The 72089-nt window shown below is 41.7% G+C and overlaps 2 protein-coding genes and 1 non-coding gene across 3 annotated transcripts; all 3 read right to left on the bottom strand.

Annotated features, from left to right (window-relative positions):
• Nucleotides 1–33299: 33299 nt before the first annotated feature.
• On the bottom strand, nt 33300–36083 carry LOC134384067 (PRAME family member 12-like). The gene is made up of 3 exons (XM_063105706.1): nt 35794–36083; nt 34819–35400; nt 33300–33873 (listed from the first exon to the last, which is right to left on the bottom strand). The coding sequence occupies exons 1-3, from the start codon at nt 36078–36080 to the stop codon at nt 33300–33302; spliced, it is 1443 nt and encodes a 480-aa protein (XP_062961776.1). The 5' UTR covers nt 36081–36083.
• Nucleotides 36084–64320: 28237 nt separating this feature from the next.
• LOC134384066 (PRAME family member 8-like) lies at nt 64321–67089 on the bottom strand. The gene is made up of 3 exons (XM_063105705.1): nt 66803–67089; nt 65829–66410; nt 64321–64894 (listed from the first exon to the last, which is right to left on the bottom strand). The coding sequence occupies exons 1-3, from the start codon at nt 67087–67089 to the stop codon at nt 64321–64323; spliced, it is 1443 nt and encodes a 480-aa protein (XP_062961775.1).
• A 1356-nt stretch (nt 67090–68445) lies between these two features.
• TRNAF-GAA (transfer RNA phenylalanine (anticodon GAA)) lies at nt 68446–68519 on the bottom strand. Its single transcript has one exon. It is a non-coding gene; the product is annotated as a tRNA-Phe (tRNA).
• Between the last annotated feature and the right edge of the window lie 3570 nt (nt 68520–72089).

The raw sequence follows: 72089 nt of genomic DNA, 5'->3' as shown, positions 1-72089 counted from the left end.
AACTTCCCAAATCTTGCGAGAGATATAAACACACAGAGCTAAGAAGCTCAAGGGTCCTCAACTAGATTCAACCCCAAAAGCATCTCTTCAAGGCACGTTATAGCCAAATATGAAAAGTTAAAGGTAGAGACAGAATTTTAAACACAGCAAGAGGTAAGTGTCAGGTTACATATATAAAATCCTTATTAGACTAAGAGCAGATTTTTCAGCAGAAAACTTATAGGCCAGGAAAGAATGGGATAATATTTTCAGAATTATGCATGAAAAAAATTGCCAGCCATGAATTCTATAACTGGCAAAACATCTCTCAGGAATGAAGAAAAAATAAAACTTTTCACAGACAACAAAAACTGTGGGAACATATCACCATTAGGCCAGCTTTTAAAAAAAAACTGTTCAAGGAAGTCCTATATCTGGAAGTAAAAGAACAATAACTACTATCATGAAAACACAGAAAAGGATAAAACTCACCAGTAAAGAAGGTACACAAATGGGAAAAAAAAATTAAAACTTATCACTTCAAAAAACCACAAAACTGTGATGAAAAATAATAATAGAGAAAAAAGGAGGAACAAAAGATATACAAAGCAACCAAAAACCAATCAACACAATGACAGGAGTAATTCCTCACCTATCAGTAATAACCTTGAATGTAAAAGGATTAAACTCCCCAATTAAAAGATACAGACTGGACGGATGAATTAAAAAAAAAATGACCCAACTATATGCTTCCTTAAAAAAACTCACTTTATCTGTAAAGACACACATAGCCTATAAGTGAAGGGATAAAAATAATTTTCATGCATATGTAAACCAAAAGTGAGCAGGAGTATCTACACTTAGATAAAACAAATTTTAAGTCAAAACTGTAAAAAGAGATGAAGGTAATTACACATTGTTAAAGGGGTCAATTCAGCAAGAGGATATAAAATTGTAAATATGTATATACTTGACATTAGAGCACCTAAATACATAAAGCAAATATTAGATTTAACAGGAGAGATCGACTCCAATACAATAATAGTTGGAGATTTCAACACCCCATTCTCAGCATTAGACAAATACTCCAGACAGAAAATTAGCAAGGAAGCATTGGATTTAAAGTGCACTTTAGACAAAATGGAACTTACAGACATTTGGAACACACATTCTTCTCATCAGCACCTGGGACATTCTACAGTATTAACCCTATGTTAGACAACAAAACAAGTCTCAACAAATTTTTGAAAAATGAAAATCATATCAAGTATATTCTCTGACTGCAATGAAATAAAACTAGAAATCAATAGCAAGAGCAACATTTGAAATTGTACAAATCCATGGAAATTAAAGAAGATGCTCCTGAGTGACTGATTGGTAGAAAAAAAATTTTTTTAAAGAAAATTGAAAAATTGAAAAGTGTGTTGAAACAAAAAAAACAAAAACACAACAGGTCAAAACATATGAGATACACAATAATAACAATCATATAAAACCACACAAGACTCCAAATAGCCAAAGCAATCCTGAGCAAAATGAACAGAGTTGGAGGCATCACACTACCTCAACTCAAAATATACCTCAAAGCCATAGTAACCGAAACACATGATAATGGCATAAAAGCAGACATACAGACCAATGGAACAGAATAGAGAACTCAGAAGTATAGCCGTGTATTCACAGCCAACTGATTTTTTACAAAAGTGCCAGAATATTCTTTGGGGAAAGGGCACTTTCTTCAATAAATGGTGCTGGGACAACTGGATATACATGGCAGAAGAATGAAACTAGACCCCTATTTCTCACCATAGCAAAAAAAACAACACAAAAGGGATTAAAGGGCGGAGTAGCTGAGGTGGAAAAGGTGGCCACTGGGCCTCAGGCAGCCGGGAAGCTTGTGGACCTTCCTCTGGCCATCTCTTAAGGGAGGACTGCTGCTGCTGGCCAGTCGTGGGGGCTCAACGCCACTTTGCCTCCGGCAGGAGAGGCTGCCTCATTTACAGGCAACAGCTTTGAAGTGTGGAGCAGGAAAAGAACTGATTCTTAGCTGCAAAAGTGAGTCTTGAAACAGGGAACACGGCGCCAGGGCTGCTGTGGATGCAGCCAGGATCCCGGAGGCTGGGGCCGCACTGAAGGCGGCCAGCTGCCCTATTCAGGATTCGAGGTTTCAGGCCGGCATTAAAGAAGATTCCTGGGAGCGCCCGAGCCGCGCCGCGACTGAACAGCCCGAGGCGGCAGCGCCGAGAACACGGAAGGCAACAAACCAGAGACAGAGCGAGCGCCCGACCTGGCACAGCACTGTGAGTGATCCCTGGCACAGCTCTGTTCGGGGGGTGGATGCCCACGCGGCTCCCGCCTGCACCACCAGGCCACTCACTACCCCGGTGCTGCCTCCATTTTCCCAGGTGCGGGCAGGCCGCCCTGCTCGGCCATCACTGAACCCATTTTCTTGGCCTGGCGCGGGGCTTTCTGGACCCTGCGGGCCGGCCTCCTCTCCCACTCCCTCCGCGGTTCTCTGGCGGGGCTTGGGGTGTGGGGCGTCCCGACCAGTGTTGGGAGGGCTAGGAAGTACCGGCGGGCCGACTGTCACTCCACCACACCCTGGACTCCGGCCCGGGTAAACTTCCTGTTACTGGGAGGCAGATACCATCTCTGCGACCACCAGTTTGGAAATAAGCCTAACGAATTTCTGGTTGGGAATAGTGTGGTAGGAGAGTTCCCAGGTCCGCTTGAACCTGCCAGAGAGCAGGCTGCAGGCGGGCACTAGACTCGGTTTATACCGGGGGGATACAAAGGTGAACAGGACCCGAGAAAGATCTACACAGTGCTACAAAGGCACCCAGAGAGACCGGTCGTCTGTGCCTAGCAGAAACCTGGTAGACTTCCTGGGCGAGGCGGTGCTGAGCAGGGTCTTGAAGGCCCAGCTGATAGACGAGGGGTGCAGAAGACACACCCCAGCCCAGCACAGTGTGCACAGAGGGGGGAGACGTGCGGCCAGGGAGGCGGAGACTCGACAGAAACCACACACCCGGTGGGGTCGCCACTGCACGATCTAACAGCCTGGGCCAGAGCACACGGAACGGGGAGAAGTCCTGTACAGAAAGTGAAAGCTCAACAGAGATCACACACCCTGTGGTACGTGATCCACCAGCCCAGCAGAGTACAAGCTGACCAGAAAGGTGGATCCCCGGAGAAGCCCAAGACCCGAGGCAACCACACACACAAGACACTAGAGGCCAACTGAGCAGTCACGGCGGGAGCCATACCAAATTGGCAACCACAGCAACATCCTAGTTAGTCATTAGTCTCAAACCGGTGGACTGTGAAACCCCCTGCCACAATGAATAAACACCAAAAAATAGACACCAGAAATACAAAAAATCAAGAAAGTACACCACCAAAAGTTAATAAATCTCATACTCTAGATCCTATAGAACAAGAAGCCCTTGAAATAACTGACAAGGAATTTCGAGTGATAATTCTAAGGAAACTGAATGAGATACAAGAAAACTCAGCTAGACATCATGATGAAATGAGGAAAAGTATACAGGATCTGAAAGAGGAAATATACAAGGAAATCAATGTCCTGAAAAAAAATGTAGCAGAACTTGCTGAACTGAAGAAGTTATTCAGCGAAATAAAAAACACAACGGAGAGTTTAACCAGCAGGCTTGTCGAAGTTGAAGAGAGAACCTCTGAACTTGAAGATGGGCTGTTTGAAATAACACAAGCAGACAAGAAGAAAGAAAAAAGAATCAAGGACATGGAAGAAAATCTGAGAGAGATATCAGACAACCTCAAGCGCTCAAATATCCGAGTCATGGGTATTCCAGAAGGGGAGGAAAATGGAGATTCCATTGAAAACATATTCAACAAAATAGTGGCAGAAAACTTCCCAGGTATAGGAAAAATCACAGATCTTCAGATCCAGGAAGCTCAATGATCTCCAAACATATTCAACCCAAAAAGGCCTTCTCCAAGACATGTCATAGTCAAATTGGCAAAACTCAGAGACAAAGAGAGAATCTTAAAAGCTGCAAGAGAGAAGCGTCAAATCACCTATAAGGGATCCCCAATCAGGTTAACATCAGACTTTTCATCACAAGCCCTAAAAGCTAGAAAGGAATGGGATGATATTTTCAAAATACTAAAAGACAAAGATTGCCAGCCAAGAATACTCTACCCTGCAAGGCTATCCTTCCGAAATGAGGGGCAAATAGTATATTTCTCAGACAAACAAAAACTGCGGGAGTTCACTACCACAAGACCACCCTTACAAGAAATCCTCAAGGGAGTACTGGGTTTGGTTCCTGAAAAATAACTACCACTGCCATAAAAACCTAAGAAAAATCTAAACCCGCTAGTACAATAAAAATGGCATTCATGAAGAGAAAACAAGCTTACAAAAACACTATCTACAACCTAAGGAACCAACAAACAAAGAAACCAAACAGTAAATCAGAAAGCAAGGAACAAAAGACACCTAAGACAACCAAACAACCAATAAAATGCTAGGAATAAATCAACACCTTTCAATAACAACTCTTAATGTTAAAGCCTTAAATTCCCCAATTAAAAGACACAGACTGGCTGACTGGATCAAAAACCAGGACCCAACTATATGCTGCCTACAAGAGACCCACCTCACCCATAAAGATTCACACAGACTAAGAGTGAAAGGATGGAAAAAGATTTACCATGCAAACAGAAAAGAAAAACGAGCTGGAGTGGCTATTCTTATATCTGACAAAATAGACTTTAAACTAAAAACCATAAAAAGAGACAATGAGGGACACTACTTAATGATAAAAGGACTGATCCATCAAGAAGACATAACAATCATAAATATGTACGCACCCAATGTTGGAGCAGCCAGATTTATAAAACAAACTCTATTAGACCTAAAGAAGGAAATAGACACTAATACCATAATAGCAGGGGACCTGAACACTCCACTGTCAATATTAGACAGATCATCTAGGCAAAGAATCAGTAGAGAAACACAAGATCTAAACAAGACTCTAGACCAATTGGAATTGGCAGATATCTACAGAACATTCCACCCAACAACCTCAGAATATTCATTCTTCTCAGCAGCACATGGATCATTCTCCAGGATAGATCACATATTAGGTCACAAATCAAGTCTCAATAAATTCAAAAAAATTGGAATTATCCCATGTATCTTCTCAGACCACAATGGATTAAAACTAGAAATTAATAACAAACAAAACTCTGGAAACTATACAAACACATGGAAATTAAACAGCATTCTAATTAATGACATATGGGTCCAAGAAGAAATCAAGCAGGAAATCAAAAAGTTTATTGAAACTAATGAAAACAATGATACATCATACCAAAACCTGTGGGATACTGCAAAAGCAGTATTGAGGGGAAAATTTATTGCATTAAATGCTCACTTCAGAAGAATGGAAAGATGGCAAGTGAACAACCTAACACTTCACCTTAAAGAACTAGAAAAACAAGAACAATCCAATCCTAAAGTTAGCAGACGGAAAGAAATCATTAAGATCAGAGCAGAACTGAATGAAATTGAAAACCAAAGAACAATTCAAAACATCAATGAATCAAAAAGTTGGTTTTTTGAAAAGATAAATAAAATTGACAAACCATTAGCATGGCTAACAAAAAAAAAGAAGAGAGAAGACTCAAATAACAAAAATTAGAAATGAAAAAGGCGATATTACAACTGATTCATCTGAAATACAAGGAATCATTCGAGACTACTATAATCAACTATACGCCAACAAATTTGAAAATCTGGAGGAAATGGATAAATTTCTGGACACACACAAGCTCCCAAAACTGAACCGTGAAGACGTAGAAAATTTGAACAGACCAATAACAATAAAGGAGATTGAAGCTGTTATCAGAAGGCTCCCAACAAAGAAAAGCCCAGGACCAGATGGATTCACAGCAGAATTTTACCAAACATTCAAAGAGGAATTGACACCGATTCTTTACAAACTATTCCAAAAGATTGAAACGGACGCAAATCTCCCAAACTCATTCTATGAAGCAAACATCATCCTGATACCAAAACCAGGTAAAGATATAACCAAAAAAGAAAACTACAGGCCGATATCCTTGATGAATATAGATGCAAAAATCCTCACTAAAATACTAGCAAACAGAATACAGCAACACATACGAAAAATTATTCATCACGATCAAGTGGGATTCATCCCAGGGATGCAAGGTTGGTTCAACATCCGCAAATCAATAAATGTGATACACCATATTAATAAACTCAAACACAAGGACCATATGATCATCTCTATAGATGCTGAAAAAGCATTTGATAAAGTTCAGCACTCATTCATGACAAAGACCCTCTATAAGTTAGGTATAGAGGGAAAGTATCTCAACATAATTAAAGCCATATATGACAAACCCACTGCCAATATCATCCTGAATGGGGAAAAGCTGAAAGCTTTTCCTTTAAGAACAGGAACTAGACAAGGATGCCCACTCTCACCACTCCTATTCAACATAGTGTTGGAAGTACTAGCCAGAGCAATCAGAGAAGAGAAGGAAATAAAGGGCATCCAGATTGGAAAAGATGAAGTCAAACTGTCGCTGTTTGCAGATGACATGATCCTATATATCGATCAGCCTAAAACCTCTACAAAAAAACTGCTGGAATTGATAAATGATTTCAGCACAGTAGCAGGATACAAAATCAACACACAAAAATCAGTAGCATTTCTTTTCTCCAATAGTGAACATGAAGAAGGAGAAATCAAGAAAGCCTGCCCATTTACAATAGCCATCAAAAAAATAAAATACTTAGGAATTGAGTTAACCAAGGAGGTGAAAAATCTCTATAATGAGAACTACAAACCACTGCTGAGAGAAATTAGAGAGGATACAAGAAGATGGAAAGATATCCCATGCTCTTGGATTGGAAGAATCAACATAGTGAAAATGTCCATACTACCCAAAGTGATATACAAATTCAATGCAATACCCATCAAAATTCCAAAGACATTTTTCTCAGAAATGGAAAGAACTATCCAGACATTTATATGGAACAATAAAAGACCACGAATAGCCAAAGCAATTTTCAGCAAAAAAAATAAAGCTGGAGGCATAACACTACCTGACTTTAAGCTATACTACAAAGCTATAATAACCAAAACAGTATGGTACTGGCATAAAAACAGACACACTGACCAATGGAATAGAATAGAGAATCCAGAAATCAACCCACACACTTACTGCCATCTGATCTTTGACAAAGGCACCAAGCCTATTCACTGGGGAAGGGACTGCCTCTTCAGCAAGTGGTGCTGGGATAACTGGATATCGATATGCAGGAGAATGAAACTAGATCCATACCTCTCACCGTATACTAAAATCAACTCAAAATGGATTAAGGATTTAAATATACACCCTGAGACAATAAAACTTCTTAAAGAAAACATAGGAGAAACACTTCAGGAAATAGGACTGGGCACAGACTTCATGAATACGACCCCAAAAGCACGGGCAACCAAAGGAAAAATAAACAAATGGGATTATATCAAACTAAAAAGCTTCTGCACAGCAAAAGAAACAATTAAAAGAGTTAAAAGACAACCAACAGAGTGGGAGAAAATATTTGCAAAATATACATCTGACAAAGGATTAATATCCAGAATATATAAGGAACTCAAACAACTTTACAAGAAGAAAACAAGCAACCCAATTAAAAAATGGGCAAAAGAGCTAAGTAGGCATTTCTCTAAGGAAGATATCCAAATGGCCAACAGACATATGAAAAAATGCTCAACATCACTCAGCATCCGGGAAATGCAAATCAAAACCACATTGAGATACCATCTAACCCCAGTTAGGATGGCTAAAATCCAAAAGACTATGAACGATAAATGCTGGCGAGGCTGCGGAGAAAAAGGAACTCTCATACATTGTTGGTGGGACTGCAAAATGGTGCAGCCTCTATGGAAAATGGTATGGAGGTTCCTTAAACAATTGCAAATAGATCTACCATACGACCCAGCCATCCCAGTGTTGGGAATATACCCAGAGGAATGGAAATCATCAAGTCGAAGGTATACCTGTTCCCCAATGTTCATCGCAGCACTCTTTACAATAGCCAAGAGTTGGAACCAGCCCAAATGCCCATCATCGGATGAGTGGATACGGAAAATGTGGTACATCTACACAATGGAATACTACTCAGCTATAAAAATGAATGAAATACTGCCATTTGCAACAACATGGATGGACCTTGAGAGAATTATATTAAGTGAAACAAGTCAGGCACAGAAAGAGAAATACCACATGTTCTCACTTATTGAAGGGAGCTAAAAATTAATATATAAATTCACACACACACATACACACACACACACACACAAACCGGGGGGGGGGGGAAGAAGATATAACAACCACAATTATTTGAAGTTGATACAACAAGCAAACAGAAAGGACATTGTTGGGGGGGAGGGGGGGAGGGAGAAGGGAGGGAGGTTTTGGTGATGGGGAGCAATAATCAGCTACAATGTATATCGACAAAATAAAATTTTTAAAAAAAATAAATAAATAATTAAAAATTAAAAATTAAAATTAAAATTAAAATTTAAAAAAAAAGGGATTAAAGATGTAAATGTAAGACTCAAAACTGTAAAACTGCTAGAAGAATACAGGAGAAATGCTTCAGGATATTGGGCTGGACAAAGACTTTATGAAGAGGAACTTGAAAGCACAGGCATCAAAAGCAAAAATAGACATATGGGATTATATCAAGCTAAAAAGCTTTTGCACAGCAAAGGAAGCAATCAACAGAGTGAAAAGTGAACCTGCAGAATGGGAGAAAATCATTGCAAACTATGCTTCTGACAAGGAATTAATATCCAGAATATAAAAGGAACTCAAACAACTCAATAGCAGAAAAATAATATGACCCAAAAATGGGCCAATGAGTTGAACAGACATTTCTCAAAAGAAGTCATACAAATGGACAGTGAGTATTTGAAAAAATGCTCAACAATTCTAATCATCAGGGAAATGCAAATCAAAACCATAATGAGATATCCTCTCAATCCAGTTACATTTCCTGTTATAAAAACAAACAAACAAAAACCCTAGAAAATCACAAATGCTGGTGAGGATGAAGAGAGTGGGGAAAAAATGTGTATTCTGCAGCTGTTGGATGTTCTGTAAATGTTTGTTAGGTCCATCTGGTGTACAGTGCTATTTAAACCTGATGTTTCTTTGTTGGTTTTCTGTCTCAATGAACTGCCCAATGCTGAGTCTCCAACTATTATTGCTGTGTTGGTGTCTATCTCTCCCTTTAGATCTGATAATACTTACTTTATATAACTGGGTGCCCAGTGTTGGGTGCATATATATTTATAATTGTTATATCCCCTTACTGCATTGATTCCTGTATCATTATATAATGCCTTTCTTCATGTCTTCATAAAGATTTTAACTTAAACTCTATTTTATCTAAGTTTAGCTTCTTCTGCTTGCTTTCATTTTAAGTATGGATGGAATATCTTTTCCATCCTTTAAAGTCTATGTGTGTCTTTGTAGGTAAGGTGTGTTTCTAGTAGGCAGCATAAGGATGGGTCATGTATTTTAAATTCATTCAGCCAATCCATGACCTTTAATTGGGACATTTAACCCATTTACATTCAAGGTTATTGTTGATAGGTGAGGTCTCACTCCTGTCATTGTGTTGATTGTTTTTTCCACCCTTTGTTCCTCTTTCTCTCTTATTGTTTGTCCTTGTGGTTTGGTTGTTGTCTGTATTTATAAGATTTGATTTATGTCTCTTTCTAATTTGTGTATTTGCTCTACTAGTAATTTATATATTTTTTTGGTGTTTTCATAATGGTTGTTCCTGTTCTTTCTCTTCTAGATATATTACTCTCCTACACATTTCTTGTAAGACTTGTCTGGTGGTGATGAATTCCTCAATTTTTTCTTGTCTGAGAAATACTTTATTTCTCCTTCATTTATTTTTTCTCTTTTTAATAGAAATTTATTTTTCTCACTTAAAACACAACATGGGTGTTCTCCCTCCTTCATTTCTGAAGGATAGCTTTGTTAGGTATAATATTCTTAGCTAGGAGTTTTTTTCTTTCAGTACTTTTGTATATCATCCCATTCTTTCCTCTCCTGTAGAATTTCTGCTGAGAAGTGTGCCACTCGTCTAAATAGGGGCTCCTTTATATGTTACAATGCTTTTCTCTTGCTGTGTTTTGAGTTCTGTCTTTAACTTTCGAAAGTTAGACTACGATGTGCCTTGGAAAGCACAATTTTGGACTGAATCTATATGGGGGCCTTTGAACTTCCTGGATTTGAATGTTTTTATCTCACTGAAGACTTAAGAAGTTTTTAACTACTATTTTATTAGATAGGTTTTCAATATGGTTTTTGTTTTCTTCTCCTTCTGGAATGCCCATAATTTGAATAATTTTGTTTGCTTAATGGTATCCCATAAATCTCATAGGTTTTGTTCATATTTTTTAGTCTTTTTTTCTTTTGTATTGGTCTTTCTGGATTATTTCAAAGCCACTCTCTTCAATATCAGAAATTATTTCTACTGTTTGATCTCATCTTCTGTTGAGACTCTTAGATGTATTTTTTATTTCATTCAATGAATTCTTCAGTTCTAAGACGTGTTTGATTTTTAAAATATCTCTTTGTTGAATTACTCATTCAGATCATGAGTTGTTTTTCTGATTTTCATAAAATCCTCTTGTATTTCAGTTAGTTTTCTAGTGATTATTAATTTGATTTTTTTCCCAGCAAGTCAGCAGTTTTTGATTCTTTGCAATTCATTACTGGAGCATTATTGAGTTTCTCTGGTGGAGTCCTATTTCCTTGTAACTTCATGTTTCTTGTTTCCCTGTGTTGATATCTGTGTATCTGCTGAAATAGTTGCCTTTTTGAGTTTTGTACCTGTGTCCCAGGGTGTTGATTAGGTAGGGTACACTGTATTTGTTCTGAATGTGTATGGTAGTATGCACTCTGTGTAATTTCTTCAGCTATAATCCACTTTTGCTATGTATGCAAGTGCCTCAGAAGTCTAGGCTTTGTGAGTTTGTGGTGCTGGTGGCACACCTTTGCCAGGAAAGGGCTTACTGGGTTAGTCCTCAGGCTGGGGGTATGCACATGCACACTGTGGGTCAGTTGTCTCAGGAGTTTGCTCACTAATGATGTGGTTGCTTGGCTGATTCTCAGGCTGGGGGTGTGGGCATGTGGCTTGTCCAAGTCTTCAGGGCTGGTACTGGTATGCCAGTGGCAGGGTCACCATGATGATTGTCTGACTGGGGGTGACCTGCCAGGAGCACATCAGCTGGGCTGTTTCTCACTCACATGTGTGAGCATGCCATGGCTCAAAGACTCAGGGACTGATCTTCCAGGGATATGACAACTGGGATGTTTCTCTGAGCTGGGGTGTGTGTGTGTGCACACTTTGACTTGGCTAGCTGAGTGGTGGTCTGCTGTGGTCCGTCTACTGAGCCACATCTTGGGGATGGTCGTGAGGTCATTTCTCTTGGCTGTTTAGGAGGGGGTCTGCCAAAAGTGGGGCTGTTGAGCTACTTCTCAGGTCATAGGAGAAGTCACAGGGTGGTCCTGATGAGGGTGGGGCATGACAGCTGCTTCTTGGGTAGTGGTAAGGTCTTGAGGTGGGCCTGTCAAGGGCAAAACACCAGGCTACTTTTCCAGGAAGGTGCAAATGCACTTTAGCTTTGGTGGCTAAGAAGCATGTGCATGACAGTAGACACCACTGAGCTGTTTTTCAAGTCATGAGTGTGGGCACACAGAACTCAGGCTGCAGGTGAAGGAAGAGGGGCCCCCCAATGACAGTTCCACCTGTCTGATCTCTGGCTAGGGGCATGTTGGTGTGGCAGTTTAGCCATCCTGAGGTTGGCTTTCCAGACATGCAGGACAAAGTCAGAGCTGCTCCTGGGCCCAGGCTCCAAGCTGCCTGAATCAGGGCATTGTAGTGACTCCTATGAGTGCATTGGAATGACTATGGAGCATTAAGGCTGGGGAAGCACAGTGGCTACTGGCCCCCAGAGTAGGGTGTGCTCCCACAGTTGCTCTGGTTTAAAGATGTTGCCATACTACATCAGCTTGGGTCACGAGGGTTGGGGTGGGGAGGGTACAATGTGTGCTCCTGTTCTGCTGTGTGTGTATTGTGGGCAGTTCCCCATACTGCGCTCCAAGCTTGCAAGGGCTGTGGAATCCTCCTGCAGTAGGATATCAGGTCTTTATGGGGAGGATGGGGGTTGTTGTGGGCCCTCTCCCTACCTTTTCCCCCAAGGGAAGGTCCCTCCTGTGCTGATTGTGGTGGTGGAGACGTGGCAGCTGAGGTAGTGTGCATCTCTCCCCTCTATACACTGCATCCTGGGCTTCTGTGCTCTATGGGATCTCACCAGCCTCCTGCTGCCCTTCCAAGCTCTCCCACAGATGCTCCCATCCGCATTTAGTTGATTATTAGTTGTTCTGGTCCTTTTCTGTAGGAGGGACATGCACTAGGCACCTCTAGACCGCCATCCTGCCTGCCCTCTCCAAGTATCAGTTTTTACAACTCTTTATTCACATTTTAAAAACCACTTATTGAGGTATGATTGACTTGTAAAAAACTGTACATATTTAATGCACACAACATGATGAGTCTGGGGATAGGTAGGACACCAGGGAAACCATCATCACCAACAGGCCACAGCCACACCCATCACCTCCTGAAGTTTTGTCCCACTGTCTTTATCATTACTATTTGATAAATAAAATATAAATAATAGTTATTATTTATTATTATTGTGCACCTGCTCTTCCCCAGGTGTTGAGGAGACTGGCTCCTTCTCATCTCAACCAGCTTGAACAGCACCTCTGCAGAGAGGCCTTCCCTGGCCACTGGATCCCAAGTATGTCCTCCTGCCTGGTCCCTGCCCTTCTCTGCCTTAGTTCCTTGTCTCTTCTCCCCTGAGCTCACTCTTATGGTTTTCAAGTGCTTTAATTTTTATTTGTTCACTAGTCTATCTCCCTCACTAAAATATAAGTTCTGTGGGTACAGGGACAGTATTTGTCTTGATCACCCTGTGGCCCCATCTCTGAGCACAGTGCTGGGCAAATGGCAGATGCTCAGTGATAGAGTTTGGTTGTATTGTCCTCCTAGAACTCATGAGGAAATCTGATCCCCAATGTGGCAGTGTCAGAAGCTGTCTGAGTCATGGGGGCGGATCCCTCATGAATGGATTAATGCTCTCCCTGGGGGGTGGGGGTAGTGAGTGAGTTCTCGCTCTATTAGTTCCCATGAGAGCTGGTTGTTTAAAAGACCCTGACACCTTCTCTCTCTTTCTCTTGCTTCCTCTCACCATGTGATCTGCTTGAACCCGCCGGCTGCCTGCCACTTTCCACCATGAGTAGAAGAAGCCTGAGGCCCATGCCAGATGCAGGTGTCCCAGAATCGTAAGCCAAATAAATCCTTGTTCTTTATAAATTACCCAGCCTCAGGTATTCTGTTATAAAAACACAAAAATGGATTAATACACTCAGTTTATGGAATATATGAACAAATGAATAAATGAGCGGAGCTCCTCAAAGTACTGGTGCAGGCCTGATGCATCTCTGAAATCCCAATGATCAGCTGGGTGCCTGTCTTTCGGCAGATATTTGCTGAGTGAATGGGGCAATGCCCTAATGTGGATCATCTATGTGCTATTTATGGGAGCAGTGCTGGTGTGGGTAGCGGAGTGAGGGACATGAAGACAGGCCTTGTTTCCCACCCCTCAGGATAACCCTGAAAAGACACCTGATGCTCCAGGAGTGTGGTACCTGAATCCAGGTAGGAACCAGGTAAGGGAACAGGAGAAATGAAGAAAGTGGATCTCCCTCCACCCTATGACTTGGGAGGGGCAGAGAGAGAGAGAGACAGACAGACAGATGTGACCACACTGGGCTGGCCCTCTGTGTTCAGCATCCTGTCTGCTTAGCATCCTCTCCCGAAACCCACAAGCATAAGGACTCTGGAGTCAGGCACCCATTGCAAACCTCAGCTCATCCTCTTACTAATTGTGCAGCTTTGGCCAAGTTACTTAGTCTCCCCAAGCCTCACTTTTCTCCTGTATAAAATGGGTTAAGTGTGGTACCAACGTTATGGAGTTGTTGCAAGGATTAAATGAGCCCATGGATGCAGAGCCCCTGGTGCTGCTGCCTGATGAACTGTGAGGTCTGCTGTGATTTTGCTCTTGTTTGAACTACACTGGAATTGTTCTGTTGAGCATCTAATTTTCTCTTCTCCATGAGGAGAGGAGAGGGCACAGTTCTGCTCCTTGGGCAGATCAAAGGCCCCCAGCCCTAAGTCCCACAACAAGGAGATCCATAAAGATTTGCTGAATTAAAAACCAGTAAGCATTGTGTGTTTGGCCTCTGGGTCAGGGTGGACAGCAAGAAGCCCAGAGGAGAAGGGGGACTCACCTGTTTCCACCGCCCAGGTCTCCTGGAGGACAAGGGCACCCCATGCCCTCCATCCACACTTGCTCCCCTTTCCTTCCTCTCCTCCTCCAGCACCTCCCCCCCTTCATCCTCAAACCCTGCAGCTCAGCCTGGGTGCATCACCTTAATTGGGGAGGGGGCTGTGGGGGCCCATTTGGCCACAGATCCAATTCACATGCTCTGATCCCAGCCTTATTATAATGAGGCCTCAGGTGGGTCTGCAATTGCCTGATGCTTGCATGTTCTTCTCACTTGGTTCTGAATGTGGAGGCAGGGAAAGAGGAATGATCAATTATTAACCCTCAAGTCCCAACAAGAGCAATAGAAGCAACATGTACTGAGTGCCTACAGGGACCAGACATGGGGTCACTGCTGGGCCAGCATGGACCAATAAGCTGGCTGAACCCCTGTCCCCTGGAGCTGGCCATCCAGAAGAAATAAGACTGAGCATTGTGGCAAATCATGGCACTTCTGCTCTGTGGAGGTGTAGTGGGTTGAGTTATGTCCCCCCAAAACTCCCTGAAGCTTGAATTGTGTCCCCCAAGTTTTATGTATTAGAAACTTAGCCCCCACTGTGACCGTTAGGGTGGGCTATCCTATTATGGTCATTGAAAGGTGGAGCCTTAAAGAGGTGATTGGGTTGTAGGACCGTGCAGTAGGGAATGGATTAAAAATGGTGGTCAGGGCCATTGTTCTGAGGGCTTTAAAAGAAGAGGAGAGTCTGTCTCTCTCTCTGCTCCCTCTGCTTCCACCATCTTGCAATGTGAGACCCCTGAGTCACGGTCACCACCACCAGATGGACTTTGGACTTGCCAGCCTCAGAAACTGTAAGCAATAAATTTTGTTTTCTGAATAAATCACCCAGTGGCAGGTATTTTGTTATAAGCAACAGAAATGGACGAATACAGGAGAAGACCAACAACGTGCATGAAAGGGACAGTGGAGGTGGCCGGGGAGGGCTTCCCCGAGGAGGTGATGCCGAGACCTGGAAGACGAGAAGGAGCCAATGCAGTAGAAGAGGGTGTGGGGTGGGCACAGGGACAGCGTTCCAGGCGGAGAGGAGAGGCGTCCTGCCTGTCTCCTCCCATCCACCATCTGGCAGTGGGAGATTTTACCCCAGAGGGAGAAAGGCCACTTCTGCCTTATGTGGAGGCGGGTTCATGTCCCCTGAAATGTGCTCTTGAGGAAGGTGACAGCACTTTCATTTATCTCTGTCTGACACTCCTCCCAAGCAGCAATGTAATAGACCTGAAGTGCATTTGGACCAGCCGACCTGAATACATATTCATTCAGGAAACAGAAACCGCTCAGAATGAGGAGGGACTATCTGGTAGCAAAGAGAATTGCAGCAAAATTGAAACGGATTGGCCAACTCTTTGTACAGAGCAGTGGGGACGAGGAAGGGGGGACAAGCTGCCTGCTTGATTCACTTATTTATCACACTTACCAGATCCTCCTCAAGACAGCCCCCGTTAACAACAGCATAGAAAATCTGTTCTGAGCTTCTGGAACCAACCAACTAACCAACAACAAAAAACCACCATTAACTAGTCTCATGATGTTCCTTAACAATGCTACAGTATAAACTTGAACCTCCAGGGGTATCTGAATTAGGCAACAGGAAGTTTGATAAATAGCCTGCTTAGACAGGCTGGTCGACTAGAACTCTAAAGCATCAGCAGCTTTCATCTTTCTCTCTGACCTTGGAAATGGAATTTGATTCCTCAGAATGAACTTTTCCCTTTTACTTCCCTGCACAAATCCGGCAGGTTAAACCTCATTCCACCTTCCCCTCCTTCCTTTGTCTTTCCCAGTGTCTCAGGTTTGCTTCTTTGTACTAAATAGAATCACAAATATATCAAGGATTTGAACCAGACCAGATGGATATGTAGTCTGTGCTCCCTGCTCACTAAAAGATTAAAAATGTCCATCTCCCTTGCCAAAGGGAGGAACAAATGGAGGAAAGATGTCATTTCTTTTTCCTGAGGAATAAGGTGTCTCATGGGCTTGAAAACTTTTCGGAGAAATACAGTGGCTAGGAGCCATGCACTAAGGTCAACTGGAGCACCTGCACTCGCTCACTCTCGCCCAGGACGAACAAGGGATTTGAGTTTGCAAGGAGGTCCAGCCTCTGCCTGTAACCACATGCAAGTAGGTCACGAGTCTGCTCCAACAGATTTCACTGTCATACAGGAAGCCGGTACCAGGGCCAGCCATAGTGGAAAGTTAAGAGAATATTTCCCACGCAGGAGCCTTCAAATTGCATGGAGATGATGTGGACGTGGAGTCAGACCACAGTGCTGAGTGAAGAAAAAAATGCTATGTTTGGACAGTGAGTTAACTTTCAGACAGCCTGTCTTGGTGCCTCTCGTGAATATTTATATGTTTAAAGAGCAACTGAGAGAGAAGCGATTGCCTTCTGTCCATTGCTCATTTTTCCTAAAGTGTCTTCTTGACTTCCTGTCTGCTGTTTGCATTTCACAGCTTTATCCAATGGGCTGGGTGCCCAGGCCTTAAATTCTGGAGTAATGTGGACTATGGGCACTTGACAGTTACAGTTACAGTCCTTTGTCCTGAGACCCTGGCAACCCAGTCCCTCAGCAGTGCCCACGGAGCCTTCCCCTCAGCTAGAAACAGGTGTGATTAAGTGTAGTGTCCCATTGGGACTGTTAGTGTTCAGATTCCCTGTGCTGGACATACCCAGCTGCTGGGAATGTGGATTGTTCATGGCTCCCAGCTCCCAAACTATTGTAGAGAACCACTATTATGTGTTAAATGTGTCCCCCAAAAGTTTATGTATTGGAAATTTAACCTTCATTGTAACAGTGTTAGGAAAGTGGGAAATCCAATTATGTTGTTTGAAAGGTGGGGTCTTTGAGAGGTGATTACATTGTGAGAACTGTGCTCTTGCAAATGGATTGATCCATTCATGAGTAATGGGCAGGGTTCTGATGACTTCAAAAGGAGAGCAAGTGAGAAGGTAAGCACTGTCTTGCTCAGCCCATTCTCACCATGCGACACCCTGATCACCACGGGACCCTGAAAAGAATTCCCACGCAGAAAACCCTCACCAGATGCGTCCCCTGGACTGTGGACTTCCCAGCTTCCAAAACTGTAAGAAATTTTATTTCTTTATCAAGTACCCAGGGTTTTTTTGGTTTTTTTGTTTGTTTTTTTCTGACCGGTAAGGGGATCGCAACCCTTCGCATGGTGTTGTCTGCACCATGCTCAGCCAGTGAGGGCACTGGCCATCCCTATATAGGATCTGAACCTGCGGCCTCGGCGCTACCAGCGCCGCACTCTCCCAAGCAAGTCCCAGGGCCGGCCCTTAGGTGTTTTGTTATAAGCAACTGACACAGACTAATACAACCACCCTTGGCAGAAGTGGAACCACCTTGTCAGGAGGTAAAACAGCCCACCCCAGGGACCACAGAGGCAGTGCCTGGCCTGCAGATGGGACCACTCTGTGGTCTGATTTATGCTCCAGAGCTCCGTGTGGGGTGGAGCTGAAGCCAGCTCCAGCTACAGCCCCATCGTCCTTGCTTGGCTCCTTCCATCACCCTGTTCTGCTGCCTCCGCTCTCTTTTCCTACAAGCCTTCCCCTGTGCATGGAATCCCTGTGTCATGCTCTGCTTCAGGAAACCCAGCCTAAGACATTCAGATACACAAGTGCCCAAGAGAGACAGCCCTGCTGACCCACACAGACACAGCCATGCTTGCTACCTTCCCAGCCTTCTAACGATTTAAAAACAGAAAGGCTTTTGCATGTGAGAGCACACAGCCTGATGGTGAACATCTGGGGCATTTTCTCATCGTTTGGGAATTACAGAGACCTGGCTGTGATGCTTCTCACTTGAGAAATAAGTGAACTTTCTCCTAAGTTGAATCAAGAGAATTTTCATAAACTCTTCTACCAGTAATGGCCATGCAGAAAGATAAGACTGAGTGGGTCAGGACTGGACATGCCCAGAGTATGGCCAGCAGCCTGGGAGGTGAATAAAGGGATGTCCCCACAGTGCTGGCACCTCTTTTGGGAATGGATTCAGAAGTGGTCTGAGAATCTCATCATGTCCCCAGTGCCCTGATGTCTCTATGGAAATCTCCACAGAGTCACTGTTAATATTCATACATTTCTTTGTTATAGATGTGGTACAAATTCTGGCTTATGATGGCATTAGCTAATCATTTAACATCACTAGAGGTATTTGGCTAATGTTAAAATCTTACCAAATCAGAAAAGTTTTGTAGCAAATAGTATCTTCTAGAAACCTACAGCAAATATTATACTTAATGGAGAAATAACAGAAGGATTCTAGGCTGCGTGCTGTAATATGTCTGTGAACTTGGCTTTTATTCAACATTGCACTAAGGGTCCTAGCCAAAGAAGAAATGAAATAATAGGTATACATATTTGAAATGAAGAAATAATGTAGAAGATACGATTGTCTACCTAGAAAATCCAAGAGGATCAACCAAAGAACCTGCTTGAACTAAGATAGTTCAGCAAGATGGGCAGGTGCAAAATCAGTCAGGAGCTCTCAGACTTCCAATTCTTGCACATCTAACTACAAACTTAGAAATGCTGGGTAAACTGTAATAAAAACTGATTTAAATGCATAGCTGAGCCCATGAGGGGAAAAAGAGAAGTATTTATGTGTTGTAAAAAAAATGGAGCTTGAATCCAGAGTAGTGAGTAAATGAACAGCGGTGATGGCTGCCAGGGGCAAAAAGAATGTCCTGCAGGGAGTCATTGTGGACCCTGTGACCTGCTGCTTGGGTGTTAATACCAACATGGGGGCTGGACAGGAAACTGGCCCAGAGCCTGCTGAGGACACGGAACAGGAATTAATTTCACCTCATAAAGCTGGCCATCAGGATCTCACCCTAAATACAAGGGTGGATTCTAACAGTACACCTGCCAGTGCAGAGATGGTTCTCAGTGGGAAAAAGTCTCTCTTCATAAATCTCCAGCATGTACCATAGGTGGGCTTGGGGCCTATTTTATATTCACTGTGTGGTCTAGGAAACCCCCAAATAAGGCTAATTACAATTTGCTCCATGCCACTGATATCACTGGGACACTTGGAAAAAGCAAAAGAGCAAAATTACTTTGGGGAATGATCCAACAATATGAGGTGTAAGAAATTCTCACAATTAAAGCTCTGGTAGAGATGAGTCCACAAATCAAAATTATAACACATTCTAAAATATCCCAACAAGAGCAAGGATCAGCAAACCACAATAATTAAGAAGAGAAAAACATGGAAACTTCCTGGAAAAGGCTGGCAAAATGTTAGAAAAAAATAATACCATAGAAAAGTCAACTTCTTAAGAAAAGACCCTACTTTACAAAAAAGACAAATGAAAATAAAAGCAATTAGATCTCTTTGAAACTCTTTATCCAAGAGATAAATACTTAAAATTTCCCACAGTTGGAGAGAGACACCAATTCTCAGATTCAGGGAGCCTAATAAATCCCAAGCAGAATTTTAAAAAACCCTAAATTCACACCTAGATAGATTATGTGAAAGCTATAACACTGAAGACAAAAAGGATTCTTAAGAGTGCCAGAGAGAAAAAACAAATTACCTACAAGTAATAGGAATGACAATTTGACTTACAGCTGGCTTCTCAACCCCAGCAACGAAAATCAAAACCCATGGAATCATTAGCTTCAAATTACTAAATATAATGCTCACCCTAGAATTCTAAATTCAGCAAAACTCTTTGAAGAATGAGATAGAATAAAAGCCTTTTAAGACAACGATTGAGACAGTTCATGACTTTGAGCTCTGTAGAAATGAAAATATCACATCTATAAACACAGTCTGAGATTCAAAAAAATGTTAAATAGAGAAATAGAAAACATGCTGTTAACATAAACAATCTTCAACTGTATAAGACATATGTAATAATGACAAATGTGGGTCATTGTGTGTGTGTGTGTGTGTGTGTGTGTGTGTGTGTGTGTACTTTAATTCGTGTACATGGTGTAGTGTATAATGCTGTAGACAGAGGGACCTGACAATTGCTCAATTCAGAACGCTTTGGAGAGTGTTTGGAGGTGCTGTAATTATTAATATTTCCAGAACAACCGGGGTATATGAGGACTCATAATTACCTTAACATCAGGCTTAGTTCTCTACTAAAGTTTTCAGTTAGTAACAAGCTTTCAAGATATAATAATGATAATAATAATGTTAATTGCCATATATCAAATACAGTCCTAAGTACTTTAATAGACTAACTCATAGCAAATCGGTGAGGTAGATATAGTTATTATTCCTATTTTATGGGTGTGTGAACTGAGGCACAGAGAGATAAAGCACATTGTGAAAGGTCACACAGTCAATGAGGACTGAGACATTTTGAACCTAAATTAACTTGGCTCTGGAATCTCTGCTACTAATAAAAGCACCATAATTGCCTCTAAATCCAAAGGTTCTGTGAAACAATCCAACTTGTTTCATATCTCTTTGACAAGGTAGCAAAATTTTTTTTATTACATCTGACGAGTGTTTAGTATGTGACATTTCATTTTCCAAGAAATTTTCATCAGAAATAAAATTTGATTTCTACCTAATTCTTCTCTAAATCTTTGTGAAAACTGTGCATTTCCTTCTCTAGTCTGTCAATGTGGTGAATGATGCTGATGGATTTTTTGAGGCGGTCTTGTACTCCTGGAATGAACTCCACATGATACATGACTTTTTAATGAAGTGTTGGATTCAGTTAGCTAATATTTTATCAAGAACTTTTTTCCAAATGGGTCTTTAATTTATTTTCCTTTTAATATCCTTAATCCATTTTGAAAAATAGGTTACAGCTAGTCTTATAAAATAAATTGGACAGCTCTTGCTATTTGTCCATTTTTATGAAACATCTGATATGACAGAAATCGCCCAAAAGTGTGAAAAAATTATACAGAATGTGTCTGCACCTGGAGATTTGGGATAAGGAATTCTCTTTTATTAACATTTCAATTGCTTTAATTTGTCTCCTCCAGTTTTTTTTCATTTCAGATTTTTTTGATGGTGGAAAAGCATTTGACAAATACTCAATCACCCATTTATGATTTTTTAAACTCGCAGCAAAATGGTAGAAAATAATAATTACTCAGCAGGATAAATACCACTGTCCAAGAGCCCTACAGCTAACCTTGTTCTTCGTGGTGGAGAACTAAATGCTTGCTTTTTAGACCAGGAACAAGGCAAGAGTGTGCATTCCCACATCTGTTCAAGATGGTACAGGCGGTGCTAGCCATTGCAATAAGGCAACAATAAATAAAAGTTATACAGACCAGAAAGGAAGAAGTAAACTGTAGTCATTTACCAACTTGAACGTCTGTATAGAAAAGCCTAAGGAATTTACACCAAAACTACTACAATGAAGTGAATGTAACAAAGTCATAGGATACAAGGTCAACAAGTAAAAATCAACAGTATCTTTATACTAGCTACTCGCAACAAACAATTGAAAATCAAAATAAAAATTTCATTGACAATAGCATCCAAAAGCATGAAATGTTAGGGTGAAATTTAGTAAAATATGTTCAAGACCTATATCCTGAAAATTATAAAACAGTGTTAAAAGAAATTAAAGAATGCCCAAATAAATGGAGAAAGACATCGTATTTATGTAACAGAAGACAATATTGTTAAGATGCAGCTCTTCCCCAAATTAATCTGTAGATTCAACACAATCAACATCAAAATCCCAGCAGACTTCTTTTTTGCAGAAAGTTACGGTCTTATTTTAAAATGGATAGAGAAATGCAAATGACCTTGTACAACCAAAACAAATGCCTCAAAGAACAATTTTTTGGAGGACTCATTTTAACTGATTTCAAGGCTTAATATAAAGCTACAGTAATCATGGGGTTGGCGTGCAGATTAATAAAACAGAATAGAGAATCTACAAGCAGATTCACATGGTCAGTTTGGAGAAGGTGCCAAGACAATTCAATGGGGAAAGGAAAGTATTTTCAACAAATGATGCTTTAATAACTGGCTGGATGTCCACATGGAAACAAAATCAGTATCAAAATTTACCTCATGACATAAAGGAAAATTAACTTGAAATGGATCACAGATCTACATATCAAAGCTAAATCTATAAAACTTCTAGGAGAAACCTTAAGATAAAATCTTTGCAACTTTGGAGTGACAACGATTTTTCAAATAGGACAGAAAAGCACACGTGATAAATGAGAAAATTAATAAATTTTACTTCATTCAAATTTAAAATTTATGATCTTCCAAAGATACCATTATAAAATTAGAAAGACAAGAATAGACTGGGGGAAAATATTCACAACACGTATATCTAACAAGTACTTATATCTAGAATGTACATATATATTTTTTAACACCAAGAAACACATATTAAAGATGGAGTCACTGTTGCCATACAAGACTGAGCCTAGATCAGCAAGAATGCAAAAGACTGTGTCAGCAAGAATTCGCAAGGCTTTACTGCAAACCACAGACTTCCTATGGGGTTGCCTAGGAGACGGGGAGGTAATGGGCGGGGTTTACAGCTGGCTAAAACATGCATAATACATGCTTTCAGAGAATAAAGTTGCTAAGTCCCAGATCTTTGTGTCTGGTTTCTGGTTGCCCACCTCCCTAGATGGTAGCCCCAATCTCAGGTGCATCCTGAGCAACTCACCTGGCTGAACTCTCTTGGTAGGGCTACATGTGGCCCTGCTTCCTGAGGGACTCCGGGCAGAGGCTACGTGTTGTCCTGCCTCCTGAGACCCCCAGGGCCAAGAGAAGCGTGCAAGAAAACATTTTAATTCAACTACAGAAACAACAGTTATAGCACAGCATATTCATAAGCAAAGATACACCATCTTTTTTTTTTTTTTTTAATTTTATTTTGTCGATATACATTGTGGCTGATTATTGCTCCCCATCACCAAAACCTCCCTCCCTCCTCCCTCCCCCCCTCCCCCCCAACAATGTCCTTTCTGTTTGCTTGTCGTATCAACTTCAAATAATTGTAGTTGTTATATCTTCTTCCCCCCCCCCCCCGGTTTGTGTGTGTGTGTGTGAGTGTGTGTGTGTGTGAATTTATATATTAATTTTTAGCTCCCACCAATAAGTGAGAACATGTGGTATTTCTCTTTCTGTGCCTGACTTGTTTCACTTAATATAATTCTCTCAAGGTCCATCCATGTTGTTGCAAATGGCAGTATTTCATTCGTTTTTATAGCTGAGTTTTTATAGCTGAGTAGTATTCCATTGTGTAGATGTACCACATTTTCCGTATCCACTCATCCGATGATGGGCATTTGGGCTGGTTCCAACTCTTGGCTATTGTAAAGAGTGCTGCGATAAACATTGGGAAACAGGTATACCTTCGACTTGATGATTTCCATTCCTCTGGGTATATTCCCAACAGTGGGATAGCTGGGTCGTATGGTAGATCTATCTGCAATTGTTTGAGGAACCTCCATACCATTTTCCATAGAGGCTGCACCATTTTGCAGTCCCACCAACAATGTATGAGAGTTCCTTTTTCTCCACAACCTCGCCAGCATTTATCGTTCAGAGTCTTTTGGATTTTAGCCATCCTAACTGGGGTTAGATGGTATCTCAATGTGGTTTTGATTTGCATTTCCCAGATGCTGAGTGATGTTGAGCACTTTTTCATATGTCTGTTAGCCATTTGTATATCTTCCTTAGAGAAATGCCTACTTAGCTCTTTTGCCCATTTTTTAATTGGGTTGCTTGTTTTCTTCTTGTACAGTTGTTTGAGTTCCTTATATATTCTGGATATTAATCCTTTGTCAGATATATATTTTGCAAATATTTTCTCCCACTCTGTTGGTTGTCTTTTAACTCTTTTAATTATTTCTTTTGCTGTGCAGAAGCTTTTTAGTTTGATATAATCCCATTTGTTTATTTTTCCTTTGGTTGCCCGTGCTTTGGGGGTCGTATTCATGAAGTCTGTGCCCAGTCCTATTTCCTGAAGTGTTTCTCCTATGTTTTCTTTAAGAAGTTTTATTGTTTCAGGGTGTATATTTAAATTCTTAATCCATTTTGAGTTGATTTTAGTATACGGCGAGAGGTATGGATCTAGTTTCATTCTCCTGCATATGGATATCCAGTTATCACAGCACCATTTGCTGAAGAGGCAGTCCCTTCGCCACTGAATAGGCGTGGTGCCTTTGTCAAAGATCAGCTGACAGTAAGTGTGTGGGTTGATTTCTGGATTCTCTATTCTATTCCATTGGTCAGTGTGTCTGTTTTTATGCCAGTACCATACTGTTTTGGTTATTATAGCTTTGTAGTATAGCTTAAAGTCAGGTAGTGTTATGCCTCCAGCTTTATTTTTTTTGCTCAGCATTGCTTTGGCTATGCGTGGTCCTTTATTGTTCCATATAAATGTCTGGATAGTTTTTTCCATTTCTGAGAAAAATGTCTTTGGAATTTTGATGGGGATTGCATTGAATTTGTATATCACTTTGGGTAGTATGGACATTTTCACTATGTTGATTCTTCCAATCCAAGAGCATGGGATATCTTTCCATCTTCTTGTATCCTCTCTAATTTCTCTCAGCAGTGGTTTGTAGTTCTCATTACAGAGATTTTTCACATCCTTGGTTAACTCAATTCCTAAGTATTTTATTTTTTTGGTGGCTATTGTAAATGGGCAGGCTTTCTTGATTTCTCTTTCTGCATGTTCACTATTGGAGAAAAGAAATGCTACTGATTTTTGTGTGTTGATTTTGTATCCTGCTACTGTGCTGAAATCATTTATCAATTCCAGCAGTTTTTTTGTAGAGGTTTTAGGCTGTTCGATATATAGGATCATGTCATCTGCAAACAGGGACAGTTTGACTTCATCTTTTCCAATCTGAATGCCCTTTATTTCCTTCTCTTCTCTGATTGCTCTGGCTAGTACTTCCAACACTATGTTGAATAGGAGTGGTGAGAGTGGGCATCCTTGTCTAGTTCCTGTTCTTAAAGGAAAAGCTTTCAGCTTTTCCTCATTCAGGATGATATTGGCTGTGGGTTTGGCATATATGGCTTTAATTATGTTGAGATACTTTCCCTCTATACCTAACTTATAGAGGGTCTTTGTCATGAATGAGTGCTGAACTTTATCAAGTGCTTTTTCAGCATCTATAGAGATGATCATATGGTCCTTGTGTTTGAGTTTATTAATATGGTGTATCACATTTATTGATTTGCGTATGTTGAACCAACCTTGCATCCCTGGGATGAATCCCACTTGATCGTGATGAATAATTTTACGTATATGTTGCTGTATTCTGTTTGCTAGTAATTTAGTGAGGATTTTTGCATCTATATTCATCAAGGATATCGGCCTGTAGTTTTCTTTTTTGGTTATATCTTTACCTGGTTTTGGTATCAGGATGATATTTGCTTCATAGAATGAGTTTGGGAGATTTGCGTCCGTTTCAATCTTTTGGAATAGTTTGTAAAGAATCGGTGTCAATTCCTGTTTGAATGTTTGGTAAAATTCTGCTGTGAATCCATCTGGTCCTGGGCTTTTCTTTGTTGGGAGCCTTCTGATAACAGCTTCAATCTCCTTTATTGTTATTGGTCTGTTCAAATTTTCTACGTCTTCACGGTTCAGTTTTGGGAGCTTGTGTGTGTCCAGAAATTTATCCATTTCCTCCAGATTTTCAAATTTGTTGGCGTATAGTTGTTTATAGTAATCTCGAATGATTCCTTGTATTTCAGATGAATCAGTTGTAATATCGCCTTTTTCATTTCTAATTTTGGTTATTTGAGTCTTCTCTCTTCTTTTTTTTGTTAGCCATGCTAATGGTTTGTCAATTTTATTTATCTTTTCAAAAAACCAACTTTTTGATTCATTGATCTTTTGAATTGTTCCTTGGTTTTCAATTTCATTCAGTTCTGCTCTGATCTTAATGATTTCTTTCCGTCTGCTAACTTTAGGATTGGATTGTTCTTGTTTTTCTAGTTCTTTAAGGTGAAGTGTTAGGTTGTTCACTTGCCATCTTTCTATTCTTCTGAAGTGAGCGTTTAATGCAATAAATTTTCCCCTCAATACTGCTTTTGCAGTATCCCACAGGTTTTGGTATGATGTATCATTGTTTTCATTAGTTTCAAGAAATTTTTTGATTTCCTGCTTGATTTCTTCTTGGACCCATATGTCATTAAGTAGAATGCTGTTTAATTTCCATGTGTTTGTATAGTTTCCAGAGTTTCGTTTGTTATTAATTTCTAGTTTTAATCCATTGTGGTCTGAGAAGATACATGGGATAATTGCAATTTTTTTGAATTTATTGAGACTTGATTTGTGACCTAATATGTGATCTATCCTGGAGAATGATCCATGTGCTGCTGAGAAGAATGAATATTCTGAGGTTGTTGGGTGGAATGTTCTGTAGATATCTGCCAATTCCAATTGGTCTAGAGTCTTGTTTAGATCTTGTGTTTCTCTACTGATTCTTTGCCTAGATGATCTGTCTAATATTGACAGTGGGGTGTTCAGGTCCCCTGCTATTATGGTATTAGTGTCTATTTCCTTCTTTAGGTCTAATAGAGTTTGTTTTATAAATCTGGCTGCTCCAACATTGGGTGCATACATATTTATGATTGTTATGTCTTCTTGATGGATCAGTCCTTTTATCATTAAGTAGTGTCCCTCATTGTCTCTTTTTATGGTTTTTAGTTTAAAGTCTATTTTGTCAGATATAAGAATAGCTACTCCAGCTCGTTTTTCTTTTCTGTTTGCTTGGTAAATCTTTTTCCATCCTTTCACTCTTAGTCTATGTGAATCTTTATGGGTGAGGTGGGTCTCTTGTAGGCAGCATATAGTTGGGTCCTGCTTTTTGATCCAGTCGGCCAGTCTGTGTCTTTTAATTGGGGAATTTAAGCCTTTTACATTAAGAGTTGTTATTGAAAGGTGTTGATTTATTCCTAGCATTTTATTGGTTGTTTGGTTGTCTTAGGTGTCTTTTGTTCCTTGCTTTCTGATTTACTGTTTGTTTTCTGTGTTTGTTGGTTCCTTAGGTTGTAGATAGTGTTTTTGTTAGCTTGTTTTCTCTTCATGAATGCCATTTTTATTATACTAGCGGGTTTAGATTTTTCTTGGGTTTTTATGGCAGTGGTAGTTATTTTTCAGGAACCAAACCCAGTACTCCCTTGAGGATTTCTTGTAAGGGTGGTCTTGTGGTAGTGAACTCCCGCAGTTTTTGTTTGTCTGAGAAATATACTATTTGCCCCTCATTTCGGAAGGATAGCCTTGCAGGGTAGAGTATTCTTGGCTGGCAATCTTTGTCTTTTAGTATTTTGAAAATATCATCCCATTCCTTTCTAGCTTTTAGGGTTTGTGATGAAAAGTCTGATGTTAACCTGATTGGGGCTCCCTTATAGGTGATTTGACGCTTCTCTCTTGCAGCTTTTAAGATTCTCTCTTTATCTCTGAGTTTTGCCAATTTGACTATGACATGTCTTGGAGAAGGTCTTTTTGGGTTGAATACATTTGGAGATCGTTGAGCTTCCTGGATCTGAAGATCTGTGATTTTTCCTATACCTGGGAAGTTTTCTGCCACTATTTTGTTGAATATGTTTTCAATGGAATCTCCATTTTCCTCCCCTTCTGGAATACCCATGACTCGGATATTTGATCGCTTATGGTTGTCTGATATCTCTCTCAGATTTTCTTCCATGTCCTTGATTCTTTTTTCTTTCTTTTTGTCTGCTTGTGTTATTTCAAACAGCCCATCTTCAAGTTCAGAGGTTCTCTCTTCAACTTCGACAAGCCTGCTGGTTAAACTCTCCGTTGTGTTTTTTATTTCGTTGAATAACTTCTTCAGTTCAGCAAGTTCTCCTACTTTTTTTTCAGGACATTGATTTCCTTGTACATTTCCTCTTTCAGATCCTGTATACTTTTCCTCATTTCATCATGATATCTAGCTGAGTTTTCTTGTATCTCATTCAGTTTCCTTAGAATTATCACTCGAAATTCCTTGTCAGTCATTTCAAGGGCTTCTTGTTCTATAGGATCTAGAGTTTGAGATTTATTAACTTTTGGTGGTGTACTTTCTTGATTTTTTGTATTTCTGGTATCTTTTTTTTGGTGTTTATTCATTGTGGCCGGGGGTTTCACAGTTCACTGGTTTGAGACTAATGACTAACTAGGATGTTGCTGTGGTTGCCAATTTCGTATGGCTCCCTCCATGACTGCTCAGTTGGCCTCTAGTGCCTTGTGTGTGTGGTTGTCTCGGGTCTTGGGCTTCTCCGGGGTGCCACCTTTCTGGTCAGCTTGGACTCTGCTGGGCTGGTGGATCACGTACCACAGGGTGTGTGATCTCTGTTGAGCTTTCACTTCCTGTGCAGGACTTCTCCCTGTTCCGTGTGCTCTGGCCCAGGCTGTTAGATCGTGCAGTGGCGACCCCACCGGGTATGTGGTTTCTGTCGAGTCTCCCCCTCCCTGGCCGCACGTCTCCCCACTCTGTGCGCACTGTGCTGGGCTGGGGCGTGTATTCTGCACCCCTCGTCTATCAGCTGGGCCTTCAAGACCCTGCTCGGCACCGCCTCGCCCAGGAAGTCTACCAGGTTTCTGCTGGGCACAGACGACTGGTCTCTCTGGGTGCCTTTGTAGCACTATGTAGATCTTTCTCGGGTCTTGTTCACCTTTGTATCCCCCCAGTATAAACCGAGTCTAGCGCCCACGTGCAGCCTGGTCTCCGGCAGGTTCAAGCGGACCTGGGAACTCTCCTACCACACTATTCCCAACCACACATTCGTTAGGCTTTTTTCCAAACTGGTGGCCGCAGAGATGGTATCTGCCTCCCAGTAACAGGGAGTTTACCTGGGGCCGGAGTCCAGGGTATGGTGGAGTGACAGTCGGCCCACCCGTACTTCCTTGCCGTCCCGACACTGGCCCGGGACACCCCCTCCACCAGCCCCGCCAGAGAACCGCGGAGGGAGTGGGAGCAGAGGCCCCCGTGCCAGGCCAAGCAAGTGGGAGGGCTCAGTGATGGCCGAGCAGGGCGGAGCTGCCCGCACCTGGGAAAATGGAGGCAGCACCGGGGTAGTGAGTGGCCTGGTGGTGCAGGCGGGAGCCGCGTGGGCATCCACCCCCCGAACAGAGCTGTGCCAGGGATCACTCACAGTGCTGTGCCAGGTCGGGTGCTCGCTCTCTGTCTCTGGTTTGTTGCCTTCCGTGTTCTCGGCGCTGCCGCCTCGGGCTGTTCAGTCGCGGCGCCGCTCGGGCGCTCCCAGGAATCTTCTTTAATGCCGGCCTGAAACCTCGAATCCTGAATAGGGCAGCTGGCCGCCTTCAGCACGGCCCCGGCCTCCGGGATCCTGGCTGCATCCACAGCAGCCCTGGCGCCGTGTTCCCTGTTTCGAGACTCGCTTTTGCAGCTAAGAAACAGTTCTTTTCCTGCTCCACACTTCAAAGCTGTTGTCTGTAAATGAGGCAGCCTTTCCTGCCAGGGGCAAAGTGGCGGTCACCCCCCACGACCGGTCAGCAGCAGCAGTCCTCCCTTAAGAGATGGCCAGAGGAAGGTCCACAAGATTCCCGGCTCCCTGAGGCCCAGTGGCCACCTTTTCCACCTCAGCTACTCCGCGCCAGCCGCCGCAGCCGCCGCCATCTTGAAAAGCCTCTCTAGATACACCATCTTTTAATACTCGCAAAGCTACAAACCATTTGCTTCCTTAACATTTTCCATATTTTAAGTTCATATGTGAAGATACGAGCAGATTTACCATTTTGGTGAGCAGAGGAGAGAAAAAAGGTGCATTTATCATCAGCCAGATGTGCTCACCGTGTGCTCTGTTACTTGTACGCAAGATCTGAGAGCCTGGAAGTGCAGTTGTCAGGCATTTTAATAAACTGGACAGCCTTTTGCTTCTGCACAACAAGGCATTTTTCACACAGGAGCAGTCAGGAGAAAACAGACACAGCCGAACACTGCATTGTAACACGCCACCTTAACAGCTAACCAGCATTATTTGACTGCCACACAACTGCTCCTAGTGCACAAAAATACATATAAGAGAAGAGGTTAGAATCGTGTCTGCTAAACAATCCGATCAAGTCTTTTTGGAGCTGGCTGATGAGCTCAGTTGGTTAGAGCATGGTGTTATAACACCAAGGTCAAGGGTTCAGATCCCTGTACCAGCAGCCACCAAAAAACACAAACAATCAAAATCAAGTCTTTTCACCTGAAAAGTCTTCATATAAATTTGGGTTTGGATTACCATTTTAGATCGGAAGGTAAACAACATATACAAGTTTACACCAACTTTTATAGGTTTTGATTTTAACGGGTGAAGGCAATGTTGGGTGAAGGCAATGTTGGGTAAACTTCTTGACAGCTTTAGACTGTACGTAATGACAGCACACATTTCCTTAAAAACCAGGAGGCCACAAGTAGAATATAAATATATATATATTTTTTAATTTTACAACTCAATATTACAACCAAAAAAATTGGACAGAGGACTTAAACAGACACTTCACAAAGACAGACAATGTCAAAAAAGCCCCTGAAAAGATGTCCAACATTATTGGTTACCAGGAAAATGTAGTTTTTTATAAAGATAAACCTAAGTTTAGAGTTCAACCCATTGAAGCTACTCTGTATGATGCGACATGGTGAATACATGACATTATCCATATGTCAAAACACATAGAATGTCCAACACCACGGGTGCACCCTAAAGTAAACTGTGGACTTTGCATGGTGATGAAGGGTCAGTGTAGGTTCATCAATTGTAACATGCAAGTACGTACCACGCTGGTGGGGATGGTGATGCTGGGGAAGGCCGTGCATGTGTAGGGACAGGGGGCCTATGGGAACTCTGGTCTTTCTGCTCAATTTTGCTGTAAACCTAAAGCTGCTCTAAAAAAATTGTAGTAGTTTCTCACAGTTCTAATATTGTATTATTATAAATTTTTTAAAGGAAAAAACAATTCTTATTTATTGATCTTTAAAATCAGTTTTAAAGTCTCATTTCTTTTCAGACTCCAAAGCGAGTTAAAATTTTTTTTGATATTGCATTGCATTCTTTAAAAGTACGAAATTTCTTTTATGATTTAAAATGGCAATTTATATCTTTCATATTTATATAAATCACAACACAAATATTTATATTCAAATAGCCTTTACATAATAGCACATTTTTTTTTTTTTTTTGTCGGTTTTTCGTGACGGGCACTCAGCCAGTGAGTGCACCGGTCAGTCCTATATAGGATCCGAACCCGCGGCGGGAGCGTCGCCGCGCTCCCAGCGCAGCACTCTACCGAGTTCGCCACGGGCTCGGCCCTAATAGCACATTCTTTAAAATACCATACGACATAATCCTGCTTATAACACTAACTCATACCACCTAGTCTGACCTACCAGCAGATGGCACATAAAACCTACAGTTTGGAAATTTTTATCCCATGATCCCTACAGATGAATCCAGCCGGGTCCTCCCCACCCCACCCCTGCTGGCAGCTAAAGCTCTGCTGTTTGGGTGAATCATGATTCAATGGCAGCCCCAGGTACAAGCTGAGTCCCACCGTGTGTCCTGTGCTTCCTCCCTCGCCCCTGGTGTCAGGAATATAGGGGAAGATTGAAGGATGGAGAATGCTGGGGACTTCTGCCAGGAAGGAAAAAGAAGGAATAGATGTGTTTATACCAGGCCCCATGCCAAGCCCTAAGATGCACCATCCTGTTGGATCCTACAAGGGTCCCACGAGCTGGGTGAACATCATAATCCTCATTTCACAGGGAAACCACGGCTCCTGCCTGAAGTCCCTGCCCAGCACCACCATCCCCCAAGCCTCAGCAGGGAGCCTCACGTGGGTGCCCTTTGGTTAGAACCAGCCAGCACCGGTGAGGTTGCTCATGTACCCACAGGTACTTTATTGTTATTCATCCTCTGATGACATGCACATTTCAAAACACGCTGAGAGTCTTCCTTGACAGGAAGAGGATGATGTTCTGGGAAGAAAGCCGATCTCTCATGGATATGACCTAGCCCCCAAAATAATATAATTTTTTTATGGGGCATAAAAATATTTTAAAGGTTTTCTATGCCTATATAATTTTAATATTTCACTAAAAAAGAATTTGGATTTCTTTACCGACATGAAGTAACTTAATGCAAAAAGGACCACAACCCACCAGGATGTCAGGCACGGTTGGACAGGCCCGGAGGCTCTGGCTAATACACAGTGTGGATGTAACTTCCAGGTTGGGGACCATGCCTTGTGCAGTGAAGCTCTTTCCTGCCACAGCCAAAGGCTGGGAACAAAGGCTCCTTGGTCCACACATGAGCAATGGCCACGGTCTCGGCATCTGATTAGCAACGTGGGCCCCTGAGCAGAAGTTTACTGCTGTGGTTCGTGATTATTGTCCCAGATCCTACGAATGCACTTTGTGTGTACTAACCCACTGCACAGACACAGAAGTGAGCCAGGAGGTAGCAGATGCCCAGAGAGAAGTAAAGACCCGGAGAGAATTAATCAAAATATTCAAGTTTTATTTTGATGCTCTTGAGCACCTGGGACAGAACCTCATTGATCACAGACAACTCAGTGACTTTCTCCCCCATCAGTAACTAGATATTCCTGAAGTTCGAGCAGGAAAAAAGGATCAGTCATTATAGAGAACAACAGATGGTTTACATTGAGGCCTCCTTTATTCATGATGGTTTCTTTACAAGCATCCATGCAGGGTTATGCCCTCATTTACCGCTCAAGCCTGAATCCTGCACTTGAGCAGGTTTCTGAAACAAGGCTGCTGCGCTCCCTCTGCAATGGAACTGCCTCCTAAGCTTCAGCCTCCCAGTGCCCAGAGGAGAGCTTTTGACCCACGCACTCACCTAGGCAGGCATCCCACAGTGACACTGACTGGGCTTCGTGTCATAGAAAACACAGTTGCCACAGCGAGGGCAGGGGGTGGTCCTGAACAGGACTCTCCCGGGCTGCCCTAAGCCCCTCAGCATCTGCATCAGCTCTGCACAGAGCTGGGCAAATCTGCCCCGGTGGAGAGAGCCCTGGGCGTCATAACTCTCCCGAGGCGCAGGGAACAGTCCCAGGCGTAACCTGCTCAGCCTCGCTGTGTGGCGCAGCAGGTTCTCCAGGGCGGCCATGGAGACAGGGTTCCCACAGAAGATGACAGTTGTGAGCTGGGTACAGCTGCTCAGGGCAGGCAGGATGGCACTGAGCTGGGGGTCCACGATCCCACAGTCCTCCAAGCTCAGGGTCACGAGGGAGGCTGCCACGTTCTCCAGCAGAACCTGCAGGGGCTCAAGCCTTAAATTGGTCAGTCTGACGCCACTCAGATCCAGGTCCTTTAGCTGCCTGGTGCTGGGGCACCAGGACAGATGCTTCAAGTCTGATTCCGAGAGCAGGCAGTGAGTTATGGAGAGGGTCTCCAAGGGGGTCTTCACATACCTGGGGAGAGACCAAGCAATTAGTTCTGGGGACTGGTAGTGGCAAGAGGAGGCTGGTGGAGAATGACCTCAAGGTGAAGGTGACCTTTTCATCCAAGCCCAAGGTCAATCTGACCATGTGATTGTCAACACCAGGATGCTCATGTTGAAGAGAACTGTCATTCAAGGTCATCCTAATTTAGGCTAAGTCCTTCCACCATCACTCTGCAATTGGGACAAATCCACAAAATGTGTAAAGCTCCCTGTCTTCATCTCCCAAGCAGACACCACATGTGTGGGCAGGACGAGGCTAGGAGGAGACATCATAAAGGACAAACTCAGGCAGGATCTGGCAACATCAGCCAGGTCACCAGCTGCAGGGCTCACTCCCATCCCTGTGTCAGCAGCAAACCATCAATCACAGTGTGCAGTTAGTTCTTCCCTCCTGCTCTCGCACCCTGCACTCCAGGATCATGCGATTTCCACACATCAATCACCTTACCTGGAGCCCAAAACAGCCTTCTACAGGCAGGAAATTAGAGACAGACTCATTCCTGCTCTCAAAGCAGGTGAGTGCAGAGCCTATATTTGGAATTGTACAGGTTTGATATGCTTTTCTATCTTTAGTGCCCTCTTCTCTTATCTATTTTCTGTCACCTTAACTTTGACATGCTTCCTTAGGAAGAAGTCACAGACCCACCCTCACTAGACCTGAACCCTCCAACAGTGAGCTTCCTACCACAGTGCCCGTGTGTCTAGCAGGCACCCTAGTTCATCTCTCTGCCATCATTTGGGTGGTTATGTGATACTGTGCTTCAGGACAGAGAAGTGAACAAGACCGTGGTTGACATTCTAGAGTGTCCTTCATGGACACACAGCCAGCGGCTGGCACACAGTAGGTGCCTGTTCGTGTTGACTGTAATAGAGAAAGGCTTTGCTCTGGTCTGCAGAGAAAGCTCTTACTCACCAGAGCACCTGGTTCAGGTGGCCTTCAAGGAAGAAGACAGAGTCCATAGAAAGCTTCTGGAGGTAGTTCAGTCTGAGGAACTGAGAGGTGAATTGGGTTACAAACTGCACCTTGTCCTCTAAGAAAATGCAGGCAGGCATGTAGATGTGGGAGAGAACAAGTTTGCGAAGATGACTCATCTGGCCCAGGTGGGGAGCAAGCCTTGCCAGCGCGAGCAGACTGCAGCCGCCCTTCAGCTCCAGCTCCTGCAGACAGCCCAGCTCCACCGCGTTCAGGACCATCCTGATGTTGGGGACAGGCATTGCAAAAGTCCTCAGCTTCTTGCAGCACAGGTGTAGTGAACTCCCTCTCTGCTTGACCCACAGTAAGAGGCAGCTATGGAATGCATCCAGGGCTGTTTCCTTGAGGCAAAGGTCCACTGACACCTTCAATGGCTGCTTTGCCCCCATCCTTGGACAGTCCTCGGCTGTTTGCCTCTTAATCGTGGACTTTGGTGAGCACCCAAGGGCCCTGGCTCCAGACCATATTCTCCAGAAGTTCTGATCCACATTCCGAAAATCCAGCACCTGTAACTTCCAGCTCCTGTGGATAAAACAGATGAAAGTCTCGAAATATAGGGAAGGACCTAACTACTGCCCTGTGCTTTTACTCCACGTCCCTGACATCAGCTGCTCCCTTCCCCACTTCCTTTTCTGCCTGTCTTTTCTCCATTCCATTTTCTGCTAGGTTCTTTTTGGTCCCCACTTCTCCTTTAAGTGCCACTGGGAAGAGACAGCTACACAGTCCTTCAGTTGTCCCTGCATGGTTGGCAGTCCTACACTTCCAGAAGCCCTTCCCCAGGCAGAGCTCAGCAATGGCCAAGGCCTCCTGGAATGTCCTCTCTGGCACCACCAGAACCTCTGGTCCACCATTCATCCCTCCACATCCCTGACTGCACCAGGACCCTCCTGACCAAGCTACCTCGGTCACCCTCACCTGGGCCGGACCTTCTGGGCAAGCAGCACATCGAGCCCCTCCAGGACAGCTTGTAAGGTCTCCAGGTGAGGCGTCTTCATCAGGGACCCCAGAGGGAGGCGGGTGAAGGGCCAGGCCTGCACCATGGCCTTCAGGGTCTCTCTGTGTCTCCCGGTGAAGGCTTCCATGAACAGTGGCGGGAAGAGCTCTGTGGGCAGCTCCTCCAGGGCAGAGATGGCCAAGGCCTCGTCCCTCAGCAGGCTCTGCCCCGCCAGTTCCAGGAGTCTGGGTGGGGCCCGGATGCTCATCCTGATGAATCTGCCACAGGAGGAATCCTGGGGAAACATCTAGGAAAAGGCATCCTTCTCAGGCCATGCACAAGCTACCCCACCTTCTCCTATGGCCATAGTCACAGTCACTGCTCTGGCCATGCTGGAAAGTCCTCAGTTTACCTCAGTTCCACTCTACACTCAATGGCAAGAATGCCATAGCTCTGTCCCTGCTGGCACCAGGACAAGCATCTCACAAGCACCAAGCAGGGTCAAGGTGACCCCTAGACCACCCGTTTCCATCCACTTCTCCACATAATTCCTGTCCCATTGGGAAGAGGGTGCCCACAAGCCTGACAGCTAACCCCACCCTTTGTCGAGGAAAGTTTCTGAATATCATTCAAGGCCCTAAAACAACGGGAATGGGAGTTTCATGTGGCCCGTCACAGCCTACATTCTCAGTTCCAACTACTAACCTGAATGGGAAAGACTAAGGGGACACTTCTAACATGGCTCCAGTAGTTTTCAATCTTAAAAACTTTAGCTAGAAATTGTAAAAGCCATGTAACCGTGTTATAGAGCCTTTGAAAGTTAGAGATGGAACACTAACTCTGAGATGTTGATTTTAATGTGTCTCTCTTGCATGTGTTAGAATCTGCCACTTTGGCATGGAGTTTAGAACAAAGACTCCATTCACAAAAATATCATACAGAATGTTTTTAAGCTAACTTGTAAAATTGCAAAACCACAAAGTCCATGCACTGTAATTTAAGGACATACAAACTAAATATTTTAAAAGTGAAGAAGTAAAATCTCAATCAATTAGATGTGTGTGTGTTTTGTTTGTTTGTTTGTTTGTTTGTTTGTTTGTTTGTTTTTTACACATATCTTCTTGGTTAATTTTTTAAATGAAAAAACCAGGCTGGCCTGTTAGGTCATTTGGCAGAGCATGGTGCTGGTAACCCCAAGGTCAAGGGTTCACATCCCCTTACCGTCCTGCCACCAAAAAATAAAATAAAATAAAACAATATGACATTACAAAAACCAAAACACAAATCAAAATGTTTGGGGTGAAGGCAAAACTGCACTTAGAGGCATAACCCAAAACCTTAAATCTCCTAATCTTAAGAGACAAAAAAAAGGTAAGTTATCTGTGCCATCCTAGGCTGCCTGTAACCATCTGAGACCGGCTGAAGGTATATTGAATGTGGGTGTCTTATGGAGGTGGTTGACTTACCAAGTCTGGATATGGTTGGCAGTGTGATCAGACCTCAGGAAGAACCAGGCAGTGACTCTGCCTCCAGGATCCTGGGTGTCTCCTCTGAACTCTCAGAAGCTTTTAAGGACCTTTCTAACCTTTCACATCCCCCTTTTTGCCTTCCAATCAGAAAGAGATGTGTGATTAGATTCCTGATCTAGTTAGTCCTGATTGGGTTTTAGGTTGTTTCCAGATTAATTGATTGAATCAGATATCGGTTCATGGAAAGGAAAGAATTAGGGGTAGGGTGAAGGTCAATGACTCCTTCACTGATTGACTCCACAAACATTGACTGAGTTTTAGTAACAGAAGAGGCCTTCAAAATGTTCGTGGATAGATTCCTATTGTCTTTTTTTAATTAAAATACAATTGATTATATATATTTGTAGGATATAGAGTTGAGCATCAATACCTACGTACAATGGGATGATCAAATCAGGATAATTAGCATATGTATCATTACAAAACATAATCAGTTCACTGTGTTGAGGACATTCGATCTCCTCTCTTCTAGCCATCTGAGTGCATGAAGTTAAGTTAATGTTAAGTATAGCTGCCTAGATCGACTGCAAATAAGCAGAAGCTATTTTTCCTAACTAGCTATTGTGTGTCCATCAGCCAATTTCTTGCTGTGCCCCTTGCCTTTCCTTTCTCTAGTAACCACAGATCTGTTCTTTCCTTCTGAAAGTTCAAAGTATTTTTGTGATTGTTGTTTCTTTTCTCTTCTCTCTTTATTTACTTTTTACTTCCCACTTATGAGTAAGACATGTGATATTTCTCTTTCTGTGCCTGACCTGTTTCACGTAACATAATTTTCTCCAAGCTCATCCATGCTGCTGTGAATGGTAGATTTTTATTCCTCTTTATGGTTGAGTAGTAGCCCATCGTGCATATATTACCACATTTTCCTTATTCAGTCATCTGTCAATGGACATTTAGGTTGGTTCCATCTCTTGGCTATTGTAAATAGATCTGCAATAAACGTAGGGGTACAGGTATCCCCTCAACATGATCATTTCCATTCCTTTGAGAACATACCCAGCTGTGGGATTGCTGGGTCATAGGGTACTGCTATCGGTAGTTGTTTGAGAAAACTCCACATAGTTTTCCATAATGGCTGTACTAATTTACAGTCCCAGCAACAATGTAGAAGGATTCCCTTTTCTCTACATCCTTGCCAGCATTTGTTATTCTGTCTTTTTGATAATAGCTAGTCTAATTAGGAGAGATGATATCTTAATGTAGTTTTGATTTGCATTTCCCTGATGATTAATGATATTGAGCGTTTTTTCAGGTACCTATTGGCCATTTGCATGTCTTCCTTTGAGAAATGTCTGTTCAGCTCATTTGTCCATTTTTAAATTGGATTATTTTTGTTGCTGTTATTAAAATGTTTGAGTTCCTTGTATAGTCTGGATATTAATCCCTTTCAGGATGCATAGTTTTCAAATATTTTCTCTCATTCTGTAGGTCATTTTTTCATAATGCTGATTGTTTCCTTTGCTGTGCAGAAGATTTTTAGTTTTATATAATCTTATTTGTTTAATTTTTCTTTTGTTGCCTGTGCTTTTGAGATCTTATTCATAAAGTCTTTGCCCAGCCCTACATCCCAAAGTGTATACCCAGTGTTTTCTTCCAGGAGCTTTATAATCTCAGATCTTATAATTAAGTCTGCAGTCCATTTTGAGTTGATTTTGGTATATGGCAAGAGATAGGGATCTAGTTTCATTCTTCCACACATGGGATACCCAGTTTTCCCACCACCATTTACTGAAGTGGCTGTCCTTTCATATATGTCCTTGGTACCTTTGGCAAAGATCAGTTGACTGTAAGTGCATGGATTGATTTCTGGGTTCTCTATTCTGTTCCATTGGTCTTTGTGTGTTTTTCTGCCGGTACCATGGTGCTTTGGTTACTATAGCTTTGTAGTATAATTTGAAGTCAGCTAGTGTAATGCCTCCAGCTTTGGCTTTTTTTTTTTTTTTTTTTTTTTTGGCTTAGGATTGTTTTGGCTATTTGGGGTCTTTTGTTGATCCATATGAACGTTAAGATTGTTTTTCCTATTTCTGTGAAATATGGCATTGGTATTCTGATGGGGATTGCACTGAATCTATAGATTGCTTTGGGTAGTATGGACATTTTCATGACATTAATTCTTCCAATCCATGAACATGGAATGTCTTTCCATCTTTTTGTGTCCTCTTTTATTTCTTTCATCAATGTTTTGTAGTTCTCATCATAAAGATCTTTCACTTCCTTGGTTAAATTAATTCCTAAGTATTTTATTTTATTTTATTTTTGTTGCTATTGTACATGGGCTGGCTTGCATTTTTTAGTCTTTTTCCTACTACTTCATTGTTGGTGTATAACAACACTGCTGATTTTTGTGTATTTATTTTGTATCCTGTAACTTTGCTGAATTCATTTATCTGCTTTAAGAGTTTTTTCTCACCACTCCTGTTTAACATGGTATTGGAAGTACTAACAAGAGTAATCAGGCCAGAGACAGAAATAAAAGGCATCCAAATTGGAAAATATGAAGTGAAATTGTCCCTGTTTGCAGACAACATTATCCTATATATAGAAAAACCTAAAGACTCCATCAGAAAGCTCCTATTATCTTTTAATTCTGTTATTACACCAACTTTTTGAAGCACCCTCTCATGTAACACCCATAGTCCCTCGTGTGAGTCAGGAGAGTGTTTGTTGGAGTGAGCAGAACTGAAGCCATGATGGGACCTAAAACCACCTGGGCTATGGGAAAATTTTTAAAAGGACACAAATTCTTTCTCCTTTCTTTCTTCCCACACTTTGACTTTCTTATCTTGCTTTCTAAGTAGAAAACCAAGGCAGTTGTAAGCTCATCAGTACCTGGTACAACTAACAGTTCTTCTTTGAGTCTTGCAGAATTCCAGGGCCCACCAGGGCCCTGCAAAACGACGTGGAGACTTTGCAAAGAAGCTGATTCCAACCTGAAGCAGATCAAAATCCTGCAAGACCCAAAATCAACATCAAGGATGAGAACAGAAACCAGATGGAGCCTTGGTGAGACCTTACACCTGACTCCTTGCATGAAGCCCTACAACTCATGTCCTCCCTCCTGCTTTTTGCTTCCCACTTTTTATCCCATAAATCCCACTGATAAAACTGAGCCTTTGAGATGTGTTAGACTACCACTTCCTTAGCTGAATAAAGCTGCCTTCCCTTATCCCCAGCATTTGACTTTTGCATCTGTTGTTTGTTGGGCGGCCAGCAGATGGACTTGGGTTCCATAACAGATTTTCATGAGCCGAGCCTGGAGCTGAGTGCTTTGGGCAGCTTATCACCTCCACTTCCATTAGTCAGAGCCATTGACCATGGCAGCGTGCCAGAACTTACCTGTTCATGCTATGGGAGTGAGAAGAAAGACGGTGGGTACCAGCTGCCTGTTGAAGGCCAACCCCAAGATTGGGATTTGGGGGACTTTCTAGCAGCTCCCAGGACACATTTATTCCAGGGAAGACTCCCTGATCTTCCAGCAGTGGTGTTATCCACCAATTCCCCACCTTTTGATTGGTGAGAAAGCCTGTGTTAGTTAGGAGTCAGTGGGCTCCAGGTTGGGGTGATTTTGAGCCAGTGTGTATGCTGGGGGTCCCCTGAAAAAGGTACCACTGGTGTAGGACAAGACTTTTGCAAAATTGTAACCAACCAGTTTGTTTTTCTGTTGGTTTGGTGAAGCGCTTCCATTAGGGTGTATGAGTGAATAATTTGTGTGTTTATTGTCTACCTGTGTGTTTATTGTCTGTTCTGTTTTGCTTGCTTTGCCGGCTATTCATGCTACTATTTGGGAGTAATCCAGACCTTTGTCGTGTGTGTTAACTTTGAGAGCTCTTGGACAACCTGTGGCCCTTTTAAAAACCTTCCAGGTTCATTGTGGGTTCCAGTGTGGGCCAATCAGCTGCCTGAGGGAACTGTGTCACACTTTTTGGGAAGATTTTGCTATTTTAGTGCTTTTGTGGTGAAGAATTCAGGAGTTGAGCAAGGGGTGTGAGGGTCTGTTTGAACACTGGTATAGTATAGTTGCTGCTTTTATATATCAAGAAATAGACCGACTTGCTAAGGGACCAATAACACCTGAACCCTCTTCTTCTCTCTAGAATTTCTTGTGAGGAAAAGTGTATGAATTACCAGGGAAATTACAGTTTTGGGTAACTCAGAATGGTAGGTTATCTTTGTTAACTTCGTTACTGTGGGGCCACATTGCAGGAGACCACCTGTCTGTAAGACTCCACTACCCTGGAATGGTATGGAGCCAGTTTCAGGCCAAAGAGTGAACAATCTTATTTGGGCTCAGTCTTATGGTATCTGTGTCCACACCAATCACACACAAAAAGCTGCCTTTGGGGAACTGGTGCCAGATACTAGACCAGAGCTCCCAGATGTGGGGAGGCAAGAGATTCCTCCCTAGAAGGCATAACCAGACAAGGCATTAGCACAACAGGAGGATCGCTGTCTGTTCCATCTGAGAATCCCTTGGGACGGCTGTTACCCAAATGGTCGTATTATAGCTACTCCTCTATGACTTAAAAGAAACACTTTTTTTTTTTTTAAAGATGACCGGTAAGGGGATCTCAACCCTTGACTTGGTGTCATCAGCACCACGCTCACCCAGTGAGCGAACCGGCCATCCCTATATGGGATCCGAACCCGTGGCCTTGGTGTCATCAGCACTGCACTCTCCCGAGTGAGCCACGGGCCAGCCCAAAGAAACACTTTTTAAAAACTTACAATACTGGGCCGAGCCAGTGGCGCACTCGGGAGAGTGCAGCGCTGGGAGCACAGCGACGCTCCTGCCGTGGGTTCGGATCCTATATAGGACTGGCCAGTGCACTCACTGGCTGAGTGCCGGTCACGAACAAGACAAAAAAAAAAAAAAAAAACTTACAATACTGCCTGCCCAATGTACGTGTTGAATCCTGAAGTTCTGTGTTTGTAGGTCATGAGAGTTCCATGCACCTTAGAATGCATCCTACAGAATCGGTCTGAGTTTCTCTTGGCAAGCCTTAGAAACAGAAACTATGATCCAGAAAGTTATAATTGGCTAGGTCTCTGGACAAAATTTGTCCATCTGTGTACACAGTTCTGCAAGGGTTAAAACAGAAATTCACCCTTTTATTCCACTCTGGCCAAGATGAGAAGCCTGTTACTAAGAATCAATGCCATTTGGAGATTTTGTTTTTCTTTTACAATTCAGCTAAGTGTAAATATTGGAGAATTTAACCCTAAACCCCTTTGAAACCGAAAAAGGCATAAAAAGGTGTTTCCTTGAAAATCCTACTGTTAACTGCTTTCCCTAAGGTCTGCTTCACTGCCTCAGCTGGATTACCTGTTGGGGCAAGTAAAGTTTAGCCGTACAAACAGGTCCCATTTCATTTGAAGTATAATATGGATTCAACTGTGTTTTATCAACTGATGAGTTCGTTCTGCTATCTCAGGACCAAAATGAAACCTGTAAGGTCTTTGACTGTGTGCATATATACACGCCTTTAGGAGTGTTGACCCATATACTTTGTTGTATGTTGTGTCTTGGCATTTGAACAAGTTGCTCTGGTGTGCATACTGGAAACTCCTTTTCCTCACCCTCTGGGCTTAGAGCCATTTGTTGGTGCCACCTAGTGAGTGAAATAGTTTGGACTTGCTATTTATTTATTTTTCGCCTTCATTTGGTTTTTGTGGTTGTTGAAGTTGTATGCTATATTTTAGTAATGGGATAAACATTCATAAATAAAATACTGATGTATAACAGACAGTTCAAAATTATTTGCTTCCTAAGATTTCACTAAAAATTTGAGGTTTTATGAGTTAAAAGTCTCATTAGTATATAATTCTGTACAAAAAAATGTACCAAAAATAAGGTGGGTTTTTTTGATGAAAAAAACATAGGAAAGACATCAAATGTGTCCTTTATCTAAAAAAATAATTTTGTCTAAAGTCAAGGGTTATTAGAGTGTGTTTCAAAAGGTAAATTTAGGAAAAAATGTGAAGAAGATTAAAAAATAAACAGTAAGAAGGAAGGAAAAGGAAAAATAATAAAGCTATGGATATGAAGAGGGAGTTTTGGGTAAAAAGAAAATAGAATAATTTTGTGTGAGAAAGCATTGTATGTAGTGAACTTATGTCCTAAAGCAAAATGACTGGTTGTTTAGGAAAGAGGAGATATAGGACAAATAGAAAGTCTAAAGCTTGTGGAAATATCTGAGTAACTCGTAATAATGGTTTGTGAAGGGTGAATTTATGGAAGAATTTTGTGTGTGCGAGTAAATTGGTTATAATTAGAAGGGAAACATTTCTGTCTTTCTAAAGATTGAAGTTTTTTGAGGTTTCTTTTTTTTTTTTTTTTTTTTTTTTGGTGGCTGGCATGTACAAGGCTGAGATTCGAACCTGTGGCTTTGGTATTAGAAGGCTGTGTTCTAAGCAACTGAGCTAGCCAGCCAGCCGCCAAGGTTGAACTTTGATATTAAAAAGACACTGATACAGAACTAAATCCGCCCCCACCCAATGTTAGAACAACAAGTTTCTCTTGAAGTACTGATCTGCTCTTAATAAAATTGCAAGAGGTTTTGATTTTTAATTCTAAAATTTATTTCTTTGACAGTCATCCTCTAAACTACGGTTTCTATTTTTGTTATATTTCTTCCTGAAATGGATTTAATTTTTCTGTTTTCAGGTTGGAAATTCTGTCTTCTTCATTTATAATAAGAATTTTATTTCTTGAAGTAAGATCTTCCTTTTGAAGCTTCTTGGATCCATATCTCAGAAGTTCAGCTTTTGCTGTATATCACTGCACATGATTTGCAGGTTATAATTGCCTATAATCCCCACTTTTCCTGCCCTTGAAAAGGTTTAAATAATTCTCTCTCTTTAACTTTTTTATCAGTTACCTCTGCTATTATCATTTGACACTGAAATGTAGTCTTGAAGGCCTAGAAAAACTAAGGTTTTCCTCCGATATAACTTGATTCTGTACTCTTGGCTTTTTATTGTATGTTGAATTGTTATACTGATAACCTTGGAAACTTTCTTCTTGTGTCTGATTAAATTCAAAATATCTTTTCATTAAGTTTGATTTACAGGTTATCTAAATGGGCTTTCCCATAAAGAAAAACAACCACACTACGGGACATTTTTCTTTGCCTTTTTGGTAACTGACCTAATAAACAAAGATTTTGCATTCTATCGGATAATTTCCTATATTGTCTTTTTTAGATATTTGATCACTTGGGAAACTGAGCTTTGAAAGGTTGAGGTTTTTACATCTATGTAATTTTCTGAGTTGCTTTTGAAGTCTCTGAATTTCACATTGGTTAAATAAATGACTCATTTCACAGTGACCTGTGATCCTGTTTTGATAGATGAAGTCTTTGGAATTTTCCAGTTGGGCCCCTGGAGAACTTCAGAGAACATATCTATCATCTTCTAGAGATATTAAATGATTAAGCTTCGGGAAAGTGTATGGGAAAGATTGTCACATGATAAATAGTATTAGATCTTCTTTCAGTTACATTTATGGATATTTTGTTGATATAAATATTATAAAGTTATATAAAATTCTTTAAATCTGTTATGTTATCAGTCATATTTCAGTTATTATATTATGTCTTCTTTAAGGGAATATTTATATAAATATACTGTTAATATAAATACTCCAAAGATTACATAAAATTTATTCAAGTCTGATGGTCCTGATGTGATACTGTCTGTCAGATTTTGATTGTACGTACGGTGCTATCTGCAAAAGAAAAAATTCAAAATTTCCTGGTCAGCCATTGATTATAGCAAGCTTTAATTGGATTTTAACCACAATTGTTCTGCGTCTCTGCCATCCACAAATTTGATTTTTTTCTCTAAAGGCATCTGCAATCAGATTCATGGAAAAGATTATAAAAAGTACTCAAACACAGATTTCCAATAACGTTAAGATCAACAGACAAATTAAAAGTTTTTCACAACTCTAATAATAAACTCGATGGGTTTATAAAACCACGAATCAAGATCAAGCAAAGCAAAAATTAATTACATGACATTTGTCTTCAGGACACTTAATCTCTTTCAGTCTGATGTTCCCCAATTCATGAATGCTTTCTACTCAAATAAACTCTTTAAAATTTTATTCTGCCTCAGAATTTTCTCTTACAGGCTAAGAGAAATTTCCAGTAACATGAAGGACAATGGCCAGACTAAAGGCATCTCAAAGACTCAGGTTTACTGAGGGGGTTTTGTAGAAGCAGTTGAGGGAATGGAACGTGAGAAAATGAAATGCAGGAGGGAGGGTCACAGGAGCAGTGACGGTTTCATGCAAGGTCTCAGGTGCAAAGTCTCGCCGAGACTCCATCTGGTTTCTGCTCCCATCTTTATATCAGGGTTCTGTTTAATACATGCAAGCCTGCAGTTCCAGGCTGTCTGGAAAACAACTTTACGTTCATGTAAATAATGTCATCTTGACCCATAACCAGGGTTCAAAAATATCAAATAACCATGGGAAAAGAGAGAACTTAGAGAAACCCATGCCAAGAAAAAAAAAAAAACTGTCTTTTTATTATTTTATTTATTTTATTTATTTTTTTTTAAAAGATGACCAGTAAGGGGATCTCAACCCTTGGCTTGGTGTTGTCAGCACCACGCTCAGCCAGTGAGCAAACTGGCCATCCCTGTATAGGATCCGAACCCGTGGCCTTGGTGTTATCAGCACCGCACTCTACCGAGTGAGCCACGGGCCGGCCTAAAACTGTGTCTTTTTAAAATTTGCCTACAGCCCATGTGGTTTTAAGTCCCAACGTGGCTTCAGTCCAGCTCACTGCAACACTCATGACTGGCTGAGGTTGAGTTTGCTTCTGTATAACAAAAGCATTTACTAGGAACTACCCAATTAAATTTCCCTTCTGTTTGTAGTTTAAGCAGGTTAAGGATATTTTTAATTCCTACTTGGTTTTGTTTGCTCAGGAATTTTTGAGCGTGGTCTCCATTTTAATGATGCTTTAATTATTTGCCCCTTTTGTCATACTCTCAGGAAGCTAAGAATGCGACCTAAAGGCATAGCATTTCTCTTGATAACCATTACTGACTTAGTCATTGGGATGAGGAGGCAGGTACAGGTAGGGATGCTGGGGTTCAAAGTCATGTAGCTAAGGTCAGCAATTACATAGTCAGTGTTGCTTTCCTCAAGTTGTCTGAACCTGATGGAAATCATTTGGCACGTGTGTGGGTGCTGGAAAGCATTTAAGATCCTTGACACATACAGCACACCAGAAGGGGAGGGGGGGACACAATAATTATAAATAATTATAAGGAAAGTAAAAGCCAAGAATTGAAAAATTCCTCCAAGCACAAATTCCTACAAGATTTAACCAGCTGAATAAATCAGGGGTGGACACAGGGCCTCCTTGATGAAATACTCACATTTGTTTTTTAAGATCTTTTAAATTTTGGGCAACAATATCTGATTTGTTAACATGAATCAACACTTCTGACCAATTAGGGCACAGGCTCCTCAGTGTTGGGTGGTTAACCTATCAAGAACTCTTCTATTTGGGAGTCCTGCTGAGGCCAAAGGATTCATCTCAGATTGCAGTGCTTGAAGAGAATTTAAAGTATCATTAAAATGTTTTTCAAAATTTATTAAAGCATTAATAAGAGTTTTTCCAATTTAGAGACTCCCTGCTGAGGAAAGACGGCTCTTACAAGAGAATGAAATCTGAAAATCCTTTGTATGATTGGGTTTGGAGGATCAGGAGAGGTGTTCGAGGAGGGATCACTTTATGTACAAATGACCCTAAGTAAAGGATTTCACTAGCATTTAAAAAGTCATAAGTGGTCATTTTAGGTAGGAGATAGTCCAAATCACAGTCCCCAGATCATTTAGGTGAAAAACCTTTATATATTCAGCTGCCACACAAGATGAATAATCCAGTGCCATTGCAAAAAAAGGTCCAGGTAGATTTCATTACCCATGACTTGAGGGTGTTATGAATGTCATGGTTATTCTTTGTCCAGTCTGCATCTACACATTACGAGTTTGCATGACTATGGTTTAAGTTGGGGAAGGAAGAAAAAACATTTCCACAAATTTGATAAAGTAGTCTATGCATGTCATCTGCAATAAAGAAAAATTAAGTTTCAGTTCAGACATGCCCCGAGTATTGGCATACCCAATCAACAAAATTATTAATTTTTCTATATAATGGAACTATAGAAGTATTCCACTTGTCCGTAGAATTTCCATTGAACCAATGTCTAATTTCAGTAAATTTTCTGATGATATGGTCAGGGATATCACGGTCATGTTCTGATTTTATGTCTGTGTCATCATGTATAAGAGTCTGGTATTTATAATACATGTCAAACCAAAAAGTTTGATTACAGATGGAGTCTGGAACACATACTAGATTAGGCCCAGTCTCATTTAGGTATTCTATGCATAGACATAAAGTATCAATAATGAAATCAAAAATAGTTATAGACCATCCCTTTGCCTCCACAGCTTCTTCCCAGCGCCAATTCATACAATCATAGTTATCAACTAGCCTGCCAAGGGAAAAATACCAACCCTCTGTATAAAACCTGCTTCTTGAATTGCTCACCCAAATGTGTATGAGAGAAGGTTCTAATATTAGGTGCAATTTTTCTCTTTTATCTAAATGACTATGCAGCCAGCAATTGCTTTGTTTAGTGAAAGAGGCTATACTTTGAAGAGTAGAACTTAAAGGATATTTAGTTTGAGTATTGAAAAATGTAAAAGTACTAAAATTTAAAGTACTATTTTACTAAATGTAAAAGTATAAATTTGAACATTTGTGTTAATGCATAACAAAACCAAGCCTTAGTCAATAGAAGTCAAATGGAATCTTGTTCCAATGTCTTGGGAAAGCTGTCTACTTCATGACACTATCTGCTTCTTGGGAAGCTTTTCCTTGGGTAGCCTTAATTTTAAGTTGCCTGATATGGACCTTTCCAATGAGCTCAAGGACAGTTTTACTCTGGTGTTGTTTCCAGAAGACCCAATCTCCAAGTTCTAGGTCATGCAAGGTCAGAACATCACTGGTAGGCAGTTCACAGAAAGCCTCCTTCACCTTGTGGAAATATACTTTGGCAGAATGCATCGAGGCCTTGCTGTATTGAGTCACATGAGAGCTAACAACTGCAGGGGATATGTGAGGTCCTGTCATCAAAAGTATGGGTCTTCCAGTAATTATTTCATGAAGTGTGAGTTTGTTTTTCCATAGGGGTGTTCTAATTGCCCTTAAGGCCAGTGGTAAAACTTTGGGCCAAGGTAATCCAGCCAACTCTGTTAGTTTGGATAATTATTATTTCAAGATACCATCTTTTTGTTCAACTTCTACAGAAGACTGAGGGTGATAAGGGCAATGGTAGTGCCATTGGATTTGCAAAATCTTATTTAACTGTTTGATAATCTGTTGAGTGCAGTGAATTCCTCTATTACTTGAGATTTCTCTAGGGATGCTCCACAATGGAAATGTGTTTCATTCATTTTTCTGCCACTGATGTGGCATCAGCCTTTCAACAAGGAAAGCCTCAATCCATCCTGAAAACAGAAACACCATCAGAAGAATATATTGATATTACATTTACATTGAGAGTGGCAATTGAAGGAAATTCCTCTGCAAATATTCAAATAGTCTAGCAGGTGGTGAAAATGTACCACTTGAAACCTTAAAAGTATTTTCAAGGTTATGGGTTTGAGAAGCCAGACACTGGTTATAAACCATTTTTCTGTGTTCTAAATCATCCCACCAGCACTTTTTCATAATTTGAACCATTTTCTCTGCATGACGATGAGTTGTAGTATGCAGAGATGTTAATATTGACAATTCTAGGGACACAGGAAGGACTGGGCAGCTGTTCAAGCCCTCAATGAGTTTTCATTCAGCATTAAATTTGCGTTCTTTTAGATGAAAATGTCATTGCTCCAACTCAGGTGCACAGCATTATTTACTGGACAAATTATCATGACTAATTTGATTTAGATCAACTTTATGGAGTTTATTCACACTGCATATTTTAACAATTACAGAACTAACTGACTTGGCATGAAAATTCACTAATGAATTTCCTTGTTATTCAGGTTCAGTCTAGTGAGTGTGAGCCTCAGTTCTAATAACAGCAACCTGTGAGAGCAGAGGAATAGTTGAGAGAAGCTTATTCATCTGGGGTCCTTTTTTGATAAGGGATCCACTAGAAGTCAGCAAGCATCTTTGTTTCCATAACATTTCCAAATCATGGAGCAATCCAAAAGCATATCCACTATCTGTATAAAAATTAACTGATATGTCTTTGACTATATGACAAGCCCTAGAAAGAGTGCATAATTCTGCAGGTTGTGCTGACTTAGGTGGTGAGAGAGTTCCCGTTCATCTTAGTTTTTATTGAGTAGTTAGAGCATATCCTATCTGGTATTTTCCTTCTATATTTTTGACATGTGATTCATCAACTGAAAATATTAATTTCAGGTGATCTAATGGAGGTTCTCACCAATCGGTGAATGGCGTTGGCAGTGTGATCCCGCACTCACACAGCTGTGATGTCTTCATCTTCAGGCAGAGGCAGAAAGTGGCATTGTTAAGCAGATTGCAGCATTTAAGATGGAAATTAGAAAGTGACGGGGAAAGGATTTCATAAGATGTTAGTCTACTTGTTGAAAAGTGATGAGTCTTATCAAAATTTAATACATTTTCAACTCCATGTAGAACGTTTAGATAAAGTTTATTCCTTAATACGACATTAGCTGATGTTTTTACTAATTTAGCTGCTGCTGCCACCACTTTTCCAAAATTTATATATGCACTGGCCAGTGGATCTAATTGTAGGCTATCATAAGCAATGGATCGATGTCTTCTCTTATTATCCTTAGTAAGTACTCCCAAGGCTTGATTATCATATATGTGTACAAAAAGGTAAAAGGGTTTTTTTTTGTAATTCGAAGCCATAAAGCTAGAGAAAAATTTGGGACCCAAGACAAACAATATCCCACAAGCACAAGGAAACCTCTTCATTGTCTCTTAGTTGTGGGTCTAAGGAAACCTTGGATTGTTTTTATTCTTTCAACTTAGAGGGAAACTTCTGCAGTCAAATCAAGTCCTAAATAATGGGCCTTATCTCTGCAGAACTGAAGTTTTCCATGGGGGTCTTATGTCCCTTAAAAGCTGACTGCTGTAAGAGATAAATTGAATCTCTTTCATAGACTTCTTTGGTAGGAGAACAAAACAATGGATTATCTACATATTGAAAAAGAGTAGAATTTCTAGGAAATTATAAGGTTGGCAGGCCTTGGTATAATGCCTGAGAGAAACATGATTGGGCTTCAGCGAAACCCTGTGGCATTGCAGTCCAGGTGTATTGCTGATTTTTTCAGGTGTGGGCAAACAAGACTGGCTCTTTTTAACAACTGAAATACTAAGAAAGGCAGAGCAGAGATAGATCACTTCTAACCGTTTAAAGTCTCTGGGCACATTAGATAACAAGGTGTTAGTATTTGAAACCACGGAAAAATGCTGGTGTTTCAATTTAATTTATTGCTTATGACTCTTGAACAAATCTCCGACATTGTTTATTAGGTTTTTTAACTGGTAGGATTAAAGTATTACAGGGACTGACAGAAGAAATTGTAAGTGCTTGTTCTATTAAATCCTCTACAACAGGTAACAGTACTTAGATTGCCTTTTACTTTAAGGGGTATTAGGGCAATTTAGGCAATGGCTTAGAATAGAGTATTTTGATTTTTATAGTTTTATAGTCAGTACTTTTAATTTTTCTTATGTAGGTCTATTGGAGTGAGCAGGACTGAAGCCATGTTGAGACCTAACACTGCATGGGCTTTAGAAAAAAAACAGGACACAGTTTTTTTCCTTTGGCATGCATTTATCTGAGTTCCCTCTTTTTGCATGGTTATTTGATATTTTAAATCTTAGTCACAGGGAAAGATGACATTACTTATGTAAATGTGAAGTTGTTTTCCAGTCACGGGGAGCTGTGAGCTTGCCATGAGACATGTACTGTCCAGACACTGAGAAACCCAGGAATACATCAGTAAACCTATGCAGATTTCACCCAAAGCAAATCAAAATCCTATAGGACCCTAAGATAACATCAAGCCCGAGAACAGAAGCCAGGTGGAGCCTCAGCAAGAATTTGCAGCTGGCTCTTTCTTTACACGTCCCTCTTCCTCCTGCTTTTAATTTCCCACATTCCATTCCCTCAACCCCCTCTTTAAAAGCGCCGCAGTAAACCTGAGTCTTTGAGATGGTTTTAGCCTACCCAGTCTCCTTCAGGTGTACCGAGGAGATGGGTTAGCCCAGCATCTCTCCGCAGATTACCGGTATTCCTGAATAAAGCTGACTTCCTAATCCACCAACATTTGACTTTTGGGTCATTCGTTTTTGTTTGGGGCAGGCAGCAAGACTTGGATTCAATAACAAGTTGAGGAAGAAGCCCACCAATATTTTGGTTCTTCAAAGAGGTCAGCGTTGGTGTCAGTTTGAGTTTGAAAAGTGTCAATCCTGCTTGTAGGGAACAGAGTCGTTCAGGTTAAGGGTCACGAAACTCTAGGATTATTCCCACCTCCAAAGAGAATTTTATGAATCCTCTCAATTTATGAAGAAATCTCGCCCCAGTAAATGTACTGGAGTGGTGCCACATAGCAAAAAGGCATGCTCGTGTGAGAATAGTACAAGCATGATTTCGACTGCTTCAGACACGGAAATTCTCTGAATTTGATTTGAAACACCCATCACAAAAATGTTATCTTTACTGTGAGAAATTCATTGATTCATTCGTGTGTGTTTTTAAGTGGATATGTTGGCTCATGTATCTATCAACACTATACATAACTCTCCATCGGCCTGCATCTCAGTTTCCCTTTGTTCATTTCATGATACTATGGGATGCAACTTGCCAGAGAATCCCTTGCCGTCCCATCAATGTTGATTGTTGTTTTGACAGCAAGCCACCAGGAGTTTTCTCTAATGGGGAAACGGTCTGGGCCACAGGGACAGGTCCCTTAGAGCACTGCTGCAAGGGAGGACAGGTCTTCTCCAGTGGCCCGACTATTTACAATGGTGGTGGACATCTCAGAGTACAGGGTTTCTTTGCTGACAACCTCTCAGTTTCAAGTGACAATATGCATGAGGAGGTCCTCCTGGCCTTTGTCCCTCTAGCTGTTGTAGCTGCAAGACATGAGCTTAGTAGCCTTTTGATTCTTTTCTTTCAGCATTTGATTTTTTTCCTTCTTAGAAAGAGGTTTCAAAATGTTCAGCTACAGTGACCAATTCAGCCATATCTATAAGTCCTCATCCAATCTTTTCTTTTCTTTTAATCAGGTCTCTAAGCTCTGGTTGTTACAGGGCACACAGGTCTGACTGCGGCCACGGAGATCCAGCTGCCTGCCCTCTTTCAAAAACAAGCCACTCAAATGTTGATGAAAATGGAAGTTAGCTTTTATTCAGGAATATCAGTGACCTGACAAGAAGTGTTAGGCTAACCCATCTTTCTAGTAAATCTGAAGGACAATGGCCTGGCTAAAGCCATCTCAAAGACTCAGATTTACTGGGGGGGGGGGGTTTATAGAGGTGGCCGAGGGAATGGAACCTGGGAAATGAAAAGCAGGAGGGAGGGGACGTGCAAGGGGCCAGGTGCAAATTCTTACCAAAGCTTCTTCTGGTTTCTGCCCCCATCTTTGCTGTTATCTCAGGGTCTGGGTAGTAGGTGCAAGTCTGCAGATTTGGGCTGGCTGGAAAACAACTTTACATTTATGTAAATAATGTCATCTTGACCTATACCAAGGTTTAAAACATCAGATAGCCATGGGGAGAAGAGGAAACTCAGAGAAATGCCAAAAAAATAAAAGTAAAAATAAAAAGCTGTGTCTTTTTAAAATTTGCTTATACCCATTCAGTTGTAAGTCCCAGCATGGCCTCAGTCCTGCTCGCTCCAACATGCTCTGAGATCATTAATGAATAAGGCCATCAGAGCCTCTTCAGTTTCAGGAAGAAATACTACCTGCTGTTTTTTAAGACTGGAGTCTTTTACAAATAAAATTTCCAATCTAGCCCTATAGTCAGTAACTGATTCATCTGTTTTCTGTTTGCATGATTGAATAATGGACCGGTCAATTTCTTGCGGGAAGACAAAGGAGTTAGCTTCTAAAAGTCTTTCAGCTATTTTTCTGGCATCTTGTTGGTCGTCTCTAGAAGCAGCTTTTGAATACTTTCCCATGTCATCCCATCCTGCCGTAGCCATCCATTTATCTGTTTCCCTAGGTCCTAATATCATGTGGATAAACTGATACAAATCAAGTAGCCCAGGGTTGTAGGTTTCTATGAGGATTTTAAATTCTTTATTAAATTTTTGTGAGGGGGTCGGTTTCTGTTATTTGAAAAATCTTTCTCTTTGGCTCTGAGTTCAGATTTTGACCCAGGAGTGACAGTACTTACAGGAGCCAGTCCTGACTGTTGTGAGAGCCTACCTTTGTAAGGTATCAGTCTAACTGCTTTTTTCAAAACATTGTCAGGGTAGAAAGGTAGCTGAGCAAAAGGATGAGTAATTCGGGGTGAGAGGATGGTTGAACAAATGGGTCAGTGGATTTAGAATAATTAGGTAGGGGAGAACAAAGACAGGGAATGGCACAAGTCACGTCAGTCATGTTGTAATTCTCTTTACTTTTGTACCCATTTTCCTTCCTGAGCTATTTGTAGCCTTCTGTGCCTTTACAAAGAAGTCTTTCAGAGAGGCTACTTTGGAATCAGTCAGTGTTTTACGAGCTTCTGTAAGCCAATCAAAATATTCATCCCACTGTTTCTGAGGCCTTTGAGATCCCTTCTTTTCAAACGTACCTGGTAAATGTACAATTTTAACTAGATTAAAACTTCCCCACTCTGGCCACTGAAAACTTAGGTTGTATCTCATAAGGTGCACCCATTTCTCTAGAAGGGCATAAGTTTCAGGTCCATAATTTCTAACCATAAAATTTGCTGCTGTTCCCGATGCAGAATTCCCAGACTCCTTAAATGCTTATGAACCTATAATGCTTGTTCTCCTAATATTTATCTATTTGAGGCCTCCAACTGGACCCTGTCCAGATGCAATTCCACACCTAATGTGACCTCCAGATCCCAATCCAGATTCCAGACCTAGTTTAGAAGTTAATGCTGTATTCTGGACCCCGTACAGTTCCTGTTGAATGCTTAGTTCAACCAAACACCCAGTATGACTTCCAGGTCCAATTGAAAATAAAATTACTCAAATGAACTCTGAGAGCTCAGGATGCAAACTGGGAAGCTCAACCTTCCAGAGAGCCATACCCAGGACCTCCAGATGCAGTGAGAGCATGAGAACACAGGCACCTTTCACCGGGGTCCTCGATACTGTCGTGGGCTGCTGGGGGTCTCCTTCAAATCTCACTTCTCTAACACCAAACTGTAAAACTGAAATCTGAGACACAATAAAAGGCAAGGAACAATGAACTAATATTAACACCACCACATAAGGCTAGGCCATAAAGATGTCACCCTAAGTGAAAGATGGATTGTATAAGCCCAGCTGACAGGGCAGGGATGGTTCTAGGTGAGAAAAATGTCTCTCCTCATGAATTTAATCCTCCACCGTGTTCCTTGGGTGGGTTTGATCTATTTTATATTTGCTGCGTAGTCTAGGAAACCCCAAGATAAGAAGGTTAGTTACAATTTGCTCCATGCCACTGATATCACTTGGACACTTAAAAGAAGCCAAAACACAAAGTGACTTTGGGGAATAATCCAACAACTTGAGGTATAAGATATTTCCACAAACAAAGGCCTGATAGACATGAATCCACAAACCCAAATCTTAACACTCATTCTAAAATATTTTGCCATGACCAAGGATCTGCAAACCACAATAATCAGGAGGATTAGAACTCTGGGAACTTCAGATGATAGAACATTCTGGAAAAGCATATCAAATAAGGTGTTAGAAATGAATAAAAACATAAAAGAATCAACTTCTTAAGAAAAGACTCCAGTTAAAAAAAAATATGGAAGCAAATATATTTCTTTGAAACTTTTTAGGTAAGCGATAAAGACACAAAATGTGTCAGAATTGGTGAAAAACAGCAATCGGCAAATTCAGGAAGTCCAATAAATCCTTATCAAAATTTAAAAACCTAAATTCACACCTAGATGAACTACATGAAATCCAGAACATCAAAGACGAAAAGGACATCTTAAGAGTTCCAGAAAGAGAAAATTACAGTTACATGCAACATGAAGACATTTCAGTCAACAGGGGATCACATATAGCCTATGCCTGTGGCAGACTAAACCATCCAGGTTTCTGTAAGACTCTTTATGATGTCCTCACAAGAACGAAAGTGCCTAACTGTGCATTTCTGAGAACGTATCCCTGTTGTTAAGCAATGCGTGACTGTACCTACAAGGGAATGACAATTTGACTTACAGCTGGCTTCTGAACCCCACTAATGGGGATCAAAATTCATGGAATCATTAACGTCTACTTACTAAGAATGTAATTGTCATCTCAGGCTGGTAAATTAAGCAAAACTCTTTCAAGAATATGGTAGAACAAAAGCCTTTTAAGGTACAAATTGAGAGAGTATGTGAGTTTGAGCTCTGTAGAAATAAAAAGAAATCACATCTGTGAAAACAGCCTGAGATTCAAAAAAGAATGTTAAATACAGAATTTAGAAAACATGGTACAAACCCAAACAATCTTACACTGTATGAAACAGAAATAATAATGGCAAGTTTGGGGTACAAAAATAAGAGATAACTAAAATACTAGTCAATTTTACAATGTAAGGCAAGTGGGAGATAATTGTCATTAAGTTTCTTCTATTGTTGAGATGGAGGACAGAGGAACTAACTTTATATTTTACTCCTCATCTTTCTCATTTATTTCTTCTGCTCCTTCCTGTTACTGCCTCCTCTGTCTTTCTCCAGCTCAGGGAAAGAGTAGAATTATTCCAGATTTTTTTTTCTTTGCTCCATATCACAATGAGCCCATGAGAGGCTCCTCCCTTGCAGGCATATGTGTGTGTGTATAGATTCTTTCTTCTTCTTGTAATCCACTTCCACTCCACTCCCCTCCCCATAGATGACCAGCCTATTATTTGACCTAGCCTTGAATTTACATGTGTTCTTATTAAATATGTAGTGTCATTTTTGTGTGTACTTATTTTAATTCACACACATGGTAAAGTGGATAGTGCTACAGACAGAGAGACAATAAATCACCCAATCCAGATGCTTTGGAGAGTGAATAGAGGTGCTGTTATTATTAATATTTCCAGAGTAACAGGGGTATACAAAAATTGTAATAACCTTAACTATAAGTTTAAGTTTTCTTAGTTAAATTTTTCATTTAGTTACAAGTTTTTAAGATATGACAGTAATAACAATAATACTGTTATTACTTACCACGTGTCAAACAGTGTTCCAAGTACCTTAATAGATTGACTCATAGCAACTCTGTGAGGGAGATATTATTATTACCCCCATTTTACAGGTGGGTGAACTGAGGCACAGAGAGATTCACAAGTTGTATATGGTCACACAGACAATGAGGATTGAGTGAGGTTTTCAACCTAAACTAGTCAGTTTGTTTCTGGAGTCTCTTTTCTAGGCAAAATACCATAACTGCCTCTAATCCAAAGGTTCTGAGGGTCTTAACTTGTGTCATAGCTCAGTGGGGAGGAAGCTAAAGTTTCTCCATTGCAACTGATGTTTAATGTGAGTTTTTAGTCCATGACATTTTATTTTCCAAGAACCCTTTTTATCATAAATAAAATTTAATTTTTATCCAGTCTTTTCTGGATTTTTGAGGGAATCATGCTACCTTCTTTAGTCTGCCAGTGTGCTGAATGACACTGATGGATTTTCTTTAGGTCATCTTGTATTCCGGGAATAAATTCCACTTGATAATGATATTGGCTTATTAGGACACTGTTGAATTTAGCTAGCTAAAATTTTATTTTAAATGCTTGTTAAATAGGCCTTTAATTTACTTTCCTTTTAATGTTCTTATTTAGTTTTGCAACATAGGTTACAGCCAGTCTCATAAAATGAGTTTAACAGCTTTTCCTATTTGTCTGTATTCTTGGAACATTTTGTATGAGACAGGAATTACTCAAAAGTGTGAAAAAAATCACATGGAAAGTCTCCAAGCCTTTGGATTTGACAAAGGGAGGTCTTTTTGATTTGTACTTCCATTTCTTTAATTTGTTAATTTCAGTTTTTGTTTCTTCTTGCACCAGAGTTGTCACTGTACACACGACAATGTAGATGCTTCTCAAAAGTACTATGCTGAGTCCAAGAAACCAGACACGGAAGACAACATACTGTATGATTCCATTTATTTGACATTATAGAAACTGTTCTAACCAGATCAGCTCTTACCCAGAGCTGGAGGTGGGGTGTCAGACCACAGAGGGCACAAGGGAACTTTTGAGGGTCTTGGAAATGTGCTGTATCTTGGTGGTGGTGATGGTTTCATGGATGTTTACATGTGTCAAAACTCATCAAATGGTATGCTTTAAATGTGTGTAGTTCCTTATTAATAAATCGTAACACAATATAATTGATTTTTAAATTTTATTTATTTAATTTTGGCAGCTGACCGGTACAGGGATCAAACCCTGGACATGGGTGTCATCAGCACCACACTCTAACCAACTGAGCTAACTAAGCAGCCCCAAATGATTTTTAAACTGCATGAATCAGTAGAGATAAACTTGACCCTCAAAAATGACAATTATGTAAATCATACCAACACCCAAGATAATATATGTTATTTATGGTCATATGTATGAGGAATATAATTAAATCATGCAATTGTAAAATTCTACAACAAATTCAAGAGTGTGGTTATTTGGGGGCAGAAGAGAAGAGACAACGCTTAAGCAATAGGGGAGGGTAACCCAGAGAGATTCATCTGATTTATTATATTGCAATAGATTTTAAAAATTCTGAAGCGAATATGATAAATGTTAATGTTACAAGTGTTGTGTGTGAGTACCCATGTGTTTCTTATATTACTCAATAGACTTATTTGTGTATTTAGAATACTTTGTAACAAAAATTACAGTGAGATTATATGAGAGATTAAAATGTAGAGATAGGAGTGTTGGGAACTCTTTAAAGAAATCTTGCTATGAAAGTGAAGAAATAAAACCATAGCTAGAGAATGATACGGAGACAAAGTTTTCTCCCCCCACCCCCCGCTTCTATTTTTAAATGGAAGATCATGGTGAGCCTGTTCATAAATGAATAAAAAAGAATTATCAGAGGATGAAATTGATGATTCACAAGAGACAGGGGTAAATACAAGGAGGAAAATTTGGGAAGCTAAAGAGAAGCTTTGGTGTGCACGAGGATTTTTATAAGCACATGGTTAGTAATAGCATAAAATCAGAAGAACCTAAATTTACATAAGCAGGCAAAGGGTTAAACTGCAGACCACTCGTTCTATGGAATATTAGATATCTAATACATATTAGATAAAAAGAATGAGGGCAAATCTCTAAAAACTATACTTAAGTGGGGGGAAAAAGGCAATTTGATCAATACCACAGCAAGATGCTAATTCTAAAGGAAAAGATAGAACCAGGTGTGTCTACCTGCACATAGAAATGTACAAGAGTTCAGAGAAAAATCTAAAAGAAGGCGCAGGACACCAAACCTCAGAAAAGAGGCCTGTGATAAAGGGGCAGGTCAGAGGAGATGTTTGCTGTCTCTGTATTATTGGATGTTCTTCATTTAGAATATTGTCCTGTATTACGCAGGAATAAAGGAAGTATGAAAAAGAAATGAGATCTCAGTTCAAGGTGGCTGACCAAAGGTGCCCAGCTCTTGTCTCTGCTGCAAAGAAAGTCCAGAACAACCAGTGGATAGTCACACTTGTAAGAGAGTTCCCGGGAGAAAACACCAGAATTCAGCAAAAAGGTGAGGAAGAGCCCTGAGGTTCAGAAACTCAGGACAGCAACACAGAAAGACAAGTGGATCACCCCACCGAGGTCATGTCAGAGCCAGGAGAGACTCTCTGCTGAGGGGAAAAGGTGGGCAAGAGAAATATAACTCTGCACCCATATATATGTACAATTAAAATGTTTCAGTTAGCTTTTCTGTGCTCACGCATCACAGCGGTGGCAGGCCATGCCTTGACATGCAGAACAACACCCGGAAGTCACAGACCTGTACATGCTGGGAGGAATGCTCTGCCACAACCATATCATCAGTGTCAGGGACTAAGCACCCACCAAAATGAATGTGGCTGAAGTTGACAAGGTCACCGGCAGGTTTAATAGCCAGTTTAAAACATATCTGTGGGGACATTTGCAGGATGGGTGAGTTGGGTGACTCTGTTCTCCTATTGGCCAAGGTCAATGGCATTGTTTCAATGAACCTCTGAGTGCAGAGAATCATGGTTATGGAATATTTGTCATAAATAAATAGTGAACTATCACCGCCGCCCCAAAATCTTTCGATTAAAAAATAAGTTCCTTAGGGCTAGCCCGTGGCTCACTCAGGAGAGTGTGGTGCTCAAACATAACACGAAGGCCACAGGTTCGGATCCTATATAGGGATGTCCGGTTCGCTCACTGGCTGAGCGTGGTGCTGACACCACCAAGCCAAGAGTTAAGATCCCCTTACCAGTCATCTTTATTAAAAAAAAAAAAATCCTTATAAAAAACCCAAAACAGGCTTCTGGTCAAGATGGTAGAATAGACAGTCCTCAGCATTACTCTCTCCCACAAATCAATTTACAGCTATTAAAAAGCAATGACAGCCAAGCTGGGGCCGCTAGAGCTCAGGGGAAGAGGGGGAGAGACCTATGGAGTGCATGAAGTCAGGAGAGGCCATGATCAGAGAAAGAAAAAACCATTCCCACCATCTCGAATCCCAGCTGTTTCCAGGCTGGAGCTGCTGAGCACATGGAGTGAGAGCTCGCAAAAGCCGCAGCTGTGCCCTTCGTATGAAGTTGCTTGAAGGCAGCAGGGGAAAAGAGGGCATTGGTGGCCCTCAGGCCCGCAAGACCACTAACAGGGTTCCTATGGAGCCACGCAGGAATGATGAGCCACAACAACTGAATAAACGAGCCACTCAGAGGCCAGTAAGTCATCACAAGGGACTGGAGCATGGTCCGTCCCATGGGAAGTGTTTGGAGCATGGGCAGTGGGGGAGACGGGCCCACCTGGGGGAACATTGGGCACAGCAGGGACAGCTGGTCTGCCTCCAATCAGCACAGGCCCTCTCTGCGCAGACTCATCGGGAACATAGAACTGCAGGGGGAGCAGTTTGCTGAGAAGTCTCAGGCCCAGACCAGAGTTTCTACACAATCCAGGTGTATCAGATCTCACCAGAGCCCGAAGTACCTATAAAGTCAATCATTATAACCTGATCTGCACAAAAAGCATTCCTTAGGGAATCAGCAGCAAAGCAGCAATTTAACTCAACCACAGGGCTCAAGTGCTGGTCCCCACAGGAAGTTCCTCCATTTTAGAAGTAAGCAAAGGACAACAAATTAGTTCCACTGCAGAGTTTAAGCAGTGGGAACAGCAAATAATCCAACACAGAACTGAAAGAAAAAACAGAGTACCCATAGACCAGAGACAAAGTTTAATACTAACTAGTAAAGGTCTCACATCAGCAAAGAACAAACATCTATAAAACCTAGAAGGACTGGAGGTCCCCTGGGCTCCCAAGCCAGGGAGGGGGTAGGGCCTGGGGTCTCAGACATGTCCCCTGACACTCGCAACCAGCCCAGTGACAACCACAGAACCACGGCAGGAAGCCCCCTGGTCTCCTGAGCTGGGGTGGTGGGGGGCTGAGGGCTTTAGCCACACACCCCTAAGATGTGCACCTAGCCCAGCAAAGGCCAAGCCACTGCTGGAAGCCCCTTAGTGTTCCCTGAAGGAATGAGGGGGTGCCACAGGCCTCAACCACACCCCTCCTCCTTCCTCTTTCTCCCACCCTATTTCCTTCCCCTTCCCCTGTCCCCCTCCCCCCAACTGCTCTGCAACATCTAAGAATGTAAAAAATAATAATAATAACATTAATAAGTAAACTTTTTAAAAGATTAAATTAAATTTTTTTAAAAAATGAAGTTCACCCCCATGTCCCAGTTGGGATTGTCGGACCTTCATGACCCAAACATGGAGAGCACATCATCCCAAGTGCTATTGCTTCCATATCCAACTTGTTTTATTATTGGCAGCCAGTTCATGTTGACTTTCCCCAAGTTTGCATTTTAGCGGCTATAAACTAATGATAAAGACTTCCATGCACCTGCAGTCAGCTAGCATTTACTACCCTGTGCCAGGCCCCATGCTTAGCTGTGGGACCACATGGTGGAGACATAGTCCCTGCCTTTTAAGGGACAATCTCTGACAGGTGAGATTGTCAAAGAAAAGATTAAGCATAAAACACACCCTTACCACACGATCCAGCAATCATGCTCTATTCATAACTGCTGCAACGTGGAAGCGATCAAGATGTCCTTAAGTAGGGGAATGAATAAATAAACTGTGGTACGTCCAGCCAACAGAATATCATCAAGTCGTGAAGATACATGGTTGAATCTTAAATGCACGCTACTAAGTGAAAGAAGCCAGTCTGAACAGGCTGCATACTGTATGACATTCTGAAAAAGTCAAAACTAGGGAGACAGCAAAAAGTCCAGTTGCTGCCAAAGGTTGAGTGGAGGGAAGGATGTATATAGGCAGAGCACAGAGAAATTTTAAGGCACTGAATCTACTGTACGATGTTGTAGAGGTGAATACATGTCATTAACCATTTGTCAAAACACATAGAATGCCCAGCACCAGGAATGAATCCTGAAGCAAACTGTGACTTTGGGTGACAATGATGTGTCACTTTAGGCGCATTGATTGTAACATACGAGTATGTGCCACTCTGGTGGCGGATGGTGATCCTGGGGAGGGCTGTGCACGTGTAGGGACAGGGGGTCTATGGCAGCTCTTGACTTTATGCTCAGTTTAGTTGTGAACCTATAACTGCTCTAAAAACAGTACATGTTTTTTAAAAAAAATTGTAATACTTCCTTTGGGCTCTAAAATTATATGATCATAAATATTTTTTAAAGAAAAAACAATTTTTATTTATTGGTCTTTAATATCAGTTTTAATGTCCCATTTTTTCAGACTCCACACCAAGTAAACATTTTTTGATATTGCATTGCATTCTTTAAAAGTATTAAATTTCTTTTATAATCAAAAAAGGCAATTTACATATCCTCAGTACTTATATAAATCACAACACAGGTATTTAGACTCAAATAGCCTTTGCACAATAGCAGAGTTTTAAAAATACCGTACAATACAGTCCTGCTTCTAACGCTAACTTATTACATCTGGTCTGACCTACCAGCAGACGGCACACAAATCCTACAGTTTGGAAATTTTTATCCCCTGATCCCTAGAGATGAATCCGGTCAGGTCCTCCCTGCCCTGCTGGCAGCTAAAGCTCTGCTGTTCGGGTGAATCATGATTCAGTGGAGGCCCCAGGTACAAGCTGAGTCCCACTGTGTCCTATGCTCCCTTCCTCCTCCCTGGTATCAGGAATACAGGGGAAGACTGAAGGATGGAGAACGCTGGGGGCTTCTGCTAGGAGGGAAAAAGAAGGAAGAGATGCATTTATTGAGCTCTGCTGCACACCGTGTCCCATGCAAGTCCTAAAGGTGCGTCATCTCATTGGATCCTACAAGGGTCCCATGAGCTGGGTGCACATCATGATCCTTATTTACAGGGAAACCAAGGCTCCTGGCTAAGGTCCCTGCCCAATACCACGAGCCTCCGACCCTCAGCAGGGAGCCTCACGAGGGTGCCCTTTGGTTAGAATCAGTCAGCACAGGTGAGGTCGCTCATGTACCCACTGGTACTTTGTCATTATCCATCCCTTGATGACATGTTGATTTCAAAATGCGCTGTTTGTCTCTTTTGATAGGGAGAGAAGGGAGGTGTTGCGGGAAGGTCAAACTCTCATCATTATGACCTAGACCCCCAAAGGATGTAATTATTTACATGTGACACAGAAATATTTTTAAAGTGTTCTGTATTTTAGTTTGTACGTATTTACTACATACAACTACTATAATCCAAGAAAGACCGCTCCCCATCAGGCCAACACATGGGTTGGTGAGGCCCACAGGCTCCACCTAGTATGCAGTGGGGACGTCCCCTTCCAGTGTGGGGCCACAGCTTTTGCATTATAGTCCTTCTCCCATGACAGCCAAAGGCCAGGAACTGAGGCTTCTGGGTCCACCCATGAGTGGCCAGGGTCTCAGCATCTGGTTAGCAGTGAGGGCTCCTGACAGGGACTCAGGATCATGCCCATGTGAATGTCCCAGGCCCTGTGAGTGCACCTAGTGGGTATTAACCCTCTGAACAGCTATAGAAATAAGCCAGGAAGTAACAGATGCCCTGAGAAGTAAAGACAAAGAGAAAATGATCAAAACAGTTAAAAAGTAAACAGGGAATTGATCAAAATGACCAATCTTCATTTAGACACCTTGAATACCAGGGTCCAAACCTCACTGGTAACACACAGCTCAGTGCCTCTTTCCCCATCACTAACTGGAGAGTCCTGAGGTTTGAACTGAAAAAATAGATTAATCAACAAGGAAGACAATAGAAGGATTACAATAAAGTTTCCTTTATTTACGAGTTTCTTTACAACCATCCGTGCAGTGGTAGCTCCCTCATGTACCTCTTATGCCTAAATCCCGCTCTAGCAGTTCCGATCTTTATTTCTGAGACTATAGGACGCATATACCTGAAGTTCCCATCAAGTCCCCAAGTCAACATTTCCACCCTAATCCTGCCCCCTTCTGCATCACCCGTCCTATTTCCATTCCCACTGAGCAGATGTCTGAAATGATGGGTTCTGCATTCCATTTACAATGAATGTACATCCCAGCTTCATTTTGCAAGGGCCCAGAAGAAAGCTTGATATATGCACGTGACTAGGCAGGCAAGCAGCAGTAGCAACTAGTGCCCTCCCACTGACAGGATTGCCACTTTGTACAGCGAACACAGGGATAGCTACTGAACCAGACCATCCTGGGCTGCCTGAAGACCCTCAGTGTCATCATCAGCTCTGCACGAAGCTGGACAAATGTGCCCCACTGGAAATCACCATCGGGGTCATAACTCTCCAGAGGGGCAGGATACATCTCGAGGCTTAAATTGGCCAGGTTCGCTGTATGGCACAGCAGGTCCTTCAGGGCAGCCATGGAGAAATAGTTCCCGTAGAAGCTGAAGGCCCTGAGCTGGGAGCAGCGGCTCAGGGAAGGCAGGATGGCATTGAGTTGGGGGTTTGTCATCCAACAGTCCTGTAAGTCCAGGGTCTGGAGGGTGACGGCAACACTCTCTACCAAAACTTGGAGGGACTCAGGACTTACATGTATCAGGCAGATGCCCCTCAGATCCAGGTGCTTTAGCTGACTGATGCTCAGACACTGGGACAGATGGTTCATGTCTGATTCATAGAGCCAGCCATTGTGTATTGAGAGGGTCTCCAAGGGGGTCTTCAGGCACCTGGGGAGAGAATAAGCGGTTAGCTCTGGGGACTGGTAGTGGCAAGAGGAGGGTGGTGGGAAATGACCTTAAGGTGGGAGAAGAAATTTTTGCCCAAGGCCGAGGTCATTCTGACTATCTGATAATGGACAGCACCTCGGATGCTCATGTTGAAAACGGCAGTCATTCAAGTCTGAGTCCCATGTTAGTCTGAGTCCTTTCACCATCACTGTGTAAGTGGGTCAAGTCCACAAATTTTCTAAAGCTCCCAGGCAGAAAACTATGTGTCTGGGCAGGACGAGGCTAGGAGGAGACATCACAAAGGACAAACCCAGGCAGGATCTGGCAACATCAGCCAGGTCACCAGCTGCAGGGCTCACTTCCATCTCTGCGTCAGCAGCAAACCATCGATCACTGTGCAGTTCTTCCCTCCTGCTCCCGCACCCTGCACTACAGAATCATGCGATTCCCACACACCAATCACCTTACCTGGAGCTCAAGGCAACATTTTATAGACAAAAAATTAGAGGCTCATTTCTGCTCTCAAAGCTGGTAAGTGCAGAGATTGTATCTGGAAAAGTGCAGGTCTGATGCGCTCCCCCACTTCAACGCCCTCTTCATTTTCCTGTTTTCCATCATCTTAACTCTGACACACTTCCTAAGGAAGAAGTCACAGACCCACCCTCACTAGATCCCAACCCCTCAGTGGTGAGCTTCCTAGCACGGTGCCCGTGTCTCTAACATGTACCCCAGTTTATCCCTCTGCCTTTGGGTGGTTATTTGCTACCGCACTTTAAGACAGAGAAGTGAAGAAGACCCTGAGCTGACATTCTAGCGTCTCCTTCATAACTAAATCACCAGCAGCTGGCACACAGGGGATGCCCCTTAATGTGGACTGTAAACACACACAACGCTTTGCTCTGATCTGCAGGGAAAGCACGCCAACCTTCCCCACCTGAGCAGCACGTGCACGTGGACTTCAAGGAAGACGGCAGACTCCACACAGAGCTCCTGGAGATGGTGCAGCCTGGCAAAATGAGAGGCGATTTTGACAATAGTCTCTTTCATCTCTTCTGGGGAGATCCTTGGAATCTCAAAGACGTGGTGGAGGAGGAGTTTGCGAAGATTACTCATTCTGCCAAGGAAAGGAGCAAAACTCGCCAATTTGAGAAGATCGCAGTTTCTGTCCATTTGCACCTCCTGAATACACTCCAGCTCCACCATGCGCAGGACCTTGCCGATAACACAGATGGGCAGTGAAGAAATGCCTAGCTTCCTACAACAAAGGCGTAATAAACCTTGTCTCTGCTGGACCCACAGGAAGAGGCAGGTGTGGAATGCATCCAGCGCTGTTTCCTTGAGGCAAAGGTCCACTGACACCTTCAATGGCTGCTTCCCCCCTGTGCCTGGACAGTCCTCCACTGACTGCGTCTCGTTCGTGGCCCATGGTGAGCACGCACCAGCCTCGGCTCCAGACCACAGGCTCCAGAAGTTCTGATGAACATTCCGTAGATCCAGAACTTGCATTTTGCACCTTCTGTGGGCAAAGCAGAGGAGTCTCAGAATTTAGGCAAGGACCCCAAATACCACCCTGTGCTTTTACTCCACATCCCCAACATCAGCTGCTCCCTTCCCCACTTCCTTTTCTGCCTGTCTTTTCTCCATTCCATTTTCTGCTAGGTTCTTTTTGGTCCCCACTTCTCCTTTAAGTGCCACTGGGAAGAGACAGGTACACATTCCTTCAGTTGTCCCTGCATGGTCGGCAGTCCTACACTTCCAGAAGCCCTTCCCCAGGCAGAGCTCAGCAATGGCCAAGGCCTCCTGGAATGTCCTCTCTGGCACCACCAGAACCTCTGGTCCACCATTCATCCCTCCACATCCCTGACTGCACCAGGACCCTCCTGACCAAGCTACCTCGGTCACCCTCACCTGGGCCGGGCCTTCTGGGCAAGCAGCACATCGAGCCCCTCCAGGACAGCTTGTAAGGTCTCCAGGTGAGGCGTCTTCATCAGGGACCCCAGAGGGAGGCGGGTGAAGGGCCAGGCCTGCACCATGGCCTTCAGGGTCTGTCTGTGTCTCCCGGTGAAGGCTTCCATGAACAGTGGCGGGAAGAGCTCTGTGGGCAGCTCCTCCAGGGCAGAGATGGCCAAGGCCTCGTCCCTCAGCAGGCTCTGCCCCGCCAGTTCCAGGAGTCTGGGTGGGGCCCAGATGCTCATCCCGATGAATCTGAAATGAAAGAAACCTTGAGAAAATAGCCAGGAAAAAAAGTCTTTCTCAGGCAAAGACTGAGCAACTTCATCTTCTCCCGCTTCTTCAAAGAGACCAATGCAGGCCAAAGTCTCTGCTCTGGCCATGTTGGAGATATCCTCAGCTTACCCTACTGCACTCTGCACTCAGTCACTGCAAAGTCATAGCTTTGCTCCTGGTGGCACCATAATCACCCTCTCATAAGCACCGAGAAGGGTCAAGGTGACTGCTAGCTCATTCGTCCCCATCTACTGCTCCACCCAATTCCAGTCTCATTGGAAACTGGGTACCCACGAACCTGAAATCTAATCATCACCCCTTTTAGGGAAAAGTTTCTGACAATCACTCAAGCCCTAAAACAATGGGAATGGGAGTTTCAAGTTTCTCAACACAGCCTACATTCTCAACTCCAACGATTTAATCTGACTGGGAAGATTAACTAATAAAGGAGAAAACCCTAAAATGGCACCATTAGTTTTCACTTAAAAATTTTTTTTTTATTTATACTCTTTTTTTTTTTTACTTTTTGTCACTGGCCAGTGAGGGGATCCAAACCCTTGACCTTGGTGTTACAACACCTCACTCTAACCAACTGAGCTAACCAGCCAGCCCATGTATAGTGTTTTTTAAGCTTTTAGATAAAAAGAAACCCTGACTTGTAAAATCAGAAAACCACAAAGTCCATGAACTTACAAGAGCACCCAAACTAAATACTTAAAATATCAAGAAATAAAATTATAATCAATTAGATGTATTTCATTTTTTTGCTAGTATCTTCTTGGTTAATTTTCAAAACGAGATAAACAGAAAGGATAAATGTTAGGGATGAAGACAAAATTGCATTTAGAGGCAAAATCAAAGCTTTAAAATCTGCTCATCCTAAAAGAGAGAGCAAATTCTCTGGCCATCTTGAGCTGCATGTCACCACGTGAGCCTGGCTGAAGGTAAATCAGATGAGGGTTTCCTTATGGAGGTGGTGACTTACCAGGTCTGGAAGAAGGTGGCAGGGTGCTCAGACCTCAGAGAGAACCAGACGGTGACTCCAGCCTCCAGGATTCTGGAATTCTTCTTTGAACTCTCAGAAGCTTTTATTGACCATTCTAATCTCACATCTCCTTTTCACCGCCCAATCAGAAAGTGATGTGTGATTAGATTCCTGAATCTCCACCCAGTAAATCCTGATTGGATTACAGGCTTTCTTATTCACTGATTGACTCCACAAACATTGATTGCGTTCTAGTAACAGAAGAGGCCTTCAAAATGTTCATGGATAGGTTCTTACTGTCTTTTAATTCTACTTTTAGACGAACTTTTTATTTTGGTGGTGGCCAGTAGAGGGTTTGAACCCTTGACCTTGGTGTTTTCAGCACCACACTCTAACCAGCTGAACTAACCAGCCAGCCCTGACATGAACTTTCTGAAGTACCTTGTAGGTGACAATCATATCCCCTAGTGTGGGAGAGGGCAGTGCTTAATCTGACATTATTTGGAAAAAAACAAAATGTGAAAGTGTCATTGTTGGGGGAACTTTGGCCACATCGTATTTATGAAAATGTTCTTGAGTTAAAACAGCTTTATAATATGAAGACAGTAGTGTCATCCCTTCTTATAAAAAGAATAGAAATCTTGGTGCATGCAATGGTCACTTGTGTTTTACATCAACTAACATGACAGACTACGTGTCTATCCAGGGAGGCAGGAGGTACCTCTCTGGGTGTGACTGGTCTTTAAAACTTTAAAAACTTTAAAAGTCAAAGCCTCTCTGAAGGAAATCAGGCTGAAATTGTGAGAAGAATGTTGGCTGGACGGGTGAGGCTGGGTGTCCTAAATGAGACCCTGGAAATGATCCATGACAACCTAAAATAGGTTGGGTTTTTCAGTGGGGGTGGAGGGGAAGGATTGAAGGACTTTTGTCTGGATAAAGTTTAGAAATTAAAATGGAAGTGGCTGCAAAAGAAACAATGTCAAATCTTAAACCCAACATTATCCTGAGGGCAGGTAGCGAGCTTTAGTCTTTGGTCTTCCCCAGAAGATACAGGATGTATCCTCCCAAAAAGATGGGATCAACTCAGCAAAGTGGCTTGAGAAGATTAAATCTAAAAATGTGAGCTGGGGCAGAGGCCAGAGAGTGGCACTGAAGGGCAGACATGGGGACTCAGATTTTCCCATGTCTGAAAGCCACTGAGGGTGGAAGCTGTGGACTCCTCAGAATGTTGGAGAGAAATAAACATGAGTCACAGGCAAGTTTCTCTGTCATCCTGGAGGCCACCACCTGGAGACCTTTCCTCTTAGAGTCAGGGTTCTGCCCGCACTGGGACGTTTCTCGGGCAACAATCAGCCCCAGTCACTTTCTAGGGCTCATAGAGCCTGTAAGAGAACATTCTGAGGCAGAAAACAATTTTAAAGTGTTTATTTGAGTAGAAAGCATTCATGAATTGGGGAACATCAGAGTGAACAAGATTTGGTGTCTCAGTGACAAATAGTCAGAGGCAAGTATTTATGAGGAAAATGCAAAAGCAAAATAAAATGTATGCATTTGATCGGCTGCAATTACAAAATTGCATTTTTATTAGTTACTTTTTTGGAGAGTCCTCAGCGACAAACGCATGTTAGTTGGCTGCTTGTGATTGGCTGTAGTTAAGTTTGCTTCTGTCTAACAAAGCATTTATGAGAAATGGCCCAAGTACGTTTTGCTTGTGTTTGCAGTTTAAGCGGGGTTGCTGGTGTGAGCAGGACTGAAGCCGTGCTGGGACCTAAAACCACATGGGCTCTAAAAGATTTTAAAAGGACATAGATTTTTTTCTTGGCATGCATTTCTTTTTCTAGTTATTTGATATTTTGAACCTTGGTTACGGGTCAAGATGACATTATTTACATAATTGTGAAGTTGTTTTCCCCCCAGCCCAAAGCTGCAGACTTGCACGCACTACCCAGGCCCTGAGATAGCAAAGATAGGAGCAGAAACCGGATGGAGCCTTGGCAAGACTTTGCACCTGAGACCTTGCAGGAAGCCCTCGCGGCTCACGTGCCCCTCCCTCCTGCTTTTCATTTCCTACGTTCCATTCCCTCAACCCCCTCTTTCTTTTTATTTATTTATTTTTTTGCAGCTGGCTGGTACACTCAGCCCCCTCTTTAAAAACCCCTCAGTAAATCCAAGTCTTTGAGGTGGCTGTATCCTGGCCATTTTCCTTCAGGTTTACTGGAGAAATGGGTTGGCCTCACATATCTCCTCAGGTCACCCGTATTACTGAATAAAAGCTGACTTCCATTTTCACCAATATTTGACTTTTAAGTGGTTTGTTTTTGAACGGGGGCAGGCAGCCAGACCTATGTGCCTAGTATCAAATTTTGGTGAGCCTAGCTGGGAGCTGGGTGTGCCCGGTTACAGGGTTAAGGATATCATTAATTCCTTTTTCTGTGTCTTTTTATTATCATTATTATTAGGATATTATTAATTCCTACCTTTTTTTTTTTTTTGCTCAGTAATTTTTTTTAATTCAAAATACTTTAACATTTACTTGTACATATTTGTGGGGTACAGTGGGTTGTTTCAATACATGCATATACTGCACAATGATTCACTTAGGGTAAACAGCATAGTCTCGTACCCATTAGCCCACCACTTTTCCCCTGACCCCTTCTCCTCACCCCCACCCCCACCCCTGGGCCTCTGGTAACTATTATTCTACTCTCTACTTCTATACTTGAATTGATCCCTTTATCATTATGTAATAACCTTCTTTTTTTTTTTTTTCTTTTTTTTTTTTTTACTTTCCTTGGCTTAAAGTCTGTTTTAGCTGATATAAATATATCTACTCCTACTCTCTTTTTGTTTCCATTTGCATGATATATCTTTTCCATCCCTTCACTTCCAGCCAGTGTGTGTCCTTATTGGCTAAGTGAGTTGCTTGTAGGCTGCGTATTGTTGGTTCTTGTTCTATAATCCATTCAGCCACTCTGTGTCTTTTAATTGGGATATTTAATCCATTTACATTTAGGGTTATTATTGATAGATAGGGACTTGTTACTGCCATCTTGATGTTTTTTTCTGGTTGTTTTGTAAATCTTTTTTTTTTCTGGTCTTATTGTCTTCTTTTGTAGTCGAGTGGTTTTCTCCAGCTGAACATTTTGATTTCTCATTATTTGTTTTTAGTACGTCTCATAAGTTTTTGTGTTATGATTGCCATGAGGCTTACAAAAAACATGTTATATTGATGACAAATTATTTTAGACTAATAACAATTTTTATGTATAAGAAAAATGGAAAAACCAAAGCAAACTCTATGCTTTGGTGCCACTCACCCCCCAACACACACACTGTTTGACATTGTATTGTTCCAAGTTACAATACAATGTTTTAATATTGCTGGTCTCTTGTATGGTTGTTGTGTATATTATTGTTCTGTTAAGTTTATCCTTTAGTCATTATACTAAGGATGAAAGTGATTTCCTCACCACCCTCACAACATTGGACTATTCCTTAAAACTTGGGAAATTTTAATTCTTTTCTTGACTGTACTTTGTAGGTCTCTGTCTTTTTCTTCTCCTTTGCGTATGCCAATTATGTGGAGGTTATTTTGCTTAAGAGAGTCCAATATTTGCTGTATTTCCATTTCATTTTTTTCTCATTCTTTTTTCTTTTTGCACCTCTGATTTGATAATTTTGTTTTTAATCTTCTAGCTGACTGATTCTTTCCTCTGTTTGATTGAGTCTCCTGTTGGAGATTTCTATCAAGTTTTTAAATTCATATAATGTATTCTTTATTTCTAGAATTTCTATTTTTTTTAGTTGATCCTATTCTTTTGTCAAGTTTCTCATTGTGCTCCTGAATTTTTTCCCCAGATACTATTTAATTTTCTATCTGTATTTTCTTGCGACTCCCTGAACATCCGCAAGAGGGTAATTCTGAATTCTCTTTCTGAAATTTCATAGATCTGCTGTTTCTCTGCATCCAGGGCTGGTGCTTTG

The sequence above is a fragment of the Cynocephalus volans genome, chromosome 8, assembly GCF_027409185.1.
Source record: "Cynocephalus volans isolate mCynVol1 chromosome 8, mCynVol1.pri, whole genome shotgun sequence".
NCBI lineage: Eukaryota > Metazoa > Chordata > Mammalia > Dermoptera > Cynocephalidae > Cynocephalus > Cynocephalus volans.
Note: the sequence above shows the minus strand (reverse complement) of the source record. Positions and strands in the feature narration are given on the sequence as shown.

Bases quoted from the DNA above. Each gene is read 5' to 3' on its own strand.
- LOC134384067 (XM_063105706.1), bottom strand. From the start codon at position 36,080: ATGAGCATCCGGGCCCCACCCAGACTCCTGGAACTGGCGGGGCAGAGC. The intron at 35,401-35,793 runs GTGAGGGTGACC...TTTTATCCACAG, and splicing joins GCCCAGAAGGTCCGGCCCAG to GAGCTGGAAGTTACAGGTGC. The intron at 33,874-34,818 runs GTGAGTAAGAGC...GTCTCTCCCCAG, and splicing joins CACCTGAACCAGGTGCTCTG to GTATGTGAAGACCCCCTTGG.
- LOC134384066 (XM_063105705.1), bottom strand. From the start codon at position 67,089: ATGAGCATCTGGGCCCCACCCAGACTCCTGGAACTGGCGGGGCAGAGC. The intron at 66,411-66,802 runs GTGAGGGTGACC...CTTTGCCCACAG, and splicing joins GCCCAGAAGGCCCGGCCCAG to AAGGTGCAAAATGCAAGTTC. The intron at 64,895-65,828 runs GTGGGGAAGGTT...TTCTCTCCCCAG, and splicing joins CACGTGCACGTGCTGCTCAG to GTGCCTGAAGACCCCCTTGG.